Source organism: Capra hircus, chromosome 8 (assembly GCF_001704415.2).
Source record: "Capra hircus breed San Clemente chromosome 8, ASM170441v1, whole genome shotgun sequence".
Taxonomy (NCBI): domain Eukaryota; kingdom Metazoa; phylum Chordata; class Mammalia; order Artiodactyla; family Bovidae; genus Capra; species Capra hircus.
In genome coordinates this window covers 74957366-75011835 of record NC_030815.1, presented here as the reverse complement: position 1 = coordinate 75011835, position 54470 = coordinate 74957366, and the positions used below count along the sequence as shown (strand labels likewise).

The following is a 54470-nucleotide window of genomic DNA, read 5'->3' as shown; positions in this document are numbered from 1 at the left end:
TAGCAAATGAGGGAATATATTTATCATGGCCTTGTAGAAGTCTGTATTTCATTCTAAGTGCAAGGTAGCCACCCACTGATGAGTTTTTAAAAGGAGCGTGACATGATAGGGTTTCAGTTGCAGAATACTCATTCTGGCAAGCATGCGAAAATATATTGAAGAAGGACAAGACCTCTTTTGTGAAAATTACTTTAAAAGCATTGCATAAGCTAACTTATGCTATTAGAAGTCAGGACAGTGGTTATTTTTCCAGGGTTGTGACTAAAAGGCAGCATGAAGGGAGATTGAAAAGGTGCAGAAAATGTTCTTTTAAATTAAAATTTATTTTTGTGTTTATTTTTGGCCTCACTGGGTCTTCATTACTGCTTCTGGGCTTTCTCTTGTTGCAGTGAGCAGGGTCTATTCTTCATTGTGGTGCATGGACTTCTCATTTTGGTGGCTTCTCTGGTTGTGGAGTACTGGCTCTAGGACATGTGGGCTTCATATAGTTGTGGCTCGCGTGTTCTAGAGTTCGAGCTCAGTAGTTAGGGTGCACATGCTTAGTGGCTCCGTGGTGGGCGGGGTCTTCCTGGATCAGGAATTGAACCTGTGTCCCCTGAATTGGCAAGCAGATTCTTAACCACTGGACCACGAGGGAAGTCCCTTTTTTTTTTTTCCTGTGAGTTGAGTACATATGTATGTTTAGTTTGTGACTATCCAAGGTGTATACTTGAGATATGTGAGTTTTTCCATATGTGTGTTGTGCATGGGTGCTCAGTGGTGTCTGACTCTGTGACCACATGGATTGTAGCCTGCCAGGTGCCTCTGTCCATGGAATTTTCCAGGCAAGAATACTGAAGGGGGTTGTCATTTCCTGCTCCAGGGGATCTTCCTGACACGGGGATTGAACCCAGATCTCTTATGTCTTTTGCCTTGGCAGGCAGAGTCTTTACCACTGCATACTTCAATAAAAAAGATTTAAAGAAAAAGCTATCAAAGGAAACTGCTATATTCTTCAAAACAGTTGTTAGTGGGGGAAATGGACTTCCCTGGCAGTCCAGTAGTTAACATTCTACACTTCCAATGCACGGGGCAAGGGTACTATCCCTGATCAGAGAACTAAGATCCCACATGCTGCACAGCGTGGCAAAACCAAAAACCAACACATACACACACACAACAAAAAACAAAAAAGGCAGAGAATATGTTCCAGATTAATTCAGACTGAGAGGGAAAAGAAAGATGATGCCTAAACAGATGCCTGATCTTGAACCAGGAAATAAAACTCTACTATGTAAAGGGTATTTTTGAGATAATTGGCAAAATTTGAATATGGACTTAATACATGAACCATGAACTTCCAGATGTTCAAGCTGGTTTTAGAAAAGTCAGAGGAACGAGAGATCAAATTGCCAACATCTGCTGGATCATTGAAAAAGCAAGAGAGTTCCAGAAAAACATCTATTTCTGCTTTATTGACTATGCCAAAGCTTTTGACTGTGTTGATTACAATAAACTGTGGAAAATTCTGAACGAGATGGGAATACCAGACCACCTGACCTGCCTCTTGAGAAACCTATATGCAGGTCAGGAAGCAACAGTTAGAACTGGACGTGAAACAACAGACTTGTTCCAAATAGGAAAAGGAGCACATCAAGGCTGTATATTGTCACCCTGCTTATTTAACTTATAGGCAGAGTACATCATGAGAAACACTGGGCTGGAAGAATCACAAGCTGGAATCAAGATTGCCGGGAGAAATATCAATAACCTCAGATATGCAGATGACACCACCCTTATGGCAGAAAGTGAAGAGGAACTAAAAAGCCTCTTGATGAAAGTGAAAGAGGAGAGTGAAAAAGTTGGCTTAAAGCGCAACATTCAGAAAACGAAGATCATGGCATCTGGTCCCATCACTTCATGGGAAATAAACGAGGAAAGAGTGGAAACAGTGTCAGACTTTATTTTTTTGGGCTCCAAAATCACTGCAGATGGCGACTGCAGCCATGAAATTAAAAGACGCTTACTCCTTGGAAGGAAAGTTATGACCAACCTAGATAGCATATTCAAAAGCAGAGACATTAGTTTGCTGACAAAGGTCTGTCTAGTCAAGGCTATGGTTTTTCCAGTGGTCATGTATGGATGTGAGAGTTGGACTGTGAAGAAGGCTGAGCACCGAATAACTGATGCTTTTGAACTGTGGTGTTGGAGAAGACTCTTGAGAGTCCCTGGGACTGCAAGGAGATCCAACCAGTCCATCCTAAAGGAGATCAGGCCTGAGTGTTCACTGGAAGGACTGATGTTGAAGCTGAAACTCCAGTATTTTGGCCACCTCATGTGAAGAGTTGACTCATTGGAAAAGACTCTGATGCTGGGAGGGACAGGGGGCAGGAGGAGAAGGGGACGACCCAGGATGAGATGGCTGGACGGCATCACCGACTCGATGGACATGAGTTTGAGTGAACTCTGGGAGTTGGTGATGGACAGGGAGGCCCGGCGTGCTGCAATTCATGGGGTCGCAGAGTCAGACACGACTGAGCTACTTAACTGATGATAGTATTGAATGAAAGTTACATTTCTTGAATTTTATAATCGAATTATGACTACATAAAGGACAGGGAAGCCTGGAGTGTTCCCATCCATGGTCGCAGAGTCGGACACGACTGAGGGACTGAACTGAACTGAACTGAAGAGATAGTCCTGGGGCTTCCCAGGTGATGCTAGTGGTTAAGAACCAGGCTGCCAACGGGCAGGAGACCTAAGAGAGGCTGGTTTGATCCCTGAGACAGGAAGATCCCCTGCAGGTGGGCCTGGCAACCCACTCCAGTATTCTTGCCCAGAGAACCCCAGTGACAAAGGAGTCTGGCAGGCTACAGTCAGTACGGTCGCAAAGAATGGGACAAGACTGAAGTGACTTAACACACACACACACACACACACAAAATGAATAAACTCAAGACATATTTTGCAAGTAGAACTGACAAGATTGGTTAATTGATAAAGCAAGAAGAGGAATCACTTACGTAAACAAACCCTCCCCAAAACGCCCAAGCTAGCCCCTCCCTTTCCCCGGTGTTCCAAGAAGAGGAAGTGAGGAAACGGAAACAACTGCCAAGTTGCCGGCAAGCTTCCGGTCTGCTGTCGCAAAGAGGCCGTAAATCGGAGAACTCTGTTTGGCCCCTCCCCCGTGATGGGCGGTCCTGGAGAGTGACAGGAACCAATGGCGAGCGAGTCGTCGGGCACTCACCCAATGGCTCTGGAACTGGGCGGGGTTCTTTGCCATGAGGCTTGCTAACACCAGTACCCGCGTTTCTGCCGCGGTTTGGGCATTTCTGCCAACGTGGGTAGAATCTCTTCAGAGCAAGTGGACTTTACACCCAAAGTGCGAGAGCAATACATGAGGGATGGGCCCCGCACCTGCGAGAGCGGAGCATCACGGAACTGCTGGGGAGCCGGAGGTGGGCGAGCGGCCTGGGAGGAAGGGATGCGCAGCGTGCCGGAGACAGCAGAACCTAACAGTTTGCTAGGGAGGGACACGAGATTGGCCCCTTAGGGAAGAGCCTCATTTCCCCCGATGCTTCCAGCTTAGGATACCGAGGCAGGGCTCGGTAGAGGGAGGTAGAACTTGGCTTTACTTGCAAAGTAGTAAAGCCTATGGACCGTCTCTGTTCGTTAGCTCTACACCTTGAAATTGAAGAGTCCCGCCCCATTCCCTTCCGCGGCTTGGGTCTTTCCCCTAAGTCTTTCTGGACCTTGGGCAGGATATTCTCCCTTCCTGTGTCTAGTTTTGTGCTCCCCACGTGGTGGCAGTCCTGCTGCGCTACAGTAAGGCTCTTCCGGCTGTGGAACCATGGAGGGGGGCGGAGCCCAGGGCTGCAGGGTAGAAGGTTTGGGATCCCGCGGACCAGGGTTTGAAGCCTGCTCATAGTTTAATCATACCAACTGGAACCACAAGCTCAACGGAGCTTCGTTCAGGTGTTTGTTTTCTGTTAGGATTATTATAAGGATTGAATGATTTATTGAGTATATTCTTCAGAGCCAGTAGGCTCCATCACTGAGCACTTAATGTATACTGATATAGCCTATAGTAAGGGCTTGCTGGGGCAGGGGGTGCGTGTGTGTAACCTGGCAGGATTTGGATAGAGCAAGAGTGGAGTTGGTATTTGCGACGTTCCAGAACTAACTCAGCAGAAGAGAAAGTCTTGTTACTTGGAAGTACAAGGAGCTCAGGCATTGCTTCCAGGGCCCATTCAGCTACTACCCCTATGACTCCAAGCAGAGTTACATGCTTGTACTGTTAGATAGATGGGAACCCTCAACTCAAGGAGTTTTCAGTCTAGAGCTCCATAAGTTCTTTTAACTAAAAATTATTCTGTTTTACACAATCTGATTCCTGTTCAAGAGAGACCAGGAGCAGGTGAAGCCTTTACCTGCATCTGGTCCTGGTGGCACGTCAGGCAGTGGATGCTGGATGTCTGTGATGTCACCCTGGCTTCTCCCTGTCATTGGCCACAGGTGATGGAGTCAGCTCTGGAAGGCACAGGCAAAGAGGGGAAGAAAGAATCCTTAAAGAAACGTAAGATGGCTGGGTCTCCAGGGGAGGGCCTCCTGCAGCCTGTGAAGCTCAGCCGGGCAGAACTGTACAAGGAACCTACCAATGAGGAGCTCAGTCGCCTTCGGGAGACTGAGAGTCTGTTCCATTCCAGCTTGCTTCGTTTACAGGTACTGTTGGGTGGTTGGGGCTTGTGTTAGAGGGATGGGCTGAGACCCTGAGGCTGAAATACTACTCTCTCCTGCACCATCTTACAGGTAGAGGAGTTACTAAAGGAAGTGAGGCTGTCAGAGAAGAAGAAAGAGCGGATTGATGCTTTCCTACGGGAGGTCAACCAGCGGATCATGAGGGTGCCCTCAACCCCTGAGACAGATGTAAGTCAAATAGTGGAGGGAACTGGAAAGCCCAGAAAAGGTCCTCAGGGACCTTGCTATTCTCTGAAGGGGATGGGGTGCTAGGGAGCTCATTCTCACTGCCAGGAGGCTCAGCTGGGAGAGCAGTCACTTATTTGTTCATTCAGCAAACACTTATGTGCCTTGCAGTAGTTGTGTTCTTCGGATGTGTTGTGCTTAGTCGCTCAGTCGTGTCCGATTTTTTGCGACCCCATGGACTGTAGCCTACCAAGCTCCTCTGTCCGTGGGAATTCTCCAGGCAAGAATACTGGAGTGGGTTGCCATGCCCTCTTCCAAGGGTTCTTAGGATACATCAGTGAACAAAGCAGCCTGTGTTCTAGTGTTGGAATATGGACAATAATATAATGAACATGACAAGGAAACTGTATGGCAGTGTTCGAAAGTGGTGGTAAGCACTATGGAAAAAGGAAGGACACATTAAGGGGATCATGGGAATATCAGAGGATGAGAGTGGTTGGCAACTTTAAATAGGGTAGTTGAGGTAGGCCTTACTAAAATGACATTTGTGTAAAGAAAGTGAGTCAGCCATGTAGATATTTAAGGGAAGAAGACTATTCCAGGAAGGGGAAACAGCCAACACAGAGGCTCAAAGGCAAGAATAGGTCTGGTACTTCTTTGGAATGAGTGAAGGGAAGATAGAAGGAGGTCAGTTTAGAAAGGTAATGGAGGAAGTGGGTATATCATGCAGGGCCTTGTGCACCAGAACAAGGACTTTGAGCTGTTGCTTTGGGGCTTCCCTGGTGGCTCAAATGGTAAAAAATCTGCCTGCAATGCAGGAGACCTGAGTTTTATCCCTGGGTCAGGAAGATTGCCTGGAGAAGGGAATGGCAACCCACTCCAGTATTCTTGCCTGGAGGATTCCATGGACAAAGGGGCCTGGCAGGGCTACAGTCCACGGGTTGCAAAGAGTTGAATACAACTGAGGGATTAACACTTTGGGTGAGATGGGGATAACTACAGCATTTTTGTTTTGTTTTGTTGTTGTTTTGTAAAGTGATTTTGTGATCTAACTTCAGTTTTAAGAAGTTCACCCAGACTATTAAAAGTAGAATGGAAGGGAACAAAGATGAAATCAGGGAGACTAGTTAGGAACCTGTTGTGCAGTGATCCACTGAAAAATGGCTCAGACTAGGATAGAGTAGAGAAGTGATCAGTGTCTGGATACCTTTTGAAAGTGAAATGGGTGTTTTTTTTCCTCTTAACCTGTATTCATTTATTTGGCTGCACTGGGTCTTAGCTGTGGCATGCTCACTCTTAGTTGCAGCATGTGATATCTAGTTCCCTGACCAGGGATTGAACCCACACCCCTGCACTGAGAGTGCAGAATCTTAGCCACTGGACCATCAGGGAAGTCCCAAAATGGGGGTTCTTAATAGAGATGAGTCAAGGTGATTTAAACATTTTTAGCTTGAGCAGCTAGTATGGAGTTGCCTTAATGGGGAAGATATACTTATAGGAAGATCAGGAGCTTGGTTTCAGACGTTTTGACATGTTGAATTTGAGATGTCTACTAGACATTAAGGGGACATGTTAGGAAGGTCATCAAATATGTGTCACTGTCTCTGTCCCTGCAGCTGACCAACCAGGCATGGCTCCCAGATGGGGTTCAAGTCCCTGTCCACCAAGTACCCTATACTGTGAAGGGCCGTTTCCATTTCCTGCCCCCAGCCCAGGTCACTATTGTGGGAAGTTACCTTCTGGGCACCTGCATCCGGCCGGACATCAATGTGGATGTGGCACTGACCATACCCAGGGTAAGATCCAGAGTTTGGGAAGGAAAGGTCTGCCATTTCACCACCTACAAATCCTGGATCCCTTTCTTTTTCCCACCTCACACTTGCCAGAGGATTGAAATCTGAATTTTGAATCCAAAGAACAGACCACTGCAGTTGTCTTGAAGGAGCACCACTTTGCCTTCCTCATCCAAGATGTGGTGTTGCTGGCCTTGACTTTGGCATCCTCGCCAGCAGATGGGGTTGCCAAGCTTTGCTCTCACTTTGGCTTCATCTTGGCCCCCAAGTCCTCCATCAACAAACAGTTAGGCAACTTGGCCGTCTCTCTCTCTTCTCCTGACCGCCTCCAGGAGATCCTACAGGACAAGGATGGGCTGAACCAGCGCTACTTCCGCAAGCGTGCCCTCTACCTGGCCCACTTGGCTCACCACCTGGCCAAGGACCCACTTTTCGGCAGTGTTCGCTTTTCCTACCCTAATGGCTGCCACCTGAAACCCTCGCTGCTGCTGCGGCCTCACGGTGGGAGGACACACTGGGTGGAAGGCACAGTATGGGTTGATGGGCAGATCTGGTAGGGGAGGCACAGGGGTCTTAAGTCCATGGTGAGAGAAGACCTGGGCCTCAAGTCTCAGGGGAAAAGTATTGGGACCTCAAATTCTGAGGTGGGCAGGCATGGGGCCCTTATGTGGGGGGATAGTGCAGGGGCTTCTCTGACTCCAGGGTGGCTGCAGGGTCTTAGCATCACCTGTGTCCCCTCAGGGAAGGATGAGCGTTTGGTCACTGTTCGTCTGCATCCCTGCCCTCCACCTGATTTTTTCCGCCCGTGCCGCCTGCTGCCGTCCAAGAGCAATGTGCGCTCTGCCTGGTACCGAGGGCAAAGTCCTTCAGGGGATGGTGAGTAGACAGTGATGTCAAGGCTGGGTTGGAGGAAAGGGTATTGTGCGGCCCTCTCCTCTCACGGCTTCCCCTTTCCTCCCACAGGTAGCCCAGAACCCCCAACCCCCCACTACAACACATGGCTCCTGCAGGACACAGCCCTTGAATCCCATGTGCAGCTGCTGTCAGCTGTGCTGGGCTCAGCCTCAGGACTGAAGGATGGGGTGGCACTTCTGAAGGTCTGGCTGCGGCAGCGGGAACTGGACAAGGTGAGCTGGAAGTGGCCTAGTTACCCGGGGCCTCGCTGAGTGGTGGGCTGGCTCTGAGCTTTGGTTTCTCCATCCGTTTCTCTCTCAGGGCCTGGGAGGATTCAGCGGGTTCCTTGTCTCCATGGTGGTGGCCTTCCTCGTGTCTACACGCAAGATCCACACCACCATGAGTGGCTACCAGGTGTTGAGAAGCACCCTGCAGTTTCTGGGTGAGGCAGCTGGACTCGGAAAGGCCAAGGGTCCTAATCATCCCCATCAGGGATCATTTGCTTTATTGTCCTCAGACAGAGGAGTAAAGCGAACCTCAGAGGTAGACAGTTGCAGTCACCTGCCTGGAGGGTGGGTGTCACGGGGACTGGGTCCTTAGAAAGGGGGATTCCTTCTGACACAACCACCTTCTCTGGTTCATTTCAGCCAGTTCAGATCTGACTGTCAACGGGATCAGTTTATGCTTCAGCTCAGATCCCTCCCTGGTGAGTAGGGCGGTGCTGAGTCTGGTCTTCCAAGGTGGTGCTAGTGGTAAAGAACCCACCTGCCAATGCAGGAAGCATAAGAGACAAGGGTTTGATCTCTGGGTCGAGAAGATCCTCTGGAGGAGGCCATGGCAACCCACTCCAGTATTCTTGCCTGGAGAATCCCATGGACAGAGGAGCCTGGTGGGCTAGTCCACAGGGTCACAAAGAGTCGGGCATGACTGAAGCGACTTAGCACACACACACAGGTCTGGGCCCAGAGCCCTGAAGTTAAGGCCCAGCCCTGACTGGCTTCTCTCTCCCTCTCCCAGCCAGCCCTGGCTGACTTCCACCAGGCCTTCCCTGTTGTCTTCCTGGACTCCTCGGGCCGTCTCAACCTCTGTGCTGATATCACTGCCTCCACTTACCACCAGGTACCAGTTGTCTCCCACTGTCCTGAGTTCCCCCAGTGTCCCAGCCCAGCTCCTGTCCCTTCTGCCAGCACCAGGACACCAGCAACTCCTCTCTAGAGCATGTCTCTGCGTCTGGGCCCTGGGTTCAGTAAGGGGAGAGAGCAGTGCTGGTGGTCTCACATGGCGGGTTCCTTGCTTGCTCCATGACCCCAGGTGCAGCATGAGGCTCGGTTGTCTATGGCACTGCTGGACAGCAAAGCTGACGATGGATTCCAGCTGCTCTTGATGACTCCCAAACCCATGATCCAGGCTTTTGACCACATCCTGCAGTGAGTTTCAGGGTGATACGTCAGTGAGTCCTGTTTCCTCAGGGCTAGTGAGGGGGCTGAGATCTTCAGACTGGTGCTCTGGTTGATCTCCCTAGTGATGGCGGGGGTGATACCTGGGGCCAGCAGTACTTGATGCCCCCTCTTTGTCCATCCGTGCCCCAACACCTCCCAGCATCCGTCCACTGAGTCGCCTGCAGGCAGCGTGTCACCGGCTGAAGCTGTGGCCAGAGCTACAGGATCTTGGTGGGGACTATGTCTCAGCGGCTTTGGGCCCACTCACCACCCTCCTGGAGCAGGGCCTGGGGTCCCGGCTACAGCTGCTGGCCCACTCTCGGCCTCCAGTCTCAGAGGTGAGGTGGGGTGGGTTGGGGAGTTTGTGGGACTGAGAGAGGAGGACCCTGGGACCCAGGGGATACACAAGACGCCCCATCTTATGTAACTAGAAAGGGGGTTTCCTGACCCAGCTGGGGGGCACTTGGACTGAGCTCGGCCTCTCTACACCCTGCAGTGGGACATCAGCCAGGAGCCACCGAAGCACAGAGATCCAGGCGTCCTGACCCTGGGGTTGATCCTCCAGCCTGAGGGGCTGACCAGTGTTCTTGAGCTGGGTCCTGAGGCTGACCAGCCTGAGGTGAGCAGTTGGGGGTCTCGGGTGATTTTGCCCTGTCTTGGGAAGCTCGGTGTGTGTACCGGCAGGAGTAGGGAGGACTATCCTCTTGCCACCTGACTCGAGGCCTGTCAGATTTCTGACAGAACCCCTTCCTTGTTGATCTCTCCCACCATCGTCTTCTCCCTAGGCCGCCGACTTCCGCCAGTTCTGGGGCTCTCGCTCCGAGCTTCGGCGTTTCCAGGATGGAGCCATCCGGGAAGCTGTGGTCTGGGAGGCTGCCTCTATGGCCCAGAAGCGTCTCATTCCCCACCAAATGGTCACTCATCTCTTGGCACTGTGAGTGTTAGCATCTGATTGCCAGGAGGTGGGCATGGGCTGTGGAGCCTTTTAGGAGGCTCTGGCCCAAGCTTTTGGGGTGAGCTGCTCACATCCAGCAGCTCTCTCCCTGGCCCCCAGTGCCCATACTCTCTGTGCCCCTTTTCTAGCCACGCTGACATTCCAGATACCTGTGTTCACTATACGGGGGGCCTCCTGGATGCACTGATCCAAGGCCTGAAAGAGGTGAGGGCCCTGGTTCAGGGCTGGGGTCAAGGCTAGGGATGGTTGGGCGAGTAGCCTGTGTGGCTGGATTTGGGGAGGGCGCGAATGGGGCTGGAGAGTCCCCACCTCCTTAGCTAGGTTGCACTTCCCTGAGTGTCCAGCAGGGGGCCCTCTGGCTCTGCAGCAGCAGCCTGAGCCAAGGCTGTATCCCAGTTGGTCCGGCCCTCCTGTAAGGTCCTGCCCTCCTGATTGTGTTTTCTCCCCTCAGACCTCCAGCACCGGTGAGGAGGCCCTGGCAGCTGCAGTGCGTTGCTACGATGACCTCAGCCGCCTGCTGTGGGGCCTGGATGGCCTGCCGCTGACCGTGTCTGCCGTGCAGGGAGCTCACCCTGTGCTGCGCTATACTGAGGTCAGGAGCAGGGAGCCCTTTCCACTGGGTGACACCCCCCTCTGTTCACCCATCCAGTTCTCTCCCTTCCCGCTCCCCGTCCTCTTCCTCAGCCTCCCTTCTCCCACAGGTGTTCCCACCAACCCCAGTCCGTCCAGCCCACTCCTTCTATGAGCAGCTGCGAGAGCTGGCCTCACTGTTGCCCCGGCCTGACAAGCCCTGCCCAGCCTACGTGGAGCCCATGACTGGTGAGGGAGCTCTTGCAAGGGGCTGAAAGGGACCGCTCTATACCCCAGGTAGTAGACTGAGGCCTCTCCCTCTTCTCCACAGTGGTGTGTCACCTGGAGGGCAGTGGGCAGTGGCCCCAGGATGCCGAGGCCATTCGCAGGGTCCGGGCTGCCTTCCAGCTGCGCCTGGCGGAGCTGCTGACTCAGCAGCATGGGCTGCCATGCCGCGCCACAGCCACGCACACCGACGTCCTCAAGGTTAGGTGGGCACTGGGCAAGGATACAGGGGGAGAAAGGGACAGGGCTCTCAGGGTGCCCCATCTCCCATCCCCTCCCCTCTTCCAACAGGATGGGTTTGTGTTCCGGATCCGTGTGGCCTACCAGCGGGAGCCGCAGATCCTGAAAGAGACGCGGAGCCCCGAAGGGATGATCTCACTGAGGGACACCCCCGCCTCCCTCCGCCTCGAGAGGGATACGAGGCAGTTGCCCCTGCTCACCAGCGCCTTGCATGGGTAGGGCCACCTGCACAGGCTCTCATAGACACTCTTCCAGTCCCATCCTGCTCACCTGGCCATCTGTCTGGAGAGTTAGGCCAGTTAGGGATATGAGTGCTGGGCTGGAGTCAGACAAGTGTTAGAAGTGCTAGGATTCTGGCCCTGCCGCTTAACTGGCTTTGGCCCTTGAGCCCAAATCCTCCCCCACACACACACCTGATTTTTCTCATCTGTAAAATGGTAATCATGCTAGGAACAACCTCTTGGGGTATTAGGAAGACATGAGATCATACATGTATGATCATATAGCACATTAGCACAGAGGCCAGTGTTGGGTGAAAGTTAAGTGAACAGTTGCAATCGGCTGAAAGTCTATCCTTGGGCCCAAGTGCCTGCACCCCACCGCCTCTACCGTCTTCTTCCCACAGGCTCCAGCAGCAGCACCCAGCCTTTTCGGGTGTGGCTCGGCTGGCCAAGCGGTGGGTGCGTGCCCAGCTCCTGGGTGGGGAGCTCACCGATGAGAGCCTGGACCTGGTGGCTGCTGCCCTTTTCCTGCACCCTGAGCCCTTCACCCCTCCCAGGTGATGCCCTCCACCTTTCCCCTAGCCAGGAAGTTCCCCTGGGGTCAGCTGTCATCCTTCCTGCTTCAGTCCACATGGGACAGGTGGCCGAAACTAGGGGCAGAAGGGGTTCTAAGACACCCCCATCCCCCGCAATCCAGACTAAGGGCTCTAGGCTCCCCAGACTGTGGGGGGCTGGGCATATGTGGCTGGGCCCCTGACACTTTGCTCACTCCTTCCTCTCAGCTCCCCCCAGGTGGGCTTCCTTCGGTTCCTTTTCCTGATATCAACCTTCGACTGGAAGAACAACCCCCTAATTGTCAACCTCAACAATGAGCTCAGTGGTAAGTGGTACGATGAAAGTCAGACTACCAGAAGAACTATTTGTGGGTTGCAGAGGCAGGCGGACAAGGGTTTTCCCTGTCAGTCCGTTAGGTTTTCTCTCTGCTTACCCCACCCAGGATGTCTACTCCTGATTCTGGCTGCCTAGGGGTGGGGAAATGTTAAGGAGGAAGAGGACCAGATCCAGCCTTCAGGGAGCTCTGAGACTGTAGAGATGTGGTTTGCCCACGTGATGATCAGAAACAGAATGCACTGGGGGCAGTGAGCAGGCTACCTAGGGGACTGTGGAGGGAAGAGGAGAGAAGGACCCTGCAGCCCAGGTCGGAAGTCTTAAGGTGGGGGAGCAGGGAACTGTGCAGGTGGGGGTCACGCCCAGGCCTCAGAGTGCGAGTGATGACTTCTGTTTGTAACATGAGGAGCTCCTGGTCTCAGCAGAGAGGAGGGTGTCCGCTTTCTAATTCCCCAGGTGTGTGGGAGCCCAGGGGAGGAGGGGGCCAGGGGCAGGCCTCAGCTTGTGCAGGCCCGGAAACTAGACCAGGATGCCAGGCAGTGGAAAATTCTGCTTCTGGGCCCAGGCTGGGAGTTTACCACCCTGCCCAGTTGAGCCAGATGCGGTGTCCCTTTCATCACTTAGGCCATGTGGGGGATGTTGGAGACTCCCTGTGGTGGGCACAGTGAGAGGACTTGGAGCAGTAGGGGGTGTCTGGGGAGAGGGGTCAGCTGACCCAGGACCCCTTCTAATCCACAGTGGAAGAGCAGGTGGAGATCCGCAGTGTCTTCCTGGCAACCCGGGCAAAGCTCCCCGTCATGGTCATCGTTACCCCCCAAGATCGCAAAAGCTCTGTGTGGACACAAGATGGACCCTCGCCCCAGGTTTCATTGCGTTCCTGCTCCCAAATGTGTAGTTTTCTTCCTCAAGGAAAAAGCAGGCCCAGCCTGAGCTAAGAGAGGCCCATAGTCAGGTCTGACCTGCGTGACCTGTTTGTGCCTCCCCAGATCCTCCACCAGCTGGTGGTCCTGGCAGCCGAGGCCTTGCCTGTCCTAGAGAAGCAGCTTATGGATCCCCGGGGGCCTGGAGACATCAGGGTAAGCCCCTGACCCAGACTGACTCTGGGGGCTCATGGGGCTCTGCCTTTGAGCCATGGAAGCCCAGAGTTCTCAGGCCCTTGTTCGGTGAGACTGAATTCAGAGAAGGCACCATAGCTTCCCACGATGCCTGGCTGTGGGCTGGAGGAGGACTATGGCCCCAGCTTCACTCTTGTAGCCCACCCCTCAATCCTTCTGTGGAACCCAAGCTGCCACCAGCTAGGCCCTGGTGTTCCCACCTTGAAATGAGCATTTGGGCCCCTAATGGGGGGTCAGACAGAAGGGAAGGAAGGAAGCAAAGTGGGCCTGTGGAGGGGTTTGTGGTCCAGTTTCCAGCTCCCCAGTGGGCACTGCTGAGCCCTCCCTGCCCTTCTTCAGACCGTGTTCCGACCACCATTGGACATGTACGACGTGCTGATCCGCCTGGCTCCCCGCCACATCCCCCGGCACCGCCAGGCCGTGGACTCACCGGCTGCCTCATTCTGCCGGGGCCTGCTCAGTGAGCCAGGGCCCTCCTCTCTCATGCCCGTGCTGGGCTATGATCCACCTCAGCTCTACCTGGCACAGCTCAGGGTAGGTCCTTGAGGGCTGGCTGGCCCTGGGGAGGAGGCTTCCAGGTGAGCTGGGGCCGTGGCATTGGCTCTCAGGTTCCCACTTGTAGTCTTTTTCCTGTCCTGCCCTTTCCTAGGAGGCCTTCGGACACCTGGCTCTTTTCTTCTATGACCAGCATGGCGGAGAGGTGATCGGTGTCCTCTGGAAGCCCACCAGCTTCCAGCCCCAGCCCTTCAAGGTGAGCTGGCTGGTGACAGTTGTCTGTTCGTGAGTGTGCATGTGTGTTCTGTGTGGGCGTGTGTGCCTGTGTGTGGTTCCACAGGTGACCCTGTGTCAGGTGTGAAGCGTATGTGTCTTGGTGTCTCTGCATATATGCCTTTCATGACACTTCAATCCATATGTCTCTGGCTCCCCCAGGCCTCCAACGCAAAGGGACGCATGGTGGTGTCTCAAGGCAGGGAGCCAGTGATGGTACCCAATGTCGAAGCCATTCTGGAGGACTTTGCCATCCTGGGCGAAGGCCTGGTCCAGGCTGTGGAGGCCCGAAGTGAGAGGTGGACCGTGTGACCTCCAGCCTAGGAGCAAGCTAGATGGACAGACCTCTGGAGCAGATGTCAGTGGCGTGACCACCCTCACGGTGGATAGACCCTCCAAGGAGGGCTTGCTGGCCCGAGCACGCTGACTTGTCCCCAACAAATCCCCGTCCTGATTTCCTATCTGATGCCCCAGCACTGGGACAGGGGCCATGGTGGCCCGTGCAGCCCCCTGGACCTGACTAGAAGAGGACTGGGGTCAGCTCAGAGGGGTCACCGAATGAACCCAGGAAATCCAGCTACTTGTCAGCCTGGCCTGGGCCTTTTGTTCCTTCTCAGGTTGCTCCTAGAAGTCCAGAGGAGAGACTGTGTGCCCAGGGCTGAGGCTCTGTCCCCACCCCTCTGCCAGGATGTGGGCCTTGACCTCAGGATGCTCTTCGCTGCAGCGTCAGGGCTTTTAAATGGGGCCCAGAGAAGGTGTGGCACTGCCTGAGGGTCATAGGGCGGCAGCACTGAGCAGAGGAGAGGGGGCTTCACTGGATGAAGAGACCGCACTGAAGGGGCACAGTGCCCTCTCGTATTGGTTCCGCTGCTTCCCAGGATGGGGACATGGAAAAGCACGGAAAACAGGAAAGGGCTGGGTGGGTGAAGTGGCGAGAGGGACTGGTAGTCCCCCATCCAGGAGAGAGGCAAAAAGCACTGAATGCTGCCCTGGCCTCTGGTGTTGGAGGCTCCATGCTCCCACCTTGGGGGTGCAGAGGTGAGCGGGACCAAGACCTGCTCTCCAGGAGCTCCAGTGCCCTGAGGGAGGGGGTGCTGCTTCCTTTCAGCCTGGTCCACACCCCCCCTCCCAGCAGCTTCTCCCTAATCCTGGCTGTTTTTCCAGATTCAGCTCAGTGACTCCTCCTTAAACCCTTCCCTCGCCCTCAGCCTAAGGTGCTCTTCCTCTGAAACATCAAAGCAATTACTGTCCATTCACTTCTCTTCACAGTCACATACAGTGGCATAAACTCTTCTCTTGTCTTAAATTCTGATTTAAAATTAAATTGTTTTAAGTTCCCTATGGCTTCGGCTTTTCTGCCTTTTCCACATGGTTTTGACCTTGTCTCCTGCAGGTCAGCTCTTTGGGGGCAGGAAACATATTTGAACAGATTTCATGACGGCTAGTACAGTGCTCTGCCCAAGCAGGACGCAGGTGTGGGCAGAAGGGACCCCTGGCTCAGGCAGATGGAGGGCAGGGCAGGCCTCCAGAAGACTTCAAGGAAAAGAGAATCCTGATTTGTGATCTCTGCCTAGAATGGGTAAGGTTTTGATGGTGAAAGGCCTGAGAAGTAATAAAAAGTTGATGTTGGGACTTCCCTGATTTGTCCAGTGCTTAGGACTCCACAGGTCTCACAGCCAAGGGCCCAGGTTCAATCCCTGGTCAGGCAGGGAACTAAAATCTCATGAGTTAAGCAGTGCGGCCAAGAAAAAAAAAGTCGATGTTTATTGAGTGTCTACCTAATAAGGGCTGGGTGTGCTTTGTTATTTTCCATATCTTACATAAGGAAATTGATTATACAATCATACCAGCCCTACAAAGTACTGCTTTTCCTCATTATCCTCATATTCTGAGTGAGGAAACAGGTTCAGCAACAGGCGGGGGCCTGTTTGTAGAGGGACTTTGATGCTTGGTTAGCTGGCTTTATCCTCAAGATGCTTAACCACATACGGGAACTCTGATTTCCAATTTTGTCCCAATTCTGTCAGTCTGTGAATCTCTGTTGATCTCTGCCTGTCACTGTCGTGAGACACCTTGGTCTGGGGTTGAAACTAGCATAGGGAATACACTGATGGACTGTGTGAACTGAGGTTTATGTCCATCTCCCTCCCTGTGCCATTCATGAACTCCAGACTTCAGTGCACCAGGCTGGATTTTCAGGGAGATGCCAGAGATGCAGTCCCAGCCCTCACAGAGTCCCGCAGTCTGTGGTTGTCCCTGGCTTCTCAGCTTCCCTTTCCTTTGGTCCCTCGCGTGCTTTCTCCATAGTTTCTCCATGGGGTCTGGTGAGGGGCATGGGATGCCGGCTGTTTTAAACCATCCTGCATTATTCCAGGGGCGGCTTCAGGCCTATAGCTTCTTTCACAAACCCAGTGTGGGGAGGGGGTGGAATCTGCTCCCAAGCAAGCCCATGGCTCCAGGAAGTGCAGACACCAGTCCCCCATCAGGGGAATGAGCTTGGCCCTGCTACCTTGCCACGTGGTCCTAGGCAAGTCACCATTGCTGGGCTCAGCCTCCCCATCCTTAAATTGGGCACAATAGGGACTTCTCCTGGCGGTCCAGTGGTTAGGATTCACCCTTCCTCTGCAGGGAACACGGGTTTGATGCCCAGTTAGGGAACTAAAACAGAAAAAAGCCTCAATGATGGTTTTCTCAAGTGCCCAGTGTGACAAGAGAAGAGGGTAGGTCACTCAGAAAGCCAAGGAGGTACGTACACCATGCTTTCTGCACTCCCTGCTCCAGCTTGGTGTAGGGGGTGAGGGAGCTCGAGCCCTGGGCTCCAATTTCAAGGCCTGCTCCAACCTGTTTCCTTGGGATTTTCTCTCCCGGAAGTAGGTAAGGAGGCTGGTGTGTACTAATGTGACCTTGGGGGAGGGGGGACACAAGAAGCTGGAACTGGAATGTCAGGGAAAGAGAAGGAGAAGCATCTAGGAGGAACTCTGATAGCGAGGGTATGCAGGGTTGGGTGGGGGGAATGTGTGTTATGGTGCAACCCGTGGGTATGTCTGCCCCTGTGGGCCTCTGGCCTTGCAGGTAGACGTGGATGGGGTGGGAGGCTGTGTCTCACATATGGTGTGATGCTCTCTATGTGTTGGTTGGGGTGGTGGAGTGGGGCTTGTGCGCATCTCTATACACTAGTCTGTGTGACCAGGTTTTTGCCTCCGGCTCCAACGTGGTGTTACAGGCAAAATCTGCTCTATTTTTAAAGAGGAGGCAGGAACTCTGGATCCTTTCCTGCAAATGTGTGTGTGTGCGCTAAATTGCTTCAGTCATCTCCAAGTCTGTGTGACCCTATGGACTGTAGCTCACCAGGCTCCTCTGCCCATGGGATCCTCCAGGCAAGAATACTGGAGTGGGTTGTCATGCCCTCCTTCAGGGGATCTTCCCAACCCAGGGATCAAACCCAAGTCTCTTGTGGCTTCTGCATTGTAGACAGATTCTTTACTGCTGAGACACTGGGGAAGCCCCCTGTAAATGTTAAGTGGCTTTAAATAAAGCCTTCCCCTTTGGGGGGCTTCAGTTTCCCTGGTTCTGTCAGACCTCCTAAGCCTCTCTCTGTTGTCACATTTAGTGAATTCTCAAAGAGTCATCCCTTCAGGTGGTGCTGACAACCTCCTTTAAATCAAAACCCTTTTAGCTGAAGACCCTGTTTTTCTCTGCCCAGCTCCTAACTTTCGAGGAAAAGAGACGGATCCCAAAGCCTAGGGGTCCTTGCAGCAGGTTACATTTCAGCGAAATCCTGAGGCTGCTCAGTCCCTGACCTAGTAAGTCAGATTGGGCTGGTCTTGAGCCCCTCCACTTCCACCCGCAATAAATATGTACCTCATGTTGAGGGGGTTCCTCAACTTCCGGTCCTTGCTTTGTGAGTCACAAATTAAAATCTAGGTGAGCGATAAAGGGGAGGGGAAGCCTGGGGCACATGAGTCACCCCCATCTTGCTCAGGGAAGGCCAGCCTGCCCATCCCTCTGTTGCAGACAGAAGGCGGCATCTTGAGCTGCCCCAGGGAACTAAGGGGGACCAGGGTGTTCCAAACCTAGAGGGAGATTCACTTCCCTCTCCCACTTCAGTTTTTGGAAGAGGGATGGAGAGGATCATTTTTCTGGTTTGGAAGAAGCCCAGAGAGGTGTAGGAACTTGACCAGTGTCACACAGGGAGCTACAATCTAGGTATCCTGGCGCCAGGCCTTGCTTCTGAGCTGGGCTTTCCTGGGGCCCAAGAGTCAGGTGATGAGGAGTAAGAGTAGAAAGGCCAGAGCTCTGGATGTCCAGTAAGGTGGAGAGGAGTGAAAAGCCAAGCCCCCTCCCCTGTCCTGGGCTGCCTGCCAGCCTTGCCCCTTCCATTCTGCCCAAGGCAGCAGAATGAAGCTGTTATTAGACCCAGGGAAGCAGGGTCAAGGATAGGTGTATCGCATAGGAGCACGTACACTCTGGTCTACCTCAGTTTAAGCCTACATCTCTGTTCCCCTGGCTGGGACTCTCCTCTGTTCTCTCAAGCTAGAGACCTGCACAGGACAGAGCTGGGGTCTCCTAGAGACTGACAAGGCCAAGATTGGACACTGACCAAGGGATCATTGAGAGGCACTGAGATGCAGCCCGTTTTTCACCTGAGGACCAAATACAGCATCCTGGCCTTTCTCCAGTCTCCCGCTACCACACCCACACCCCTGTCTCCCAACAAATGGGGTCTCCTTGGAGCCCAGCTCCCACTGCCCCAAGGTCTGGAGACCCTCAGGAAGTCCTTCCTGAAGTCTGACTGCAGAATCGCCTGCCACAGCTTGCCCCCTCCTCTGGCTCCTTCTCCTGTGACTCCGCCCATATGGCCGGCACTGGTGGCTGCCCTGTAATTAGCACTCAGACTGGGCTGGGATGAGAGGAAAGTATACTGGGGCTCACACACCCATCACCTTTCTGGAACACCGGATGCAGAGCCTTCCACCTCCTGTCCCGCCCCCAACCCCTTTCACACCGCAGACCTCTCAGACAGCAGTTGTCCTGAGCCCCACCCAGGGTCATGTTCCTGTGTCCCCTTTTCTGCCTGCCTTCAGCTTCTTGCTTACCGCCCTGCCCACTCTTCCTTCTAAATCCCAAACCCCACTCTCATCATGTTGGACCAGGTCACTTCATCTCCAGACTCCTCTACAGATCCCCACCTCCTATCCCTGACTTTTCTAAACACCAAACCCAGGTCCACAGCCAAGCCCAGATGGGGACACACAGAGATATACATGCAGACTCCCAGGGTCGCCCACATGCACACACAGACCTCCACAGGTGCACACATACACGGAGCCCAGAACATACATGGATGGATGTGATATGCGTACAGGAGGAAACCTGACTGATTAAGGAGGGAGTTTCTGGAATCGAACCTTTCCTTCTACATTGACTGTATTACAGTTTTCAAGGCCTGAAACATCCATAATCTTGTCTGATTCTTACAGAAGCCCTGAGTGTGTGTGTGTGTGTGTATGTGTGTCGGGGGACTCCACCTGAGTGAGTGTGTGAGTGTGTGTGTGTGTGAGTGTGTGTGTGAGTATGTGTGTGTGTGTGAGTGTGTGTGTATGTGAGTGTGTGTGTGTGAGTGTATGTGTGTGTGTGAGAGTGTGAGTGTGTGTGAGTCTGTGTGTGATGTGTGTGTGTGTGTGAGTATGTGTGTGTGTCAGGGGACTCCACCTGAAACCTGCAGGTGACTGATGAGGAAACTGAAACTGAGGGGTGGGGGAAGGGAGCTGGCTCGGCCGCCTGACTGATCAGTGGTCAAGTGAGGCTTGGGGCTGAGCTTCTGGGTCGGCAAGAGGGCTTGCCCCATCAGCCCTGCCCCTGGGACTCTGGGCTCTTCCTTAGAGCAGGCTCTATCCCCTATCCCATTCTTCCACCCCCTCTCTGGGACCGTCTGCTGTCCTCAAAGGGTGCTGAGGGCAGCCCAGGGACAAAAGAAGGGAAACTATGGGTCAAAATCTATCTTGAGATAGATTATCTCAAGTTCCAGCTGGACACCTGACCAGAGGTACCCCGGGGGGAGGTACCTCATGGATTCTCCACCATCTCATCTGTCTGGAGATACGGGGTGACTGCTGGCACAGGAGGAGGAACTGCCTGCCTGGCCTCCAGTCTGGGGACGCTCATAATCAGGTGATTCATCTCTGCTGTCCACTCCTCATTCCTGTCCAGAGCCAGCCCCCTACTCTCAAGACTAAGAAGCAGAGAGAGCATCCCTCAGTGGCCTAAGAGAGGGGCACGGGGCTGAAGCATGGGGAGACCTGTGGCTCCCTGGCCTCCTTGCCTTCTTCCTGGCTCCTACCCATCCCCATGGGATGTATCCAGCTCAACACTTAATGGCTGAGTGAGGTCTTAGCAGGTGTTTGCATGAGTGCTAAGTCGCTTCAGCAGTGTCTGACTCTTTGTGACCCCAGTGGACTATAGCCTGCCGATTCATCTGTCCATGGGATTCTCCAGGCAAGAATACTGGAGTGGGTTGCCAGTCCCTTCTCCAGGGGATCTTCCCAATCCAGGGATTGAACCAGGGTCTGGTTCAAGAATCCACTGCAGGTGGATTCTTTACCATCTGAGTCACCAGGTGACTTCTCTCCAAACATCAGTTTTGTCATTTGTGGAAGGGGAGATTATACACCCACCTCTGAGGGTTTTTTGCAAACTGGAGGAAGAACTTTCTATACTTGAAAAATGTCTGTATGTCTGTTTTGGTCTGCCCCCCCCCTCACCACACTCCAATGCAGGGGAAGAGGTTAAGGGGTTTAGGGAGGCTGTGGGGAAAGGGAGCGTGATTTATTTCCTATGTTTACACTCTTCTCTGCTTGCTGACAGCAAGGCCCATGTCTCCTCTGTTGGTTCAAGCTACTCCCTTTCAGGCAAAAAGAGTTTGGGGGGCAGGAAATGAAGGGCGTGCCGGCCCTCCCCCTTACAGGGCGCTAGCCAGCCCCTCTGGTCCAACAGGCTGGGACTTGAGTCTTCAGCCCTTCCCTTGCCTGGGAACCCACTCCCCCAGCTCTGACCTCAAGGAGTCACAGCCTCCCACAGGGTGAATCGGAGGCCCCTTCCTGGGCCCAGCCCTCCCGCCCAGGTGAGACACAGACCTTGCTCAAGATGCCTTGAGAGTAGGTGGGGCCTCCTCATGTGCCTCGTCCTGGAGCTCCCGGGCAGGTGGGCTGGCTTGCAGCCCGTACTCAGCCTGGCTTTCTTTCCAGAAGAGCAGGAGGGAGCCCAGAGGGCCTGGGTAAGCTGCATGACTCAGGGTCAGGGCCTGCCTCACCAAGCTCAGGCTCTTCCTGAAGAGCTCCAAGAGCTGAGCTCTGGGGGCTCTTGGGCTCCAGGGGGCCCCATTCATAGACTACAGTGAGAATGAGCCCCCTACCACCCCCATTGCCTGCATCCAGTTGTGCAATGAGGTCTGCTTCTGCCTCTCAAACTCAAGGCCAGAGAGTCCGGGCCTTCTGGACGAGCATTCTCAGGCCCTGACCCATCTTATCCCCAGATGACCCGAGGAGGGCTGACAGGAATTAGGTGCCCTTGGAAGGCATTGCATCCTTTTCCCTCCTCCAGGCAGGGTCCTCTCAGGAAGAAGACGTCTTCCACTAAGAACCATGAAGCCCTGCCCATACCTTCTCAGCTCCAACTCTAACCCATCCCTGTGTGCATGCTGCATACATGTGTGTGGACCCGTGTGTAAAAACTAGTTATAGACAGCAACAAGTTTGGTGGGAGTATATGGGGTCATGATTCTGAAGGATGGGCTTTTTAAAGATTTCTTATTTATTTATTTATGGCTATTCTGGGTCATTGTTGCTGCCTATGGGCTTTCTCTAGTTGCGGTAAGCAGGGGCTACTCTTTGTTGCTGTGCAAAGGCTTCTCACTGCGGTGGCTTCTCTTGTTGCCAAGCACAGTCTATAAAGCACAGGCTCAGTAGTTGTGGTGCGCGGGCTCAGTTGCTCCAGGGCATGTGGGATCTTCCTGGACAAGAAATCGAACCCTTGTCCCCTATACTGGCAGTCGGATTCTTAACCACTAGACCACCAGAGACTCTGATTCGAGACCAGGGGCACTGGGATCCAGGTCCTATTCCACATGCCCAGCCGTGTGCCTCAGCATGGGGCTGCACCCACTAGGGGAGAAGGGGTCACAAACGTGCTCTATGATGAGCTGCAGCCCAGAGTTACAGGTGACCACAAACACACATGTGTGAGTACACACGGGTATACATATATATACAGATACTACTTTCAAGATACACAAATCTACAGTTATATGTGCAACCTGCTCCCTCAGGGTGGAGCACCGTGAACACCTATGTGAACTGACAGCAAACACATGTGTGTATGGGGGGCAGTGCTCTACCTGCAAACAGTTGTGTGTATGGGGAGGGGAGGGTGCTCTGCCCACTGAGAGCAAAGCTGTCCCCTGTTTCACTCCCCTGCTTTGGTTTCTGGGCTGGGCTTAGCTGCTGGCAGGCCTACGATCAGGCAGGAGTGAGGATAGGGTGCTGTGAGCTGGGGTTCCCTACTTTCTCTCAGCGTTGAGGAGCCCTTTTGCCAGTTCTGCCCTGCGCAGCTCCATCTGGGGCAGCGAGGGGCTGAGAAACATACCAGGGAGTGGGGAGAAGAGAGGATGGCCCGGTGGGGGGGTGTTCCCCTCTTCCCACACTCTGGGTTCTGACACCAGGACTCTAGGGTTTTGTCTTGAGTCACAGATGGGCAGTGGGGCCGTGGGCAGGCACTGGGTGATGGCTCCCTGATTCACCATGGGGCCTCCCAGCCCTTGAGGTCCAGGGGGCAGGGTGCTTCTTTCTGGCCCACGGGCCCAGGGAGACCTCCTGTGTGGGGGTTGCATATATGTGTAAGCCAATGGCCAGGCTCTCATGGGAATGCCATCCCAGGAGTGCATGAACAAACCTCAGGGTCTATAGGCGAATATGGCTGCCAGCCCCAGGGTACAGTGAGTGCGCAAGCCTGCACGACACGTGCGACTCTATGTGTGTTGCTAAACCCCATCTCTTTGGGCATGAGTCACCTCTGGAGCCCTCATTTCTGACAGCTGCTGCTCAAAGGACAAGTCCCCAGGCTCCTCAGCCCACCTGGATTAAGTCCCTTCTGGAAATGAGGTCTCCCTGGCAAAGCTGCCTTAGAGAACAGGGTGAGGGCATATTTGCTGCCAGTCCTGTGGGAGTCAGGTCCAGGCGACCAGACCTCAGCTCCCCAGTTATTAGATGCGGCACAGGGAGCAAGGCTGCCCCATGACCCCCCACCTCTGATGGGTCTGACACGCCCACAGCTCAGACAGCTTCATCTCTTAAAGGAATAGATTTGCCCCTGGCTAGGGATCAGCCAGGGTGGGAGAGGAGAGGGTTAAAAACAGCTAGAACTCAACCTGCCGGCAAGTATATAGCTGGTGGCATGTCTGGACAACTGCAGCTCGGCCCCTAGAGCTGTACTCAGTACTCACGGAGGTACACGTGTGACAAGCTCTGTTAACCCAGCCATGTTCCACTGCCACAAGCACAGCCATGATGCCCCAAAAGTGTGATCAAGCACATGGGAGATGTCCTGTGTGGACACAGCTAAGAACAGAGCTGTCAAGATAGGCAACATGTGACATGTACTAACCAGACAAGAAGCAAGGCCCCTAAGCTCTGGCTGGAACTCAGCCCATGTGTTCTGTGAGTCCACCTAGGTCTGGACTGTGTCCACCTGGGTCTCTTCTCCCTTGCCCCCCTCCCCCTCAGTCTCCTCCCTCCAGGCCCCTAACTGAAGACAGGAGAGGTCCAGCCATGGTTTAGTGCTTAGTTGCTCAGTCCTGTTGAATTCTTTGCAACCCCATGGACGTCCTGTAGCCTGCCAGGCTCCTCTGTCTATGGGATTCTCCAGGCAAGAATACTGGAGTGGGTCGCCATGCCCTCCTCCAGGGAATCTTCCCAACCCATGAATCGAACCCAGGTCTCCGGCATTGCAGAAGTCTTTATGGTCTGAGCTACCAGGAGGCCCATAAGCTGGGGCCAGTTCTTTTCCTAACTCGGTGGGAGTCTGCTCTCACTCCCACCGTGGTGGGGATGGCAGGGAGGCTCGCTGTAAGTGGGCCAGGGAGGTCTCTTCCGCAATTCCTTTCTCCCCAGTGGCCCTGGTCCTGTACGTGCCTTCATCCCCGCATCGGCTCTCTGCCTCCATCATCCCGCAGTTCTCCCGGAGACAATCTTAGCCCTAAGGGCTCCTTCTCACCAGCCTCCCCCAAAACCCAGCGGCCCCTTCAGCCGTGGGGGCGGCCGCCCACCTTGAGGCCGGCGCGGATGGGGCGGGCGGGGTTGCGGGCGGGCGGGGCACGTGCCTCCGGCTCTATAAAAGGGCGCCACCCGGTGCTGGCGGCCACTCTGCTGCCGCGGCCGTCCTTTCGCCTCCCTGCCCGAAGCGCCGTCGCCTGCCACCGCCATGGGTCGACAGAAGGAGCTGGTGAACCGCTGCGGGGAGATGCTGCATATCCGCTACCGGCTGCTCCGCCAGGCGCTGGCTGAGTGCCTGGGGACCCTCATCCTCGTGGTGAGTGGAGGGACCTGCAGAAGCCTCTTGCCAGCCCCACCTCCCCAGTCCCTCTCCCCTCTTTCAGGTCTGACACTCCCCCGTGGGGTCAGGGTGGGGGTCCCTCCAGGGTCCTCTTTGCTTATAGCTCTAACCCCCTCTATGACAGCTCTGACTCTTGCCAGAATGACAGCTGTTACACCCCAATGACAGCTCTGAGCTTCACCCTGTCACCAGTGGGCCAGCCCACAGGCTGTGGGAGTTGGTCACCCCTGCAGTCTGGGACCTCCAGCCCTGTCTGGGTGCCACAGGTTCCTGGAGTCCCAGCCCCAGCAGGGGAGGGTGGTGGTGGGGGCAGTGGCAAATGGGCCCCTATTGAGTTATTTGGGTCCTGGGTGCCTGGCCCCTAATAAATAATTAACCCTCAGAAAGTCTAAAAGGTCCCCTGATGTGAAGACAGTTTGCTTCAGGTGGGGGCAGAGGGCAGAAGCCACGAAGCACACTGCAAGCAAGGAAGGAAGGAGGATCCTGAAGATAAGGATAGGGATAAGGCTGTGGAAGGCAGCTTTGCCCCAGGCACAAGGGACATGAAGTCACTGACGTCTGTCCTTGAGTGCTGGGCAACTCCAGGACAGTTACCCAGACAGATGCGGTCAGCTTCCGTGCACAAGCACACTGGTGTGCATGGGTCTCCAGGATCTGAGTTACTCTGCGGGTTACTCCCCAGTCCCAGTGACTCCCTGGTCATGCCAGTTTCAGTCTGGGTTGTTTCTGGGTGATTGTTTGTACTTCTTGGACCTGGCAGACAGATCAGTTATGGCCTCCGTTTCCTGTCCCAGTTAGTCTCAGATTTTCAGCCACGCTTGTGGTTACACCTGTTTCCCTCTTGGTTACTTCTGGGTTCAGTTGCTTCATTGCAGGGGATGGGATACTCCGTTTGTGCCCCAGTTCCAACCCTAAGTAGCCCCCTGTGGACTAGTCAGATTAACTAGGGGGAAGGAGAGCTGGGTGGCTCCCTACCATGGGTGGTGGTGGTGGAGCAGGTTCTATAGAGAGAGGAAAGCTGGGACTCACCTTTGGCTTCCAGAAACAGGAAGGGAGGAAGCCAGGTAGGCTGTTTATCCACACCCCCACACCCCCACCCCCCGCCCCCACCCAGACTAGTGGTCCTTCCAGTCATCTGTATCTCTTCTCTCCCAGGAAGGGAATAGGACAGGTGCTTATCATCACCCTGCTCAGAGCCTTGTGTCCCCTGTCCCCATCTGACTGACAGTCCAGTCCCCTGCTGGAGAGCAGCCAGGACAGGGGACATTGTCTTCCCTTAACAGAGGGGCCTCCCTAACTTCTCCCTAAGTCTCAGTTTGCCTTCCCCCAAAGGAGCAGTCGGGCCCCCTGCTGAGCCTCAGGATCACTTGGCTTATCCCTGACCACAGAAGGAGGGTGTTATGTTTGTGAAGGCTTTCAGGCTCAGGTGGTTGAGAGGCATTGGGTATCAGTGCCCAAAGAGGAGGGGCCAGGCCAGGAAGACCCCTGAGTGGTGGGTGAGGGCTTGCCTGCACCCCTCTGGGGGTTGGGGACCTAGGGCCTGCAGTGTCAGAATCAGGGCTGGCTTTAAGGCTGGGGAAGCCCCTTTCTCTGGGGCGCCTAGTAAGGTGAGGAGAGGGAGAAGGAGGCAGGAAGAAGAGGAAGATTAGTCTCAAGGTGGTGGAACTGGCTCTGACAGCTTCTCCCTCCAAGGCCTCTTGGGATGGAGCCAGGTTTGTGCCTCGGGGAGGCAAGGCACTGAGGCCAAGGCCTGCCAAGCTGGGCAGGGTGCCCCAGACCCTCACATGCCTGTTTCAGCACACACACAGATACTTAACAATCTCTGACCTTTGCCTTCACCTGCCTGCACACCTTTGCCCTGCATTGCTGCCTCAGGTTTCCTATCTCTTGGTCCTCCTGAAGGGTGATAACCAAAATTCATAACCACCCAGTGCAGCAGAACACGGAGCCATCAGAATGAACAAGGGCCCTGAGCACAGGTCTTGTAAATTTTCTGCTGAATAGGCCTCAGAATTTAGTTATGGGGAGATGGGAAAGGAGAGCTGGGGCAGGGCTGGAGTAGCTTTGGTGGGCACCCTGGGGGCTCAGAGTAATAGCTCTTTATAGCTAGTGCAGGAGCATTCTGGGGGCTTTGCGGTGGCTTAGCCACTCCAGTATTCTTACCTGAAGAATCCCATGGACAAAGGAACCTGGTGGGCTATGGTCCATGGGGTCACAAAGAGTTGGACACGACTGAGTGACTTAGCAAGCATACATAGGAGCATTTTTACATCTGAACAAGGGGAACTGACATACAGCACACTCTGTACTTGCAGGACATCAGGGACTTTAGCCTCTTGAATCCCCCCATTTCTGGCAGAAAGCTTAGAACCAGTCTCCCCACTTCCACTGGACTGAGGGTCCCAGACTGGCTAGTGAGAGGAGACAGAAACCTCTGTCTTTAGGATTTCCAAATCTGAGTGGGGAACCTGGGCCTCTTAGGGTAGGGAGGTCAAGGTGAGGGCAGAGAGGAGGCTCTGGGTCAGGGACATGTCAGGGAAGATGAGGGTTCTGAGAGGGAGGCCAGGGGCTCTGACACCCCAGATTAAGGAGAGGTGGATTCAGCCTAACTTGTGGCCTCTGCCCTTTCTCTGTGCCTTCTCCTTGCCAGCTCTTCTTTGGGGCAGAGAGAAAGGCAGCTGCAGGTAGGGGCTGAGTGAGAACTGTCCCACCCCTAGGGACCAGGCCTGAAGGGCTGGGGGAGGAACTGCTCAAGTGAGAATGTCCCCTTTCCCTGGCTCTTATTGAGAATCGAGACAAATCAATGGAGATGGTTCCACTACCTTCTGGGCTCACTGTTGCAAACTCTGCTTCCAGTCCCTTCCACAGGACCCTGTTAGGGTGGAGCTGGGACCCTGGGGCTGGGAGGGCCTGTCTGCTTATGACTGCAGCAGGAGGGGAGGGATTTGATTCCAGGAAAGGGCTTCTGTCTCCGCACAAAGGCAGGGGGAGGTGGCTGGCTTCATCCCTTTCCTCTGGAGTAAGTGTCACTGGTCTTCACTCTCCCTGCTTTGTTCTGTTTCCTGACACAGATGTTTGGCTGTGGCTCTGTGGCCCAGGTCGTGCTCAGCCGGGGCACCCACGGTGGTTTCCTCACCATCAACCTGGCCTTTGGCTTCGCCGTCACCCTAGGCATCCTTATTGCTGGCCAGGTCTCTGGTAAGGCCTTGTCCCCACCCTCCAGCAACCCCACATGGTGTCCCACTGGGGAATGGGGTGGGGGCGGGAGTGTTCTTCACAGGGCAGGGCATAGCCATGCCCCAGCTTTGGGCCCTTGAAAGAGAAGAGTGACGAAGGCACTTGATGCATAAGAAACTTCGACTCTCACCTCAGAATCAGAGACTAGCAGAGTGGGTCTATTACATAGTCCAACCCACCATTCTGTGCAATAAACCCTTCTCTGCATCTCTGTTCAGCAGAGTCGAAGAGGGGGAGTGTGCGTGGGGAAGTACCTGGCCTTCCCACTGTGGCGGGCGGGGACTAATAGGCCCCATCTCCCTCTGCCCAGGGGCCCACCTGAACCCTGCCGTGACCTTTGCTATGTGCTTCCTGGCTCGTGAGCCCTGGATCAAGCTGCCTGTGTACACCTTGGCTCAGACTCTGGGAGCCTTCCTGGGCGCTGGAATTATCTTCGGGTTGTATTACGGTGAGCATTCCCACCCTGCTCTCCTCCACGACCCTCTCCCTCTGCTTAGGACTGACCTACTGGCACCAGGCCTTTCCATGACAAATACCAGGGACCTGCCCAGGCCCCGGGCTTATGACTCATTCATGCACAGGCCCCAGGTTGGGGCCGTGAGAGGAAAGAAATGAGCTGGGCAACCATGGAGTCAAGCCCTCCACCCTCCATCTTCCCACCCTGTCTCCAGTGACAAAGCAGTGATTACACTCACCTGAGACCCCTGGGAGTGTGGGCACAGCTTGATGGGGAAGACAGGGGCTCAGGCCTCTCTCTCATGCATGTGGTATCTAAACTGTCACCAGATGCGATCTGGGCCTTCGCCAACAACCAGCTTATTGTATCGGGCCCCAATGGCACAGCTGGCATCTTTGCCACCTACCCCTCTGGACACTTGGACATGGTCAATGGCTTCTTCGACCAGGTATGGGCTGGGGATGGGTGAGGGGCTTGGGTTGCTCATGGGCTGGCTGGGGGACAGGACTCCCCGTCTAGAGCAGACTCCTAGGATTCTGCTAGTTTAACCAGCGAAAATCTTAGCACCGCTACCCTGAGGAGCAGAACACTGGAGATGCCAAGACTCTTAGAGGGAAGCCAGAGGGTGGAAGGCGGGGGCCTTCCTCACGCTGTTCTCCCCACTCCCCAGTTCATCGGCACGGCCTCCCTCATCGTGTGTGTGCTGGCCATTGTGGACCCCTACAACAACCCCGTCCCCCGAGGCCTGGAGGCCTTCACCGTGGGCCTGGTGGTCTTAGTCATTGGTACCTCCATGGGCTTCAACTCTGGCTACGCCGTCAACCCCGCCCGGGACTTCGGTCCCCGCCTTTTCACCGCCATCGCCGGCTGGGGCTCGGAAGTCTTCACGTGAGTGCAGTCCCCACCTGCGTGCCCCAGCCCATTCCCTGCTTTGGCCTGCCCCACCCACCCCTGACCACATCTGTCTGCCCCCAGGACGGGCCGCCACTGGTGGTGGGTGCCCATTGTCTCTCCGCTCCTGGGTTCCATCGCGGGTGTCTTCGTGTACCAGCTCATGATTGGCTGCCACCTGGAGCCACCCCCACCCTCCACCGACGAGGAGAATGTGAAGTTGTCCCACGTGAAGCACAAGGAGCAGATGTGAGTGGGCGGGGGCACCCCCCACACCCTCTCATGAGCATCCATTGACTGTGCAGGGGCTGCTCCCAGAAGCCCTCTTCATGACTCCCCTCCTGGACTAGGAAGCTTCTTGTCCACCACCTCCCACTAGACAGCCCCCTTCAGGCTTTTCCATCCTGAAGGAAATAGGACCTAGTAGGACCTTCAGCCTGTAAGCTGTGGTGGCACAGGGAGCCCGGCCGATCTGGCCCTTCATCTCCCAGAGGGAGACAATAGACAGCAGGTGTGTGAGTGTGTGTGCAGGTGCGTGTGCGTGGTTTTCCAGATATTCAGGGCAAAAGACCGAGTGGAAAAGATGCTGTCGGTGGAGTTGGGGTGGGGGTCCAGAGGAAGAGAGGGGAAGGTGTGGTGTCTATCTGTGCATAAGAAAAGCATGTTTCAGGGGCTCCATGTGGAGGAGGGTCCAGGTCCAGGCGTTTCTCAGTATGTGCGTGTCTGCCCTTTCTTCTACTCAGGGGGTGTTATAGGCTTCAGTAGGGTTGGGAATATAAGTAGGGCTAGGAGGAGGGGGCCATAGCCTAATTGTGGAGCTCTGTCTATTCATAAATAAGGAGCAGGAGAGTGATGGGTTCATGTCACAGTGTAGGCATGAGGGGAGAGGGGGGTGAAGTCCAGGTCATAATTTCATGTTTGCTCTTCAAAACATATATTAATATATATGTATTAATACATATATATAGTAGATGTTACAGTTTTAGGGATGGGGAATGGGAGACTCCAGGGTCTGCCCTCCTTTAATCCTCCACTCAACACATATATTTTTGCCTTTTATAAAAAAACAATAAAATCTATGCCAATTGTGTAAATAGCTCTCTGCCTGCTCTGCTGTTTTTCTGGCGCCAAAGAGCTTCAGTGAGTCTGGCCACAGATAACGGGGCACCCTGAGGGTTGTACTCGAACCTGTTCTGGTGGCAGAGGTCAGTCACGTGGGTCAGAGAGTCCTTCATCTCCGCTTGAACTCGGTGGTCCCACCCCTTCCTCCAAGCTTCCATCCTCCCAGGAACCCCCCGTTGGTGAATCACATCTCCTTCCCGAGCCCTGCGCCCACCCACTACCCCAGGAAGGCAGACTGAAGCCTGCCCGGGGGGAGGAACTAACTCTTAAAGGAGAGGACTGCTCTCCAGGAAGTAGTGAGCTCCCTGTTTCCGGAAGAGACCAATCATACTGGGAACCTACCGTTGCCTTCGACACCTCACAGTTGTTTGGGCTTCATCACCTACAACAAGACCTTGGCCACAGCCCCTTTAGCAGCAGCTTCCCTGACTCCAGTCTAGATTGGTCAGTCCATACAGTAGCCAGAGGGATCTTTCTGAAAGCCCTGATGGAAGTGGGCCTCATTCCATGGCTCTCCCCACCATCTGGAGACAATTCAAATCCCTCCATCCTGCATTCAGGCCCCCCCCAGGACTTGGCCCTGGTCCCCACCCCTCCCCTCACAATGCTCCATCCACTCAGGACTATTCTGTGCGCCGCTGTGTCTTCCTACCTCACTGACCAGTCACTAAGACCCTCCTCATCTGCTCCAACACCTCCTCCAGGAAGTCATTCCTGCCCTTACCCTCTCCTCCATTTTTACAGTCAGATGTCTGAACCCAGAGACCACAGCTGCACTCATTCCTCCTGCTTGCTTCAGTACTAAAGTTTGAGGCACCCCCATGTCCTGTAAGGCAGGGATTGGATTGACTCTGACACCCTGACTTTGCCTAGAGAGGCAAAGGACTCGCCACATTTGGGCCTGGGAGGTTCTGTTGGGACATCATGTGCCCCTTCTCACCTCTTTTTCCTCCCTTACTGTGTGTGCATGCTAAGTCGCTTCAGTCTTGTCCAACCCTTTGAGACCCTCTGGGCTGTAACCGACCAGGCTCCTCTGTCCATGGGATTCTCCAGGCAAGAATACTGGAGTGGGTTGCCATTCCCTTCCCCAGAGGATCTCCCTGACCCAGGGGATGAACTCTGGTCTCCTGCATTGCGGCAGATTCTTTATCAGCTGAGCCACAAGGGAAGCCCTTGAGCTACAGCGAAGTCCTCAGATTTCACTGGAATAAAAAGGGAAGGCAGCCCTAGCCCGAGCTCTCCTGCCAAGTTAACTGCACCAAGAGCCAGAGGATACCTTGGTCTGGAGGAGAACTGTGGATTTTAAATAAGCCAACTCTTGCTTGCCAGCTCCTTCACAGATGAGGAGAACATGGCTCAGAGAGAGTGAGTGGCAGATGCATGGTCACACAGCCTGGACCCTGGGCTGCTAGGGGTGGGATAAGGCAGTTCCATCTTAAGTCTCCACCTACTTGTTGTCCCCAACTCCCAAGAGGCGTGCCTGGAATGTTGAAGGGATGTGAGCCAGAGGGAGTGTCCCTTCTCAAGCCCTGGGGGAGGAAGGGCAAACCATAGGAGGAGAATTAGGGCTACAGAGATTTATTCCAGCCACACAGGTTCCACCCACCCTGCTATCCTCCCCTGCCTGCCCCATGTCCTTTGTCATCGCTTCCTCTCAAAATCTGTAGTTGACCCTGACCAGTCAGCCCAGGGGGTGGTGGGAGGCCTTCTGGCCCAGTGGTAAACAAGTAGTCAGACCTGGCTTCCAAGCCCAGCCTGGCCTGTCTCTAGCTGTGTGGTACTGGGGTTGTCATCTTCTTTCTCTGAATCTCAGTTTCTTCATCTGTGAATTGGGAGATATTGAGAGGAGGAAGTATGGAAGATATTAGTCAATAAATGTCACTTGGTGATTTTTTCCTGCTGAACCGAGGGGAGGGGGGTTGGTGGTGGAGAGATACTGAAGGCTGTTTTTTAAAGGTCATTGAATTTAATATCCTCTTCTGCCTCAGATTCCATCCATGATTCTGAAGTTCTTGAGTGGTGGGGGGTGATGAAGAAGAGCGGGGTTATGGCTTGCTGTGCCCTAATTTGAGGAGGCTTTGGGAGGAATGGAAGGGAGACACAAGAGGGAGATCACCACGGACACAGAGGACAGAGGATCATGCAGCCCAGGGAACAAGCTGGATGGAAGTTCACATCGGGTGAGAAAGGGGAAGGCCTGGCCGACCAGCGACAGAAACCAATAGCAGCTTGACCCCTGGGGGCAGGAGGAGGTGGCCCACCTCCCCCACTCCCTGCTAAGTTATGCCTCTCACCAGGAGTCCTGTCTGGTTCTAAAATGAAATCTCTTTATCTCCTTTAGGAAAGTATCTCAATCCATTTTCCAGGGTGGACTTAGAGAATCAAGACCCTAGAACTCATCTCCTGTGCCTTCATCCTGAGCTAGTCCTCCCCACAGTACACTCTGGAGGAGCTCTGACCTGTTTGCACTGAAATCAGCCTCCCTGAAACCTGAGCTTGGTTTCCGTTTTCTTGTGTGCCTGTCTCTGTGTGCTCACATGCAAGTGTGCGACTCTCAGTGTTGCTGGGTGTGCCTGTCCTTCTCTCAGTCTCTCTGCTTATGGCTTTGGGTCTGTGCCCCTGGCTGGCACACCATGTCTCTGTCTCTTTCTGTGTTTCTGTCCCTGTCTGATGCTTTTGTCTGGGTCATTCTATGTGTACTTCTAAGTGAACATCTCATGTACTCAAGTGCTTAAGAGAGTCTGAGTGTCTCTGCTGCCAACCTAGTTCCCAGGGCATTCCTCCTCCTTAATTCCTGGTAATGAGCTCCCTCCTTCTTGCTAACTCTTTCCCCTTGATTTTGTTTGTCTAAAAATCTGGGTGGGCACCCCCCCCAAGGCTTGGGGAAGCATGGGTGAGGTAGAGTTGGGTGGAGTGGGAGGGGCGAGGAGGGACTACTCCACCCTGTAGAAAGACCCCAGAGGCCAGAGACACCCTTGATCCTCACTGGGAGGAGGGAGCCTGTCCTGAGGTGACCCTGAGTTGTGGGCCTGGGAATGCTGGCAGTGCAAAGGAAGGAGAGAAGGAGGAACTGGGGAGCTTATTGATAAATTCTCTAAAGTTGTGGGGTACAAAATTTACATACAGAAATCTGTTCCTTTTCTATACATTAACAATGAACTATCAGAAAGAGAAATTAAGAAAACAATCTCATTTATCATCACATCAAAAAGAATAAGCTATCTAGGGATAAATCTACCTAAGGAGGGAAAAGACCTGTACTTGGAAAACTACAAGACACTGATAAAAGAAATCAAAGATGACACAAACAGATAGAAAGATATACTGTGTTCTTGGCCTGGAAGAATTAATATTGTTACAATGGCAGTACTACCTAAGGTAATCTACAGATCAATGAAATCCCTATAAAATGCCAATGATATTTTTCACAGAATAAATAATCTTTAGCAAACAATCTTAAAATTTGCATGGGAACACAAAAGACCCTGAATAGCTAAAAATAATCTTAAGAAAGAAGAGCAAATCTGGAGGAATCATGCCTCTCCTGACTTCAGACTAAACTACAAAGCTACAGTAATCAAAACAGTATGGTAATGGTACAAAAACAGACACATACATCAATGGAATAGAATAGAGAGCCCAGAAATAAACTCATGCACTTTTTGTCAATTAATCTATGACAAGGGAGACAAGAATATACAATGGAGAAAAGACAGTCTCTTCAATAAATGGTGCTGGGAAAGCTGGAGAGCTACAAGTGAACAAATGAAATTAGAACATTCTCCAACACTATATACAAAAATAAACCAAAAATGGATTAAAGACCTAAATGTAAGACCAGAGACCATAAAACTCCTAGAGGAAAATAAGCAGACCACTCTTTGATGAATTTGAAGGGTACTGTGCTAAGTGAAATGTCAGACAGAGAAAAATACTGTATATCACTTATACGTGAAATCTAAAAACTGTAACAAACTAGTGAATATAACAGAAAAGAAACAGACTCACAGATACAGAGAACAAATGTGTTTACCAGAGGCGAGAGGAAATGGGGGAAGGGTAATGTAGAGGCAGGGGATTAAAAGGTACAAACTATTATGTATAAAATAAGCTATAAGGACATGTACAATAAAACACGGACTCCACTGGCAGTTCAGTGATTAAGATTCTGTGCTTCCATTGCAGGGGGCACAGGTTCAATTCCTAGTTGGGGGACTAAGATCCCACATGACACACAGTGTGGCCAAAAACAAGCAAAAAAAAAGTACCACCCCCCCACACACATACACATACACAAAACACAGGGAATATATACAATATTTTATAATAACTATAAATGGAGTATAGCCTTTACAAATTGGGAATTGAGTCTTCCCTGGTGGTCCAGTGGTTGAGAGTCTGTCTGCCAGTGCCTGGGAGATGCATTTGATCCCTGCTCTGGGAAGATCCTGTAAGCTGAGGAGCAACTGAGCCTGTGAGCCACAACTACTGAGCCCATGTACTGCAATGACTGAAGCCTGTGCGTCCAGAGCTCATGCTTCACAATCGGAGAAGCCACTGAAATGAGAAGACTGCTCACCACAGCTAGAGAAAGCCTGCAAAGCAACAAAGACCCAACACGACCAAAAATAAGCCAATAAATCTTTTTTAAAATTGTGAATTATTTTTACTCAGGGAACTCAAACAGGGGCTCTGTGACAATCTTAGAAGGGTGGGATGGGGAGGGAGATGGAAGGGAGGGGACATGGGTGAAGCTGTGGCTGATTCTTGTTGATGTATGACAGAAAACCATAAAATTCTGTAAAGCAATTATCCATCAATTAAAAGAAAATAAATAACATGGCAAAAAAATTGTGAAAAATTTTTTCTATGTACCTGTAGCATAATATTTTTTTCTTAAACAATAGCCTTTAAAGCAGTACAAAATGAGGCAGTTCTTCAAAGGGTGACTTGGAGCTAGAAAATCCATCCTGAGTGTGAAAGTGTTAGTGTTAGTCACTCCTCAGTCATGTTTGACTCTTTGCGACTCCATGGACTGTAGCCCGCCAGGTTCCTCGGTCCATGGGATTTCCCAGGCAAGAATACTGGAGTGGACGGTCATTTCCTCCTCCATGCAACATAAAATATTGTGCATCAACTATACTTCAATTAAAAATAAAGACTAAACTAAAAAAAAAAATCTTTTTTTAAATAAAAGATACTGGGGCTCTCAGACGGCTCACCTTGGAACACTGAGTGGAACATCTGAGTCCTAAGCAGGCAGAGGAGTGGGTGCTGTGGCCCAGCAGCTGGGGCGGCCTCCTCAGGCACTCAGTGTCTCCTTGCCTGGGGCCTCAGCCTTTGGTGCCAGGCTTATTTGAAGAAGAAGGATGGCAGCAGAGACAGAGACTCCACCCAGTCTAGGCACTGTGGCTGTCCCAGAGTGGCACCCACCTTGCATAAAGGGGAAACTGAGGCCGGGAGTCTCTTTCAGGGTCACAGAGCAGCGCAGCAAAGCTGGACTAGAACTCGGCTTATTGCCCCCAACCTGGCTCCCCTCAACCGCTTTCCCAGGCAGCATTTTGCAGCATCTCAGGGAGCAGGACTCCCAGTCCAGATCACCTGAGTTTCACAAACCAGCCCTTCCCAGACCTGGGCCCTTGGGCATGTGGCCTTCATTTCCTCCAGATCCCATCTCCACCTGCTCTGTGCCCCTAGGAGGCTAATGTGTGTGGGCGGTGTCCCCTGGGCCCTCTTGCCCTCTGGTGTTCAGGTGGGTTTGGTCAGTGGGGGGCATGATGAGGAAATCAGCAGGCAGTGTGTGGTGAGGGTGAGGGAGAAATGTATTCCTGCCTTTTCCAGGGGAGGAAAGCTTTCACTGCATCCAGTAACCCTGCTTTCGCCTCCTGTCTCCTCTGACTGAGGGGGAGTGGCTGCCTACTCCTAGTGCCCAGGCCACCCCCTGCCCCTGCCCCACCTCTGTAATCCCTTCACCAGTTCTCTTCAGTGAAGCCCTCCTGGATATACCATTTCTGCTGGTTTCCTGACAGATTCCACATCTCTGTTCTTTAGTTTCTTCATCTGTAAAGTGGGGATAGTAATAGACATACCTTATTAAGTTGCACAAGGTGAGGACTGAGTGAGTTAACACATGTATGGAATAGTGCCAGGGTAGCAGTAAGTGCTGTAGAATATAGAATAGTAATAATAGTATTACTGTCATGCTTCTTGGCAGGAAAACTATGACAAACCTAGACAGTGTATTAAAAAGCAAAGACATTACTTTGCTGACAAAACTCCATAGAGTCAAACCTATGGTTTTTCCAGTAGTCATGTATGGATGTGAGAGTTGGACAATAAGGAAGGCAGAGTGCCAAAGAATCGATGCTTTCTCACTGTGATGCTGGAGAAGACTCTTGAGAGTCCCTTGGACAGCAAAGAGATCAAACCAATCAGTCTTAAGGGAAATCAACCCTGAATACTCATGGGAAGGACTGATGCTGAAGCTCAAGCTCCAATACTTTGACTACCTGATGGGAAGAGCTGACTCATTGGAAAAGGCCCTGTTGCTGGGAAAGATTGAGGACAGGAGGAAAAGGGGATGACAGAGGATGAGATGGCTGGATGGCTTCACCGACTCAAAGGACATGAACTTGGGCAAACAGCAGGGGATGGTGAGGGTCAGGGAAACCCGGCATGCTGCAGTCCATGGGATCCCAGAAAGTTGGACACGATTTGGTGATTGAATAATAATAACAACTGTCATGCCTCCTTCCTTGCGAGCTCCAGTGCACTGTGGGAAGGGAAAGTGTGAAGCCAGACTTGGAGAGAGATGCCTGACTGTCCAAGTCTATCTCCTCCAGCTCTAGGCTGCTTGGTGCTTCCATGGGGCCTTGGTTAGCCTGGTTGTTTAGCCTCAGTCCCTCCAATTCAAGTGGAGCCAACTTTCCCTAGGAAGACTGGGGCCAGGGGAGATGAAACCAGAGACCCTTTGCCATCCTGACTCTTCTCCAGAAAGCTCAGGCTCCTGAAAAAAGGCAAAGTAGACACCCCACATTTTGTGGAACTCTGGGGATCCAGTAGAGGTTGAGAATGGTTGTGGTGATGCATTAGGGGTTTAGAAGGAGAGAGTTAATTCCAGGGAGGTTGAAAACAGAAGCAAAAAGCCTAGTCTGCATATTTCCAAATCTGGTCTCTTTGCTAACCAGGAAGCCCTTCCTCAGGGTTCACTGCCTTTCTGCTTCAGGTCCCAGGACAATTATCATGACACTGGGGGGTCTTCTCCAGCTCTCACCAACACATTGGGAGTTCCAGCAGCTTTGGGAGGAAGAAAAGGGTCTGTGTGCCCCCTGCCAACTCTGCATGTGGCCAAAGGAGAGGAGGCCTGAGGGTCACTGATGTCTATGGATCAGCTTGAGTTTGCCAGTGAGGTGAGCTTATGAAGGGACTGAAAACTGGCAAACCTGACACCTGCCTGGACCCCTGGTCACACCTTCAGGTCAGACACAATGTGATGTAGAGAAGGGGTGTGTGTCACTCATCTCTGTCTCCAGAGGTCTCTGGGGATGAAGGCTTAAACCGGATGCAATCATCTCGACCAGCTTCTCTGATCCTTGCTCTGGGAAGCCTTTTTGATCCACTAACCTCTGTGCTGTGCTGTGCTTAGTTGCCTAGTCGTATCCTACTCTTTGCGACCTCATGGATTGTAGCCCACCAGGCTTCTCTGTCCATGGGATTTTTTTCAGGCAAGAATACTGGAGTGGGTTGCCATTCCCTTCTCCAGGGGATCTTCCCAACCCAGGGATTGAACCCAGGTCTCCCGCATTGCAAGCAGATTCTTCACCATCTGAGTCACCAGGGAAGCCCCTGCCTTTTTTCTGGATGCTCCTGCGGGGAGTGACAGGCTTATTTTGGCAGTCTTCCTCACTGCGCTCAGAGTAAAGCAAGCCTGACTGGGCAAGGGGAGGGAGGACTCTGGGAATCCTGATAATCATCTGGACATTGTCCACCACTCATCTCCATGGAGATGCCCTCCCATACCCAAGGAGGTACCAGGAATGTCCTGCCTACCACCCTCATCCTTTGCCTCTCTGCTCAGGGTCACTGCCAGGGCCTGGACAGAAGCGGATGAAGGTGGAGAAGTGGGGTGGGGACTGGTTTAAGCAGGGAGGCAGGCTGCGGTTTCCATCTGAGGAAGCTCTTTCCCAGGAAAGGTAGCCTTTAGCAGGGGGATCCGCAGTTCCACATCAAGGATGGAGAAGGGAAATTGACTCCGGCCTGTGGACAAAGTCTCCCCTTGATTGGACTAAAGGTTGATAGCTTGAGCTACCTTCGGCCCTAAGATATGCGAGTGTGACCACATACACAAGAGGGTGTGTCTGTCATAGTTGGTGACAGACTGGAGGGACATGTTCATTTTTCTTAGTTCCCTGACCGAGGATTGAACCTGCGCTCTCAGTAGTGAAAACTCAGCGTGCCACAAAGGCAGTGGACTGGCAGGGAATTCCAGAGGGGTGGGGTGTGTGTGTGCATATTCACACAAGCACATTTACATGCTCACTCGCTCACTGACTAACACATTGAGGCACATTCACTTCACATTCAATCCACCTATACTCATAGTACATGCACTCTCATACTCTTTGACAGTGACTCATCCACACTCAGGTGCTCAGACACGCCTAGATACACTCCCGTGCACCCAGCACATCCACATGCAAGCTCTGACACACACCTTCACTCCATGACCTCACACACACATACACTTTCAGCCATGCGTGCTTAAGCACACATCAACACACTCACTCACACTTGAATACACATTTACCCAGCTTGAATACACTCCTGCTTGCAGGTTGCCGGAAGCTACACAGTGTGCAAAGAGTCTGATGTGGGTGGTGCTGAGTGTAGAGATAAGGGGGAAAGAGGTGGACATCACAGAGGTCAGGGTGTGGGCTTGGGGGAGCCTTTAGGTGTTGAGGTCACAACCCAGACTTTCAGGGCAAGGGGTTAGGAAGCAGGAGCTTTAGAGCAAGTGAATGAGAGTCTCAGTGGCTGGGCGGGGCACCCAGTAACTCCTGACAAATACTTGCTGAAAGAGAGAACAGCAGGACAGACTAAAACTCCCCATTTCCAGCTGGTAGAGCTGCCTGTCTGTGTCACAGAAGTTTAGAATCTTGGGCAACCAGAGAGTCAGGGCCATCTTACCGTCTGAACTCAGTGGCTCCACATTCTCACTGCCATCCTGCAGAGCCAGAGGTTGAGTCTCAGATGCAGGTGGCTGCAGACACAAAGAACAGATTTGCACTTGCGGTTTCCCAGGGGGATGGGGGAGAGGAAGGGATGGAGTGGGAGTTTGGGGTTGGCAGATGCAATCTATTATATATATATGATGATTTAAAAAGTCCTACTGCATCACACAGGGAACTATATTCAATATCCTATGATAAATCATTATGGAGAATAATTTTTTAAAAGCATTTGTATTTTGCGGGGGACTTCCCTGGTGGTCCAGCGGTTAAGAATCTGCCTTGCCATGTAGGGGATGTGGTTCGATCCCTGATCGGGGAGTTAAGATCCCACATGCCTCGGAGAAACTAAGCACACGTGCAGCAACTACTGAGTCTATGAGCTCCAGAGCCTCTGGGCCACAACTAGGGAGCCTGCATGCCACAACTAGAGAGTCTGTGCGCCTCAAGGGAAGATCCTGCCCGACCCAAAGAAGATCGCATGTGCCACAACAGAGACCCGATGTAAATAAATATTTTTAAAAGTTTTGTATTTCCCAGCTTTCAGAACTGTGAGAAATAAATATTTATTGTTTAAGTAAGAAAATAAATGAATAAACAAACGCAGGTGACTTGCATGAAGCTACTGGGTCAGATGGTGCCAATACAGACCTAGGTCCCAGCCTCAGGGGATAAATTCTAAGCCCAGGGATACCTGACCGCGGAGAAACCATCAATAAACCACCTGGGAATGAATAGGAAGTGAGTAAATTCTGGCCTGTCCCAGGGATTTGGGCTCTAACCAGGAAACAGGGGGACCTGCTGAGGTCGTTTAAGACATAGAAGGTCAAGGAGATATACAGAAACTCTGCAGAAAAGCTCCTAGAAAGGTCTCATGTGTAATGTAGTACCTCTGGTTTTTCTGCCAGAGGGCTTACATTTAATTTATTTATTTGTTTGCATATTACTTCATCAAATATCTATTGAGGATTTTTTTTCTTGCCAGGTTGTGGTAGGTACCAGGATTACCATAATGAATAAGATACATATGCAAGATCAGATAGGAAGTCTCTGGATGCACAAAAGGGGAAATCTAATTCGATCTGGTTTGAGCAACTGTGGTGATTCACTGGCTCTGAAAAATCAGAGGGAAACTTCAAGTGAGGCTTGATCCAGCGCTCACATTCACTCTGCTTTTCCTCTCCTCTTTCCATGGTGTCAGCCTCATCCTGAGCCTGGGTTCTCCTATGGTTCCAAAATACCTGGCAGGAGCAGGCTAGAGGGAGCATCTTTTTCATGGCAGTTCTAGCAAATATCCAGAGGCACACTCTGATTGGACCTGCTTGTTGTCATACCCAGCCCTGAGTCACAAGCATAACTCAGCTGATTAGATCAGTTTAACTCACATATTCCATCTCTGGCCTCAAGAGAGATGTTGGCTCCATCTGAACAAAATGGATTCCCAAATGGAAACGAAGACTCTTAGGAAAAGGGAAACCAGGGACTACTAAATAGTTCCTGTCTTCATAGAATGTAAAGACTAATTAATGGAGGAGACTACACATATAACTGACCAGATGAAATTGGGAATTGGGACATTTTACCAGAACAAAGGGCTTCCCAGGTGGCGCTAGTGGTAAAGAACTTACCTGCCAATGCAGGAGACACAAGTTCAATCCCTGGTTCAGGAAGATCCCCTGAAGGAAGGCATGGCAACCCATTCCACTATTCTTGCCAGGAGAATCCCATGGACAGAGGAGCCTGGTGGGCTACAGTGCAGAGGGTTGCAAAGATTTGGACATGACTGAAGTGACTTAGCATATGCACATATACCAGAACAAAACACTTCTACAAGACGGGATACATAATTTGTGGGGCCTATTCTAAAAGGAAAATGCAGGGCCCCTTATTAAAGAATTGTTTAGAATTTCAAGACAGCAGCAGTATTAAATCAAATACAGGGCCCTTCTAAGGCCTGAGTCACCTGTCCTTAAAGACCGCCCAATTCCTCTCTATTGAAACCTGAAGGAGAGAAGGGATCAGCCAGATGGGGTATTCTGGGTAGAGGTAACAGCTTGTGCAAAACCCTGGAGGCAGGAGGTCAAGTTTCCTGGAAAAGTTGGAAAGAGTTCAGTCGTGACTGGAGCTTAGAGTGCCAGATGAGATTGGAAAGTGGGTGGAGCTGGGGTCTGGTAGGAGCCTGGCCATGGTGTATATGGGAAACTGAAGCTTCCTAAGGCTCTTGCTTAGTGGTCTCTGTAAGCCTATCCATCACCAAGTTAGGGGACAAGGAGGAGCCAGGTGGGTGCCAGACCCTGCCTTGGATGGAGTTCAGATGCACAGTGAACAGATCAGGAAAGTAAGGGAAGCATGATGAGAGGCCTGGGTGTCAAGAGGATCAGGCTGCTCAGAGACCCAAAGCAAGTTCCACCACCACCCTGCCTCAGTTACCCCTCAAGACCACAGAAGGTGTTGCATGAGATTATTTGGTTCTTAACTTCCTCTCTAGCTCTAGGATTCTGTGATTCTCTTCTGAGGTTCTTAACAGTCTTAGATGATGGAAGGAAGGCAAAAAGGAAGTGAGGGAGGGAAAAAGAAGGGAGGAAGGAAGGAAGGGGAGAAAGAAAGAGAAAGAAATCCCCTTTTTGTAGCAAGTCTTTATGTTAGTAAAACACTGCTGGAGGCTTGGGGAGCTGGAGGGAGTTTACTTTGCACAAACACATTCAAGTTTGGTATCAGACATTCTTGTTCTTGGAAACCACGTTGGCTCCTCCCCAGTGGTGATTTCTCACTGGCCCTTTATCCTACTTGGCAGCCTAGCCTCTGGCCACATCATGGGTTTCTTTCCCTTCTTACCTTCCCTCCTCACATTCTCCCTCTAGATTGCTCACTATACTCTAAACATTTTTGGTCTTCAGCTGAGCAAAAAATCACTAGCATAGATTCTGCACTTTGCTTTAATTGGAACTCACCCTCCTCAGGTTTTAAAAAGTAGTCTGCCCTCCTCCATTAAGGGTGTTCCCAGGTGGCGCTAGTTAGTGGTAAAAGAACAAGTCTGTCAACGCAGGAGACATAAGAGACGCAGGTTCGATCCCTGGTTTGGGAAAATCCCCTAGAGGAGGGACTGGCAACCCACTCCAGTATTCTTGCCTGGAGAATCCCATGGACAGAGGAGCCTGTCGGGCTAATCTTTGGGGTCACAGAGTCAGACACCACTGAAGTGACTTAGCACACATGCTCCTCCATTAAAAGGGAACAGAGCTTTCTCTCCATTGTGACTGCCATTTACTTGTCTGTCCTTGAGACTCAGCATCGGGGAGACAGGAAACACAGGTTTGTTGTAAAAGCTAGCCCCTTATTTGTCGCAAGGGGCTCCCTAAATATTTGCAGGGTGACAATATACAGCCTTGACGTACTCCTTTTCCTATTTGGAACCAGTCTGTTGGTCCATGTCCAGTTCTAACTGTTGCTTCCTGACCTGCATATAGGTTTCTCAAGAGGCAGGTCAGGTGGTCTGGTATTCCCATCTCTTTCAGAATTTTCCACAGTTTATTGTGATCCACACAGTCAAAAGCTTGGGCATAGTCAATAAAGCAGAAATAGATGATTTTCTGGAACTCTCTTGCTTTTTCGATGATCCAGCGGATGTTGGCAATTTGATCTCTGGTTCCTCTGCCTTTTCTAAAACCAGCTTGAACATCTGGAAGTTCACGGTTCACGTATTGCTGAAGCCTGGCTTGGAGAATTTTGGGCATTACTTTACTATCGTGTGAGATGAGTGCAATTGTGCGGTAGTTTGAGCATTCTTTGGCATTGCCTTTCTTTGGGATTTACTTTGTTACTTTGCCAACCAAGGTCTGTCTAGTCAAGACTATGGTTTTTCGAGTGATCTTGTATGGATATGAGAGTTGGACTGTGAAGAAAGCTGAGCACTGAAGAATTGATGCTTTTGAACTGTGGTGTTGGCGAAGACTCTTGAGAGTCCCTTGGACTGCAAGGAGATCCAACCAGTCCATTCTGAAGGAGATCAGCCCTGGGATTTCTTTGGAGGGAATGATGCTGAAGCTGAAACTCTAGTACTCTGGCCACCTCATGCGAAGAGTTGACTCACTGGAAAAGACTCTGATGCTGGGAGGGATTGGGGGCAGGAGGAGAAGGGGACGACAGAGGATGAGATGGCTGGATGGCATCACGGACTCAATGGACGCGAGTCTGAGTGAACTCCGGGAGTTGGTGATGGACAGGGAGGCCTGGTGTGCTGTGATTCATGGGGCGGCAAAGAGTCGGACACGACTGAGCGACTGAACTGAACTGATTGAAATATTTACAGGATGAATGAATGGGATTATCCAGACCTCCCCTTGCAGGCCATGTTCTTTTCTCTCTCCTTCCAGGGAATGGTTATGACAAAGTATTAGAAGAGTCAGCTGTGGAAGAAACTGGTGGAAGCAACAAATCCTTGGCTACGACAGTTGTGGCAAAAGTTGCATTCTCCAAGGAGAGGGAGGCTGGGGATTCTTGGTGGGTCTCATACGGGGCTGGATGTGTACCCAGGAAGGAGGAGGCAGCAATGACACAGAGGTTACTTGATGAGTCTGGGCATAGCCAAGAAGGGCACCCAGCCAGCCCCAGGAGCTGTGGCTGCGCCCAGAGATCTTATCTGAGCCTGACTGATGGGTCGGTACTGAGTCATGGGCCCTGCAACCTAGGAAAGAGTTCTGATGCTGAAACAGGTCCAGAGAAGGGGGCAGGGTGGGTATCGTAGTTTGCCACCAGCACAGACATCACCACCCACACTTCCTGTTATGCCTGGGTCACGTTTATGGTTATCACTCATCTCCCACCCTGTCATTTACTTGCCACTCTCCTTACATCCCTGCATCCCAACTACTACTGTGCTTTCTTAACCATGCTGTCACTTGACCCAGTTCCTGTCACCTCTGAGTCCTCAGGACTGTCACCTCTTTTCCCCATCCCTTGTTAGTTCACCGGCATTATCCATTTCTGTCTGCCCCCATCATGAACATCACCATCCTCCTGTCTCCCGCCCCTCATCTAAGTCTCAAAATGGGCTTTCCACTCTGGTGTAGACCTTCTCATCATACACCCATTCTGAGCCTTTGCCCCTGCCTTTCCGGCCTCTGGTCTCCTCTGGGCTTCTGAATCTGGAATTGCCAAGCTCCTTACCTTTGCTCCCTGCTCTAGCCATGGGAGTTTCATTTCACTTTGTGTCTGGACCCTGGGGCCAGGCGCTTATTCCCAGAGTACTAGGTAGAGGCCGTGCCAGGAAACCATGAGTCTTCTCTGCCTGTACCTGTGCCACCTGGCAGTTCCTTCCACTCAGCCTAGGCGTAAAATTTCCATGTATTAAATTGACTATTGGGAATTCCCTGGCAGTCCAGGGGTTAGGACTTGGTGCCTTCACTACCATGCGCCTGAGTTGAATCCCTGGTTGGGGAGCTAAGATCTCACAAGCCACATGGAGTGTCCAAAATAAATAAATAAAAACTAATTAGACTATTTCCCTTTTTAAAATTCCTTGATGTTCTATCCCTCAGACTATTACCTAACCCCCATGATACACTATAGCAGCCCAGTACTTTGATATGTAATACTTGTGATCAACTACTTCTTCGTATAGTCATTTGTGTATAAGATATCTTGCCCACCAGACAGGACGCCCTGGGAGGGGGGTAGCTGTGTTTGTCTCGGTCATTGCCAGGTCCCCAAAGTCCAGTACAATGACTGGCTTCTGGTAGGGACGCAATGAATGTCTGTTGACTGAATAAATACTATTTATTGAGCACTTAGCTATAGGCCCTGTGCTAAGTATGTACATATCCATGAACTTGTTCATTCCCTGTTGTATGTTCGGTGTCCCTTTTAATTTTGTTTACTTTTGAGCACTTCAGGAGCTTTTTAGCTGATTTGGCACAAGTGCTTCTGACAAAGTTCAAGCAGAGAAGCACATTTCCTGTTACTCATCAGAAAGTGAGGACACGGAGAAAGTCAGTTACTCCCAGATCAAGGGATAACAGTGTTGTAATTAGGGCAAAGAAAACCGCAGCTTGTAATGCCACCTCTTGATTTCATCTTTCTGCTCTCCAAAGGAGATTGAAGAAGCAAGGGATTGATGGGAGGGGGGTACCACAAGAAGATCACTTCTGATCTCTGGAAAGCAAAAATTAGATCCTCTCCTCACATCAGAAACTAGTGGTTTTTGAGGGAATTCCCTGGTGGTCCAGTGGTTACAATGCAAGGGCTTCGCTGGTAGCTTAAGTCAGTAAAGAATCTGCCTGCTGTGCAGGAGGCCTGGATTTGATCCCTGGGTCGGGAAGATCCCTGGAGAAGGAAATGGCAATCCACTCCAGTACTCTTGCCTAGAAAATCCCATGGACAGAGAAGCTTGACAGGCTACAGTCCATGGGATTGAAAGAGTTGGACACGACTTAGCAACTAAACCACCACGGGGAACTAAGATCCTGCAGGCTGTGTGACCTGGCCAATAAAGCAAAATAAAAGCAAAATTAACAACAACAACAACAAAAAACACACAAAATGATGGTTTTGAGAGGTAAATATACAAAGAGTTAAAGTAAACTTGGATATTTTTCATATTATTTGTCCCTGTTATTTCATTTTTGGGAATTTATCTTTGGGAAAATAATTGAAGATGTAGACAAAGCCTTTGCCCAAAAATCTTCACTGCAATGTTATTTTTACTATTGAAACATTGAAATACAAATATATATGTACCAATGAAAAAAATGAAATATAAAATTTAAAAAGCTGAAAACAAACTGAATGCCCAATGATAGAGAATAGATTAAACAAAGTATGGTTTGCCTCTTTGTTATTAAAATCATGGTTCTGAAGAGTTGATAATTATTCTATAATCATGGCATTAGGTGAAAAAGGCTTTACAAATAGACGTGCACAGAATTGTTTTCAATTATGTCAACAGATTACTTAGAACAATTAAAGAATCAATAGGTATTTTGTTGTTTCTGAATTGTGAGAATTTATTTTTATGATGGAATTTATTACTTTTATAATAAAAGTTCTATGTTTGTAAAAGAAAACAACAACAGAAAGGCAAAAATAATGTTTTCTGTGAATGTGTATTTTACAATCTTAGATTTTTATTATTTTTTAATATTTATTTATTTGGTTGTACCAGGTCTTGGCCGCAGTGTGTAGGATCTTCCGTCTTCATTGAAGCATGCAGGCTCTTTAGCTGTGGCATGCGGGATCTAGTTCCCTGACTACGGATTGAACTCAGGCCCCTTGTATTGGGAGTACAGAGTCTTAGCCACTGGACCACCAGGGAAGTCCCAAATTACTTTTCTTTTTCCTTAACTCTTCTTTATTTTTCCTTACATTACTTTTTGATTCACTAGATTATAAATTCTATGAGGCCAGGCTCTTCTTCTTGTCTATCTCTCAGCATCAGCCCTGAATGAAAGAATGATTGATAAAGTGTGAATTAATGAGTTTCTTTTGCATCATTTCTCAATGTAATGGAGTCAATCAATATGGAGTCAGATTTGTTCTTCCCTATTACATTTCCCCCCACTCCAGTACTCTTGCCTGGAAAATCCCATGGATGGAGGAGCCTGGTGGGCTGCAGTCCATGGGGTTGCCAAGAGTCGGACACGACTGAGCGACTTCACTTTCACTTTTCACTTTCATGCATTGGAGAAGGAAATGGCAACCCACTCCAGTATTCTTGCCTGGAGAATCCCAGGGACGGGGGAGCCTGGTGGGCTGCCATCTATGGGGTCGGATATGACTGAAGCGACTTAGCAGCAGCAGCATCACATTTCCCCATTGTCAATGTCCATTCCTCATTCTTGTGGGAAAGGGGCGGCAACTGCTCTGGCTATTTCCTGCTGAACAGGGGCACTGATGGGATGATTGTGGAATGGAATTGATCAGCTTGGGACTGGAAGTATTCCTGAGTCTCTAGTTGGGCATACATGGCTTTTCTTTTTGTGGTTCCCAACACTTAGATAAGCACTCGAATATCCACATAAACTCCAGGATGTTCTGCCTTATGTTAGCTTTATATCCTGCCAAAATGTTATAGAAAGTGGGGGGCTATTTTTTTCTTTGGTCCTTTTCAAAAAGTGGCTATCACCAGTATAGTGAAACTAAAGAGAAGAGCAAAAGTCAGCATTACTTATTTGGTAAGAGGCTTGGCCAAAATAGCAATTTTTATGATCACAAAATCAAGTCTATTTTTCTTTGCTCCATCCAGTTTCTAGAGGAGTGAGTTTTACTTGGGTGTGGTGAATCCCTGGTCTTATCCCAGCTAATTTAATAGAGGAGTGAATGTTCATCAGGGCCTCGTATCATTCTGTCCACTTAGCAGCAAGCTGATGTTTGTGCTAAGGCACTTCAGTAGTGTCCAACTCTTTGTGACTTCATGGACTGTAGCCCACTAAGTTCCTCTGTCCAAGGGATGCTCCAGGCAAGAATATTGGAGTGGGTTGCCATGCCCTTCCCCAGGATGTTCAGGTCCTTGTTTTCTCCAGGTTTTGAGGAGACTATTCCTGGGTTGGAAGGGTTGTAGCACCACCTTAGGTGGGCAGGCAAACCTATAGGAAATAAAGTCATGGGCAGAAGTTAGTATAGTCCCTAATGTCTTAACATAGTTGGCTACTGCTAAGTCCTTTAAAAGACATTCACAGACTCCCCTGCCTGAGTAGACATTCCAGAATGGCCTACCATACAATATTTCAAGAGGGATTAACTGAAGTTTGCTTCTTGGAGCTACTCTAATCCATAACAGGGCAACTGGCAAGGGCTTATCCAAGTTAAATTAGTCTCCTGACATATTTCAGCAATGCTCTTTTTAGTGTAAACATAGATGAAACACATGATCGAGCAACCCTGCTCTTCACTGTTACCCAGGTGAAATGAAAACTTCTGTGCACACAAAATTTGTAACTTGTGGTTTTATTCCCAAACCTGGGAAACAATTAGGGAATGGATAAATATACCATGAAATTTAACTCAGCAATAAATAGGCACAATGACATGGATAAATCTATTACTATGCCAAGTGAGAAAGGCTATATATTATTTAATTCCATTTATAAGACATTTTGGAAAAGGCAAAACTATAGAGAAAGAAAACAGATTAGTAGTTACCTGGGGCTAGAGGTAGCTACGGAGAAGGCAATGGCAACCTACTCCAGTACTTTTGCCTGGAAAATCCCATGGGCAGAGGAGCCTGGTGGGGTGCAGTCCATGGGGTCGCCAAGAGTCGGACATGACTGACTTCACTTTCACTTTTCACTTTCATGCATTGGAGAAGGAAATGGCAACCCACTCCAGTGTTCTTGCCTGGAGAATCCTAGGGATGGGGGAGCTTGGTTGGGCTGCCGTCTATGAAGTTGCACAGAGTTGGACATGACTGAAGCGACTTAGCAGTAGCAGAGGTAGTTAAAATTTGATAAAGGAAATAACACAAATCAACAGGAAAGGGAAAATGATGTCAATAAATGATGCTGGCAAAACAAACTTTTCTTCTTTTTTTCCCACACCGTGCCTCTTGCGGGATCTTTGTTTCCCAATCAGGGATTGAACACAAGCCCTTGGCAGTGAAAGCACAGAGTCCTAACCACTAGACAGCCAGGGAATTATCAAAGTGAGCTATTTGAGGAGATTAAAACAGTCCAGTTTGCTTCTGTCTATGCCTCTACATCGGATCGTCAAAGAGGTAAGCAAACCACAAATAAACAATGCGAGTTTGGTCATCTACCAAGCCCCAGTGCTGGGAATTGAGTATGGGAACCAGAGGCAGTAGAAGGGGTGGATATCCGGGCATAGTGGCTGGAGTGGCTAGGATAGTAACAAATTCTCACTCTCATCTCATTCCTTTTTAAATTTTAATCATAGAATGGTTTTTTGTGGGGGAGGTATCATTTTGCACAGTTTGTGGGATCTTCGTTCCCTGACCAGGGTTTAAACCTGGGCCCCTAGCCAGGGAATTCTCTTAATCACAGAATAGTTCTAATTGCAGGATTGTATAGAGCCATTCAAATGCCACCATTCCCCCGTGTTTTATTGTAAAACGATTGATCCTCTCTAACCACTAAAAAAATGCCTTTTTTGCCTTGGTATCAACCAACCACGCTGAATTCTGGGCTGGGCGTTTTGGTGATTTTTGGAACCAAGTATAACCTTTCTTTTCTCCCTGGGAATGTCCCACTTTTGGACAAGAGCACAGATGGTTGTTTTTGCTGTTGTTCTTTTCTGTTCCTTTCCTCCATTTGATATCGTGAAAGTTTTCAACATCACTAAACTGATTTGGCTATAAATGGAGAAACAGTACCAAAACAGACTGAAATTAAAAACCCAAAGGACAAAAGAAAACCCTAAATAAACTCTCAAGTTTGCACTTGTGGCTTTACCTATCAACCCAACCCCATGCAATGTGACTCCTTAGAGAGCTGTTGGATCCAGATCAATGACACGGGAGACTGCAAAGAACATAATTAACACAGCAAGGGTGACAGTACATGCTATGCAAGGTCCCAAGATAATCCTACATAAACGCGGAGCTCCTAATAGGGACTGTGACCACGCATTATTCATCTTCCTCTTAGTCATGGGTTGGGTTCATAGCTGAAATCAGACCACGTATCCACAATGCACCCCAGAGGACTTTCTTTAGGGATAGATGAAACATTCCCCATCTTGTAAAGATAGAAATGCAAGACAAAACACAGATGGTGCACACAAATGCTAGCATCTAAAGAAACAAAAAAAAGTGTGCGTGCTAAGTCACTTCAGTCATGTCTGACTCTGTGCAACCCTATGGACTATAGCCTGCTGGACTCCTCTCTTTCATCGAATTCTCCAGGCAAGAATACTGGAGTGGGTTGCCGTGCCCTCCATCAGGGGATCTTCCCGACTCAGGGATTGAACCGTGTCTTTTATGTCTCCTGCATTGGCAGGTGGGTTCTTTACTACTAGCACCACCTGGGAAGCCCCAGAAAGAAAAATAGGAACTGGTCCACAAATATGGTAAATGTCAAGCAATTATTTCCTCTCTCCGACAGAGTACTCCACTCAAATACAAACAAGCTGGCTAACTTCTGAGGAAAAAGCCCCAAACAGAGAGGAATAAATTTTCTAGCTATAAACAGCAGAGTAATTTACCCTACTGTCTGGAGCCCTTCCTTGTTCCAACAGTCAAGCACTGGGGCAGTTACAGCTGCTTCAGAGAATTCTGAAGGGAAAACCCTCAGGGCAAGTGATCGCAGTAGCTGTTGAGACTTACTTGAAAATTCCCCTACTGAGGCTGGCTGGCCGAGAGCAGCAAGGTTCCTGTTCAACTTTGCCGAATTTGTTACCGATTCCAAGACTGTACTATTTGCCAGAGGACAGGCCGATCAATCGGGAGACAAGTAGCAACTTTATTTGGAAAGCCAGCAGACAGAGAAGATGGTGGACTAGTGTCCCAAAGAACCACCTCGCCTGGGATTGGATGCTAGTTTCTTTCAGAATACAAATGTAATAAAATGTAAATAAAATAAAGTAAAATGTAATAAAACTACATTTTATTTAATGTAAAATAAATAGATCCCATATGGAGTCAGATTTGTTCTTCCCTGCTACATCACTAATTTTCACTTTAATTCTTCAGAGTAATCCCTCCTTACACAAAAAGAGTGTTTGGGGTGGGGGTTGCCTTGATCAACAAAACCAAAAAACCTTCACACGTGTGATGGCACTTTTAAGAAGACATGTGAAGCTACAGGGCAACTAAGCCCACATGTCTCAACTCCTGAAGTCCTCATGCCCTAGATTCTGTGCTCCACAACAAGAGAAGCCATTGCAACAAGAAGTCCACACAATGCAAATAGAGATTAGCCCCAGCTTGCCACAGTTAAAGACTGAGCATAGCAAAGACCTAGCACAACCCTCCCCCACCAATAAAAAAGAAAAAAAGCAATGTGAATTTGAGAAACTCTTATCAGAACCATGAAAATAAGACTTGATGATACACTGAGCCTATGCCTCCTCTTTTGTTCCCATCTCAGAGAGGCACACCACCCCCACCAGAAACATGAAAGTCATTCCACCCGTCAGGCTCCTACACCCTCAGAGTCCGTCTTTTACAAGCCAGATCACTTTTTCTGTCCCTAATGCTACTCCCTTGTTCTAACCACCACCATCCCCTGCCTTCACTACTGTGTGGTTGCTCAGTGGCTCAGTTCACTGCTGCAGCTGCCTCCTAACCAGTTTCTCTGCTTCCCACCTCAAATTCATGCCTTCTGAGCTCTAGTCATGCTCAACTTTCTAATACACTACACTAAGCATGCCACTTTCCTGTTTATGGCCTTTCAGTGGCTCCCATCACTCTCAGGAACAAGTAGAAAGCAGTTCACAGTCCGGCTCACACTCACCTCTCTACCACCATCATACTCCCATGCTACTCCAGCTGCACAGAGTTTTGCTCTTAGCATTTCCCCATGCTCCCTCCCTCTGGTCCTTTGCATGAGTGTCTTTTCTCCAGGGGAAATAATGCTTTTTCTGGTCCACACTCCTTTGCCTGGCTAACTAACTCCTTCTCACGTCTCAGTTGTTAAAGTGAATGCCCCTTCCTCCAGGAAGGCTTTCCTGGTGCCATCCTCCCCCCAGCTTGATTATGTACCCCTTTTCGTACTTATTACCTCTGATTTCTGCATTTTCACTCCTTGTTTGCCCATCAGCTTCCCTACAAGTCTTGTAAGTTCTCCAGCACTGGGCCATGACTTGTTTTCCATGGCAGGTCCAATACCCAACAAGTGGTAGGCATTCCATGGCTGTTTAAGAAATGAGTAATGAATAATGAATGAATCAAGTACCCTTGAAGGAACTGATTTTTTAAAAAAATTTATTAATTACTTGGCTGCATCCGGCTTCCCTTGTGGCTCAGCTGGTACAGAATCTTCCTGCAATGCGGGAGACCTGGGTTTTACCCCTGGGTTGGGAAGATCCCCTGGAGAAGGGAACGGTTACTCACTCCAGTATTTGGCCTGGAGAATACCATGGATTGTATAGTCCACGGGGTTGCAAAGAGTTGGACACTACTAAGTCACATGCGAGTGACTTGCACTTCACATCAGATCTTAGTTGCAGTGCTTAGGGTCTTCATTACTCATGTGGGATCTTTCGTAGCGGCCCATGGACTTGCTAGTTGTGGCGCAGGTGCTTGGTAGCAGCTTGCCTGCTGGCCCCAGAGCACTCGGGTTTTAATGGTTGCGGCCCTCTGTGGTATGTGGAATCTTAGTTTCCTGACCAGGGATCGAACCCGTGTCCCCTGCATTGCAAGACCAATTCTTAACCACTGGACCACTGGGAAAATCCCAGGAACTGATTAATACTTTTTAAGATGCCTGGAAGTTGACATTCAGAAAAAAAAGATGCCCTTGAAGGATCCATAAATTCTCCAAAGGGGATGAAATTGTCTTATGATTTAAGAAATAATGTGAATTTGATAGGCAAGAATTTGGGAGTGAATGTGTAGTTAGAAACAGTGGTGTACTGGAGGGAGGGGGATTCTGTTGTTTAGTTGCTAAGTCAAGTCCAACTCTGTGCGACCTCATGGACTGCAGCACATCAGGCTTCCCTGTCCTTCACTATCTCCTGAAGTTTTCTCAAACTCATGTCCATTGAGTCTGTGATGCCATCCAACCACCTCATCCTCTGCCACTGCCTTCTCCTCCTGCCTTTAATCTTTACCAGCATCAGGGTCTTTTCCAATGAGTTGGCCCTTTGCATCAGGTGGCCAAAGTATTGGAGCTTCAACTTCAGCATCAGCTGTATTTTGTTACTGACATTGTTTAGAATTGTTGCTGCTGCTCATAATAAGAAACATACTGACTTTTAGTCAGTTTGATTGCTTTTCAGTTCTCAGTGGGTCATGCGCCCCGCTATTGTTTGTCCCCAGGGAGGGCTGCTCCCACCCCACCCCCAAGTAGTATGCCACTGGTACGAATCCTGATTACTGGGTAAACTGGTTTATTTTCCTCCCCTCCACAGTGAACTGGGAGTGATGTCAAAGGTATCCAACTTTTCAAAACCCTACAGGGCAAGGTGGTCCTCTGCCAGGGTTGACTCTGGCCTGTGACTCCTCTGTCACCCCCAGCTTCTTTGGGGGCAGCCCTCTGAGTCTCCTGGCTAGTGGCTGTCCATGGCAGGGAGGCCCTTCCTATGCATAGGATCCAGCCCTGAATCTTGTCTTGTCCCTGCCACTAGCCAGCCTACCCTGAGGCCTTGTGCTGGCTCTCAAGGTCCACACTCTCAAGCCCCTCTGGGGGGCCTCACTTTGCTCACTCATAAAACTGGGGCATTTGGTGACCTGTTCCTCTCACTGACCTGAGTGAAGTATTCTACCACAGGGGACTGGTTATGTTGGGTGTGTTGGCCAACAGGACAGAAGACAAGTCTGGACAGGTGGACAGTGGAGCCTGGGCCCCAGGATGGGGTGTGTGTGCAGGTGTCACAGAGTAGGGTGGGAAGGGGTGGATCCCAGGCAAAGGTCGAAGATGGGAGAGGTGGCTCCAGCAGGTCGGCTGACCCTGCTTGGTGACAGCCTTCAGGAACTGCAGAGACACTAGCTGGGCTGGGCTAGGTCCTGGCTCTGCCCTGGAGTTGGGGAGGGGCTGGGGATGGAGAACAGCCCCTTGGTGAGGTCACTTCTAGGGTGGGAGCCAAGGTCCCTTTCTGGGAAGGATAGGTGGTATCATGAAAGCAAAAGGGATTAGGTGATGGTGGATCAGGAAGGATGAGATGTGTCTACTTGGGCTGCTTCCCAGGAGGGTGGGGAAAATTCCTCCTGCCCAGCCCTGCTGGGAGAGTACTGTCTTGTTAGAAGGCAAGGG

At 50.9% G+C, this 54470-nt stretch overlaps 2 protein-coding genes across 2 annotated transcripts; both read left to right on the top strand.

Annotated features, from left to right (window-relative positions):
* Window positions 3253–15707, top strand: NOL6 (nucleolar protein 6). The gene is made up of 26 exons (XM_013966139.2): window positions 3253–3437; window positions 4495–4701; window positions 4789–4905; window positions 6519–6698; window positions 7028–7196; window positions 7437–7571; window positions 7659–7822; window positions 7911–8031; window positions 8237–8295; window positions 8607–8708; window positions 8901–9016; window positions 9189–9366; window positions 9525–9647; window positions 9814–9962; window positions 10112–10187; window positions 10435–10575; window positions 10685–10802; window positions 10885–11039; window positions 11130–11293; window positions 11704–11856; window positions 12082–12179; window positions 12926–13050; window positions 13174–13263; window positions 13642–13836; window positions 13952–14053; window positions 14233–15707. The coding sequence occupies exons 1-26, from the start codon at window positions 3384–3386 to the stop codon at window positions 14380–14382; spliced, it is 3441 nt and encodes a 1146-aa protein (XP_013821593.2). The 5' UTR covers window positions 3253–3383; the 3' UTR covers window positions 14383–15707.
* Window positions 24456–30358, top strand: AQP3 (aquaporin 3 (Gill blood group)). Its single transcript, XM_018052367.1, has 6 exons — window positions 24456–24651; window positions 27747–27873; window positions 28223–28360; window positions 28699–28817; window positions 29040–29257; window positions 29345–30358. The coding sequence occupies exons 1-6, from the start codon at window positions 24544–24546 to the stop codon at window positions 29511–29513; spliced, it is 879 nt and encodes a 292-aa protein (XP_017907856.1). The 5' UTR covers window positions 24456–24543; the 3' UTR covers window positions 29514–30358.

Excerpts from the sequence above, each read along its gene's own strand:
- NOL6 (XM_013966139.2), top strand. The coding sequence starts at position 3,384 with ATGGGCCCCGCACCTGCGAGAGCGGAGCATCACGGAACTGCTGGGGAG. Across the intron at positions 9,017-9,188 it reads GCTTTTGACCACATCCTGCA|CATCCGTCCACTGAGTCGCC; the intron begins GTGAGTTTCAGG and ends AACACCTCCCAG. Across the intron at positions 10,803-10,884 it reads CTACGTGGAGCCCATGACTG|TGGTGTGTCACCTGGAGGGC; the intron begins GTGAGGGAGCTC and ends TCTTCTCCACAG.
- AQP3 (XM_018052367.1), top strand. The coding sequence starts at position 24,544 with ATGGGTCGACAGAAGGAGCTGGTGAACCGCTGCGGGGAGATGCTGCAT. Across the intron at positions 24,652-27,746 it reads TGGGGACCCTCATCCTCGTG|ATGTTTGGCTGTGGCTCTGT; the intron begins GTGAGTGGAGGG and ends TTCCTGACACAG. Across the intron at positions 29,258-29,344 it reads TGGGGCTCGGAAGTCTTCAC|GACGGGCCGCCACTGGTGGT; the intron begins GTGAGTGCAGTC and ends GTCTGCCCCCAG.